The following is a 72,089-nucleotide window of genomic DNA, read 5'->3' as shown; positions in this document are numbered from 1 at the left end:
TGTCTTTGTCAGCGACCAGTTCGAGCCCTCAATCCGTTGCCACGAGCCGGGGAGGGTCGGCGACGCGCCACCTGCCCCGGACTCAGGCCCCGACCCGGGAGAGGTCGGCAACGCACCACCTGTCCTGGGCTCGGGCGCTGACCCTGATAGGGTCGACAACGCTTCGCCTGCCTTAGACTCGGAGGTTGACCCCTCCGATCCTGAGGTCATGGAGATCGATGTAGACCCAGCAGCGGGGCTCGACCCCCTGCCCAACTAGAGAGCCCCGTACCTTGTCTACCTCGTCCGTGAGACACTCGCGGCGAACAAGATGGAGGCACGTAGGATTGCGCGCCGCACCAAATCCTTCATCATCATCGACCAGGAGCTCTACAAGCGGAGCCACACCGGCATCCTCCAGCACTGCATCCCGATCGAGCAGGGAAAGGTACTGATTTAGGACATCCATGTCGGAGCCTGCGGCCATCACGCCGCGCCAAGAACCCTCATTGGAATTGCTTTCCGATAGGGTTTCTACTGGCTGACGGCGGTCGCCGATGCCACCCGCGTGGTCCGCACCTGCGAAGGGTGCCAATTTTTTGCATGCCAAACCCATCTGCCCGCACAGGCGCTCCAGACCATCCCCATCACATGGCCCTTCGCGGTCTGGGGGCTGGACCTCGTCGGGCCGCTTCACCCACCTACTTGTCGCCGTCGACAAGTTCTCCAAGTGGATCAAAGCACTTTTGGGCATGAAAAGGAGGGAGTGCGCGAACGGTGTTCAGGCAAGACTGATCGGACTACGAAAAAGCCCACGCCCTAGCGGCTACAGTACCCTCACCCATCATTGCTTACTGACACACCCAACCCTGCTCCAAACTTTCCAAAACCAAAAAACAAGAAAGAGGATCAGAAACTTTTTCGGAAATTCATAAAAAGGCCCTTGCGGCCATTAGAAGAACAAGTTCAAAATCAAAACTAATGTATTTACATTTGGGCGCTAGCCTGGTACAGCTAACCCGTCTTGGGGTCTTCGGGCGGGACAGCCTCATCCTCCAGAAGCTTCGCCAAAGCGTCCGCTAGGTTGAGCACCGATGCGTCGATCTCGTCCAGCTCGGCCTCGGAGTAGCCGGCGGCGTACCCCCGGCTCATCCCGGCGAAGTTGATGCCAGAATAGTGGGAACCGAAGACACCGAAGGCCCGCCTCACGCCGACGCGGAGCGCCTCCAGGGTGATGTTGCGGGTCCGCCGGTACGTCCCGAGGACACGAGTCACCAACGAGCTCGTCCCCTCCCCCTGGATCACGCCAAGGCCGTCGTAGACGACACGGACCGCGTCCCGCAAGCTGCCGTGCTCGGCGCGCTCGGCGTCGAGGGCCTCCTTGAGTCGGGCGATTTTGTCTGTAAGGACCGTCCGCAGAAATCCAAGTCAGAAGCCACCACAAAGCAACAAGAGAACAAAGGAGCGGAAAAAGAGCCTTACCCTCGGACCGGGCCTTCAGCTCACGCTCCCGATCGAGCCCCTGAGCCACAGCGGTCTGGAGCCCCTGCACTTGTGCATGGAGCTGGCTAACCTCCGCCCCAAGCTCGGCCACCACTTTCTCAGCCTCGTCCTTCCAGGCCACCTCGAAGTCCCGCTCCTACCAAGCTTTCTGCCGCTCACGCCGGATGCGCTCGACGGTGTTCTGAAGGGCTTCAAGCTCTCCCCTCAACCGTGCGAGTTCCTCGGCATCAAGGCGGGCCCTCTCGGTAGCAGCGGCCTGGAGCTCCTCGCGGTCGAGGCGAGCCTTATCGGCGACAGCCTAGAACTTGGCCTCCGCCCGCCGTGCGTCCTCCCGCGCCACCTACTCGAGCCTTTGCAGGTCATTAATGACCTGATGGGTGGCAGCAACCTGCGCGGTCAGCTTCCCGGTCTGCTACTTCTCCATAGAGAAGCGGTCCTAGAGCTCCCGCTCAGTCCAGAGGAAGTCGGACTTTCCCCGGCTATGCTCCTGGAGGGCCTACAGGATGATACACGCTCAGTAATGAAGCGGCGGAAGAAAAATAACTGCCGGGGAGAACATCATACCTACCCACCGGGAACGACGACGCCGTCCAGCTCCCCCATCGTCAAGGCCAGGGCAGCGCGGACGTTCAGAAGTTCGCCCTGCACTGCCTGCCACTTGCCCCACTCCTCGGCGTCATCCAATGTGAAGAGGGGCCTATGCGGGTCGTCGTGGGACATCCAGCGTAGGGTAGTCCCACTCCACGCCTTGGGAATAGGACCGACCGAGGCATGGGTAGAGGCCGCCCCGGACGCCCCCGGCGCCACCGTCCCCGACGCCGTTACCACGGCAGGCGCCGTCACCCTGGATGCCGCCGGCCTCGCCGACGGTCCCGGCACGTGCGCCGCCATCATTGCCAGGGTCTCCGGGGACGTCATCGGCGCCAACGCACGCTCCGATCCGTCTGTCGCCGCCGCTGCCGCCGTCGCGGCTGCTGGAGCGGGCGTGCCCATCACCGCCGCGTCCTTCATCACGGCCACAAAGGCAGGCGTCCCCGCCCTCGTTGTGGTCCCCGGAGTAGGCACCTCCGCCTCTGCCGCAGCCGCTGCCTTCGCCGCACTCCCTAGGCGGACCTCCCCACCTCCGCCTCCTCCGCCGCCGCAGCCTCCGTCGCAACCGGCGGGGCGGGTGTCCTCGCTTCCCCCGCTGCGCTGTCCCCATCATGGCCGAGGGGACGGACTCCCTCTCCTCCGTCGCCACTGCCATCCCAGTCACGGCCGCCACTTTCTCAGCCTCGTCCTTCCAGGCCACCTCGAAGTCCCGCTCCTACCAAGCTTTCTGCCGCTCACGCCGGATGCGCTCGACGGTGTTCTGAAGGGCTTCAAGCTCTCCCCTCAACCGTGCGAGTTCCTCGGCATCAAGGCGGGCCCTCTCGGCAGCAGCGGCCTGGAGCTCCTCGCGGTCGAGGCGAGCCTTATCGGCGACAGCCTAGAACTTGGCCTCCGCCCGCCGTGCGTCCTCCCGCGCCACCTACTCGAGCCTTTGCAGGTCATTAATGACCTGATGGGTGGCAGCAACCTGCGCGGTCAGCTTCCCGGTCTGCTACTTCTCCATAGAGAAGCGGTCCTAGAGCTCCCGCTCAGTCCGGAGGAAGTCGGACTTTCCCCGGCTATGCTCCTGGAGGGCCTACAGGATGATACACGCTCAGTAATGAAGCGGCGGAAGAAAAATAACTGCCGGGGAGAACATCATACCTGCGCACCGGGAACGACGACGCCGTCCAGCTCCCCCATCGTCAAGGCCAGGGCAGCGCGGACGTTCAGAAGTTCGCCCTGCACTGCCTGCCACTTGCCCCACTCCTCGGCGTCATCCAATGTGAAGAGGGGCCTATGCGGGTCGTCGTGGGACATCCAGCGCAGGGTAGTCCCACTCCACGCCTTGGGAATAGGACCGACCGAGGCATGGGTAGAGGCCGCCCCGGACGCCCCCGGCGCCACCGTCCCCGACGCCGTTACCACGGCAGGCGCCGTCACCCTGGATGCCGCCGGCCTCGCCGACGGTCCCGGCACGTGCGCCGCCATCATTGCCAGGGTCTCCGGGGACGTCATCGGCGCCAACGCACGCTCCGATCCGTCTGTCGCCGCCGCTGCCACCGTCGCGGCTGCTGGAGCGGGCGTGCCCATCACCGCCGCGTCCTTCATCACGGCCACAAAGGCAGGCGTCCCCGCCCTCGTTGTGGTCCCCGGAGTAGGCACCTCCGCCTCTGCCGCAGCCGCTGCCTTCGCCGCACTCCCTAGGCGGACATCCCCACCTCCGCCTCCGCCGCCGCCGCAGCCTCCGTCGCAACCGGCGGGGCGGGTGTCCTCGCTTCCCCCGCTGCGCTGTCCCCATCATGGCCGAGGGGACGGACTCCCTCTCCTCCGTCGCCACTGCCATCCCAGTCACGGCCGCTGGGGCAACCACCTCCATCTCAGCCACTGCCGTCGGAGCCACGCGCTCCTCCTCCACCTCGTCGTCGAGGTCTATCACCACCCCGGTCGGAGGGCCCCAGGGGCAATACCCTATCCCGTGGGGTTGGCCGAAGAAGCAGAGGGCGGAGTAGGGGTCAGACCCTATCCCATGCCCAGCGACGGCGCCACTCCACCAGTTGCCGCCGTAGGAGCCACCTCCGCAGTGGGACCAGCAGTCTCCCCGGCGACACCGCCGCTCACCGCCGGCAGGGTCGCGGTCTGCCCTGCGGAGGTGGACGACACCCATAGTGCCTTCTTCGGCGCCAGTAGTGGAACAAGGCCTTGAGGGGTGGCGCTACAAAACAACAAACAACATCAGCTAAAACGACTCAATGCCTAGAAAGGAATGAGGCTCGCGAAGAAATTCCACTCACACTCCCCCAGCGCAAGGACGGCGCATGCGTTTTGCCTCCGAGCCTGGAGCTAACCCCGGGGCATCTGGCAACGCCCGCTTGCCGCCGCTCCTTTGCTCCGGGCCGCAGGCAGAGTGACGGGGGTCGGCTCCGTCGACTCCCGACGGGCGCTTCACGCCGACCCCTGGGGTGCGGCCCCAGAGCTTTGCGAGGCTGAGTCTCGGGTAGGCGGACCGCTCGGTTTGTCCCCCGCGGCCATTTGGGAGTGCGTCTCCCGAATAACGAGCGCGCCCGACCGAGGGGACAGAACGAACTCTTCCGCGTCCTCCTCCTCGTCATCTTCCTCCTCATCGTTGTCATTGTCGTCGTCCAACACGACCTGGCCTCACCGTCGCCATTGGAACTCCTTGGCGGCCTTCTTCCTCTTCCTCGCCGTCTCCTTGTCCTTGCGCTGCTTCTGCTTCTCGGCAAGGGGACAGTTCTGCTGCCGCCGCTCGACGTCCTCCAGCACCGGCGGATGCGAGTCGATGACGCGGACCATGTTGCCCTACGGACACAAGCGCTCTGCGTCAGAACAACGAACCAAGAAACGCAGGAAAAAGAAACATGCGTGCAGAATCCTCACCAGGTCGATGAAGTTCTCATCCTGGCGCATCGGAGGGTGGCCGGGCACCTGGTAATCGGCGTCCTTGTCCTTCAGCGCCTCCCGGACCTGCTGCCGGATCCTAGAGGTGGTGAGTGCACCCGTCGCAAGGATGGTGCCCTCGGTCGGCGCGCCGGGGGTCATCTCGGCGAGCGAGCGGACCCAGAGCATCAGCAGTGCCACCCTCCAAGCGTGGTACACCCCGACAACTCCGGCTCCTGTCAGCCCCTTTCCCTTCAGGTACTCGATGGCCTGAAGCAAGCCGGTGATCCGCTTCTTCTCCTTCTCCACCGGGCCGTACGACCACACCTCCGGCGCCACTTCAATGATGCGGTCGGTGAACTCCAGCAAGGGGGAGTCGGAGTAGTTCTTCATGTAGAACCACTGCTGGTGCCACCCCTTATGGGACGCCGCGGTCTTCATCGCCATGTACTCCCTAGCGCGAGTATGGCGGAGATGGATTCTGTCACACCCAATCAGCACCGGGGTCGCCCACTGCTGGTTTCCTCTCTTCTCGGCCTTCTGGTACAGGTTGACCGCGAAGAAGTACTTCCACAACGAGAAGTTGGGCTCGATGCCCAGGAACCCCTCGCACAGCGGGACGAACGCCGTGATGTGCTGGATCTCATTGGGATTGAGGTGCTACAGCTCAATCCTGTAGTAGTGTAGGAGCCCGCGGAAGAAAAGACTCGGCGGAGTCGCGAACCCCCTCTCGTGGAAGTGGCGAACGACACGACGTAGCGAGCGGGCGGATTCAGCACCTTCTCCATCTCGGGGAATTGCCATTCATCCCTCTCGGTCCTCTCACAGAGGAGGCCCTTCCTCGTGAGGCCGTCGGCGCGCGAGGTGCCGAAGCTTGTGCACGCCCAGGATCCCATCGTCGAGGGGAGAAGATCTTGATGACGGATGGGGAGAAAGGATGCGGCACTAGGCAGAGGAAGACGGACAGCGCGCAAGGAAGCTAAGGATGCGTGGAGAGGCGAAAAGACTTGGGGGCCGATTGCGGGCGGAACCGGCAAGGCAGAATCCCCGTCTTATAGGAAGGCGTGTGGGAAGCAGAACAGGCGCCCCCGTCGCAATAAATGTGACGCCAAGTACACCCCGTCATGCCCGCCTCCTTTTTTGGAAACCGTGCGCATGACCTGCTGCAGGAAACATCCCCTCCTCCCTCGATTCGCGGGTCGGCGTCTTCCGCCACTTCGTCTCCTGGAGAGTGCGCACACAACATCCTCCACGTCAGGCCCAAGGCACAACCTCCCCCACGTTCGGCCCAAGCCATGACCTCCTCCACATCCGGCCCGAGGCCCACCAAAAGGTAAAAAGGGATACGCAGCTAAAAACGCCCCTACGGCCCATTACGGTCCAGGGGTTCAAAGGCTAGCCCGCTACGGGTTCGACAGCCACCCCAGGACATCCCCGAGCGAGGGGTGAGAGGAGACGGGTCCGCTAGCGGCCATCACCCGGGCGCACGACAGCCTAGGGCGTCTCAATCTTACATTCGAGTCCGGACCAGCATCAGAGTTCATGGTTTTTCCCCGAAGAAAGGCAATGAGCCCCCGAATCCAACCGAACGGATTAGGGAACTATATGAACTGGCTGACCGGAGCCTAGGGTACGCCACCAGCTTGGCCCGAGCCGGACCCCACCGAACGGGGACCGAGACCCCACTTGAACCAACCCGTCAGTAGCTCAATGAGCACCACGGTTCGTCCGACGAGGATAGCGTGGCACGGCTCGCCCCCTCCGTCTCAGCGAATGGACACTTGAGGGGTAACGTACAAAAGTCGACCTAGCCTCTTGACCGGTCCCCTGCAACATGCGGGGGCTTTGGGGCTAGCCTCGCAACCAATAACCACGCGGGTGGTCTCGACTTAAGTCTCTCAGACAAAAGAGAACGACAAGAAATCCTCCTGCGACGAGTCACCCACAGGATGCTTCTCCTAATCACCCCCTCGGCCAAGCCGCACAAACAACACTTCCCATCCCTAATCGACTGCAAGGATCCCTACGAATGGCGACAGCAGCCTCTGGAGGAGCGTCCCCGCTCCACCATAGGCTCGGGGGCTACTGTTGGGGGGAAATATTAATGACCTCCCAAAGCCCATGAAAACAAAAATCATAAAGGCCCAGGCCCACCTAAGGTAATAAAAACTGTCGTCGGCCCTACATGGGAGGAGGGGAGCCATGCTCCGCCTCGCTCGACCCGGTGTCCCGGGGACGGACATTTCCGACCCCTTGAAGACCAAACTCCGCCTCGTCCGACCCAGGGGCCTGGAGTTAGGAGCGCCCGACCCCCCTCCATGAAACTCCACCTCGCCCGACCCAGGACGTAGGGGGTCGGACTCGTCCGAGCCCACAAGACAAATATCCGCCTTGGGCGCAAATTGGAAGATCAGGACACGGATCTCGTGGGTCCCCCTGTCGACCTCGCCATAAATGCACCGCGGTCCTGGTACGCAGAAAGGCGTTGGCGCTCCTAGCGCGACCCGTCACAAGTACCCATGCGCAACCGTGCGGTGTGAGCTACAGTGGCTGCGGCTCCCTCCGATTCGCCACAGGGTACTCATGGCCTGCGCCGCCCGGCACAGGAGGATGTTCCGAACGTTCTCGCACCCCGCGCTTCCGGTGACAGGGACGCGACGTCCGCGTCCCATGGGTCATCAGCAAGATAGCAGAATCAGCCGTCCTCCCCGACGGGCATAGACACCACGACTAAACATCATCATCGTGTCTGGCAGCAACGGCCACCGGGGAGATCGTCAATAGGATCCGAAGGCAGCCGCCCACTTCCGACAGACGCGCTGACAGGAGCCGGAGGTCGGAGCAAGGGGCGGCGGTCCTGGAACTTGGTCCCTCTCCTTATGTTATATTTTACTTAGCTTTGTTTATCTTTTTTACTTCTCCGCGCACCCGGTCTCACCTGTAACCCCGGTGGCTTCCTTGCGCTATAAAAGGAGAACCGGGGGCCTGAGACAGGGGACTCTCCAAAGCGAACAGAACTCTCACACTCCCCTTAGAGCATCAGTGCACACCCAAGAGACTTGGGACCAGGTCCCTCTCTCGCCCTCCTGTAACCCCTACTACAGACCCTGCATGGGCAACACGAGCAGGGCCTCATACTGGATGTAGGGCTTTCCCTTGCCCGAACTAGTCTAAACCTTGTGTCTCCATGCCACCATCCAAAGCCTTACGCGCATAAAAACAATTTACTAGTCTAAGTCTTGATCCGCTAATCTTGACAACGACAGCCGTGACATACTCGGAGAAGTCGTCAGCGAGCGTCGTGATGTTGTCGGAGTAGTCATCGGCGAGCCGCCCGTAGTAGTCGGCGAGCGTCGCGACGTACTCGGAGAATTCATCGGCGAGCATCATGACGAAGTAGTCATCAGTGTGTTGCCGAGCGAAGTAGTCGAGGAGAGTAGTCAAAGTCGTTGTCGAGGCGCCCGTTGTCATTGGCGAGCTCGCAACGTAGTTGAAGTCATTGACGAGCTGCCCGTAGTCGATGGAGTTGTCGGCAAGCCGACCGTGGTCGTCGGCATGCCCGCAACATAGTCAAAGAAATCATCGGCGAGCTGCCCGTAGTCGTCGGCGGGCTCATGATGTAGTCGGAGTTTCGAGTTGTAGTCAAACTCAGAGTCGCTGTCAGACTTCGAGTCGGAGTTGAAGCTGGAGTCGCTGTTGGACTCCGTGTTGCGGTCGAACCCGGAGTCGTCGTTGGACTCAGAGTTGTAGCCAGACCCGGAGTCACCGTCGGACTCCGAGTTGTAGTCGGACCCGAAGTCGCCGTCAGACTCCGAGTTGTAGCCGGACCCGGAGTCGCCGTCGGACTCCGAGTTCAAGTCGTGGTCAGACCCGTAGCCGCCGTCGGAGTTCGAGTTCGAATCACGGTCGAACCTGAAGTCGCCATCGGAGTATGAGTTTGTAGTCGAACCTTGATCAAAGGTTTAATTTGTTGATTTTCGTGACGAGATTTTCTGCTTCTTGTGGAAGAGAGTTCCCGTCGAGGCACTTCTTCTCCTGGTTGTCGATGATGCAGCATTGGAAGGATCCAGTGCCGTCGGTGATGCAAAGTCAGGAGTTGAAGATGAAGGTTGTGCCCGCTTTGAAAGCAAACGCCGGCTTGAAGAGGAGGTCCTTCAAGCTCGCCCGATGATCTCGACAATCTGCCCCACGATGGGCGCCAATGTCAGTGATTTATACCGGCCGTCTACCAAGGGGTACCCGAGGTAGTAGAATGTGTAGCGGGGGATTGCCGGACCTGGAACTTGAAGGTAAACGCGAGGATACAAGACACAGATTTATATAGGTTCGGGTCGCCGGAGTAGCGTAATACCCTATGTCCTGTTTGGGGGTGTTTGTATATTGCGCCCTACGCTTGGGTGTTGAGGTGTGACCTGCCGAGCTAGGTACCTCTGCCCTCTTTTACATACTCCAGGGGGCAGAGTACTAGTTGGATTACAAGGAGGGGTCCTAGTAGGATTACCGGGATGAGTCCTAGTAGGATTACACGGGATGAGTCCTAATAAGATTACAGAGGAATCCTAGTAGGAGTCTGACTTCTTCCTTCCTTGTGGGTATTGAGAATGTATCCCCGACACTAATGCCCGTTCATAGTTTGATAGTAGTGGTTGAATCTTCTTGGCTTGTTCTTGCATCTTGATGAATTTATATAATTCTCTTCGATCTACTGGTAGTTGCTCCATCTCCCTTGCTTTTCTTAATTCCCTCTGTTCCCTCAACCACTCACTAGCTTGCACTTGGATTTTGGTCCAGCATTCCTCATGAGTCATTGCCTCCCATTGTTCCTCAGGAGTTACCTCAGGCTCCTTTGTTTTCTTCTTACGCTGTCTTGGCTTGGGAGGTGGTAGTCATGACTTCTTAAATGGTGCTCTTAGTCCCGGCGAAGGTGATCGTGGAGGGGTGTTATTGTCGTCGTCGTCGCTACAACCACCAGGATGTGGTGGAGATGGAGACCTTGATCGTGGAGCAGGTTGTGGTGGAGATGATGGTCTGGATGTTTGAGGAGATGGTCGCTGCTGTGGATTTGCGGAAAGTGGTTGAGCTCTGAGGAGGTGCCTCCACGCCGGGGATGATGATGTAGCGTTTGCGCCATAGAATGACCCCGTGAACCACTTCTCCTAGTCTTGTTGACCCGTCGCCTGCTGGGAAGTTGAGCTCTAGACCTTCAAATTGACTATCAGGGATTCTCTCTACGCCAACATTGGCATAGCCAGGTGGAAGCTCCATGCCATGGCATGTATGATTTGGCAAGATTGGAAATGCACTCCCGTACGCCACCAGGATATATAAAAGAAATGAAGTTCTTAAACTTCAAATTGCCAAAGCACTCCCGAGGCTGCGATGCATAAATATTATATATATACGTACCTTAATGTTGAGGTTGCCGATCAGTATATGCAGCTCACATGCGATGCATTGCATGATGGCATCCATAGGGAATAGTTGCTCTTCCACGGGTGGCGTATGTGGCTCAAGGAGCCCTATGGATGCACAGCTGCTCTCGAGGTGTTGAGAAGGGCTACCAACTGCGTCGGCCATTTGTCTACTGCCTCCCTCCTGCATTCTTACTTCTATAGATTGCAGTTTGGATTCTATCGTGCGCGGCCACCTCTCATCCTATTGCTCCTTTCTTCAGTTCTAGCTTGTGTACTTGTCCAAGTCGCCTCGGAATGCGAACTTCCACGGAACAAGCCCGAACCCTCGGGTACATCCTGGGTGTTAGGGATTCTCAAGGGCCATTGTGAGCTCATCATTCTCTCGGCACACCGTCAATGTCCCATCCTTAACATCTTTAATAATCTTGTCAAGCTTTGTGGCCGCTTCACGTAACAAGTCATCGAAGACCAGCGTCCCATCATATGGGTTTATCTCACCTCCATGAGCGTAATACCAATTTTTCAATCATTCGGGCCAATCAATTGTTCCTGGTATGATACCCCGCTAAATCAGATCTTTTTCCATCTGATTCCATTTGGGAATTGCTTTGGCGTAACCACCTCACCCTAGCTTATGATGGTACTCCTCCCCAGCATTGCTTGTGTTCTGGGTGACCTTGTTCTTACTGTCTTCGGTGCTCTTGTATTGTACAAATGCCTCCCAGTGGTCCTTACACTGTGTATCCACAGTAAAATCTGGAGTTCAACCCTTCTTAATGTTGGTGGTATCCAACATCTTCTTGAATGTGTGGAATTGTGTGGCCATCTTCTTTGGTGTCCACGCTTTCACATCATTTTCAATATATCCGTTGGGAAATGTGAAATGTTTCTTAACTTCTTCCCACAGCATATTCTATTCTGGTTCCTGCAAAGCGTATGGATTAGTCATTTTTCCCTTCCATTCCCTATGCTGATCGGCACGTTCTCCCTTACGATTACCCCGATTTGACTCACATACTGTGTTGCCACTTTTTGGGGAGCAACCGGCCTGCCCTCTTCTGTGACTTCCGTGATGATAGCCTTTTTTGTTCCAGTCTTCACCTTGGAAGGACCTCGGGGCTTCGGACGACGGTTCGTCAATCCAGAGGACAGTTCAAGATTCATTAATTAATTAGTACATAGTAATAATGAATAACATCATATATTATATATACAGAGGGTTAAAATATGATCTATACCTTATCGGTAACGTTTTGCTGGGGCTCGGGCTCTTCATTGCCTTCGGCAAACAGGTTGAGAAACATGTCTGCCTGGCTACCGTCTTCATCAGTGTATGCTATGGGAAGGTTAGAAGTACTATCACCAGCAATAATCCGCTCCATTAGATACCTTCTAGCCTCATCGTCTGCCATCGATCTCAACTACTTTGTACATGAAATCATATATAGAACAACCATGAAAAAAAATTCATTTCAACAAATTATTTTGAAATATACAAAATGTAATATACAAAATGTAACATACAAAATGTACTATGCAAAATATAATATAAAAAATGTAACATACAAAATGTAATATACAAATTGTACTAAATTTCAACTAATTCCTAAGCATTTCAACAAAAAATTTAAAGCATTAATTAATTTCTAAGCATTAATTAGCAGTATACAACTATATTCCACAAACAATTAGAAGTAATCTACCAAAGTTCTAAAATTAATTCGGGCTGGGGGGATGGCCGGAGTTAAAGATGGGCGCGTCGGCGTGCGGCGACGATGGGGGAGGCGGCCAGCCGGCTGGTGACGGGGACGGCGGTCGCGGCGACGGGGAAGGCTACACTAACAAGGAGGAGGTGGCGCCGGATGAGGGGCACGTGCGGAGGTCGCGGCGATGGGGATGGACGTGCCAGTGGCAGCAATGGGGACGGTGGAGGAGGCCGGCGATGATTGCGGGCGAAGATGATGGTGGCGGCGACGGAGAGGGAGGAGGCCGGTGAATAGGATGGGCCGGCGGCGGCGACGGGGAGCAGCGACAGCGGAGGCAGGTGACGGGCGGGACAAGGACGACGAGTGAAAATTTCACTAAGTGTTGGGCGGGTGGAGTGTAGAAGACGCTGTAACTTTTATACAGGACCCCCTTTTAATCCCGGTTTGTAACTGCAACCGGGATTAAAGGACATTTAACCCCAGTTCCTAATACAAACTGAGATAAAAGCGGGGGTCTTTTATCTCAGTTTATGATCACCCACGATAAAAGGATCCCCCTTTTATCTCGGTTTATGATCAACCGGGATAAATCAGTACTTCCACGCGGGAATCGAAAAATCCCTTTTATCCCGGTTCTACTTTATAACCGGGATAAATAGGGGCCTTCTCCTATTTTTCATCTAGTTTTTTGAAATTTATTCGATTTATGTTTTCACTAGATTTCAGGATGCAAAAACTAAGATATTTACATATTTTAGAATTGCAAAAATATATTAAATTAACAAGTTTGTTTACAATAAGTTTTAACTAGTCATAAATTCTATACTATTTCTTTTTGCTTCTATTTCAAAATTTATTCTCGCCGGTTGGAACTTGTAGGCATCGGATCTCGCCGGGTTTTGCTGGATTTCTTGAAGCAAAAATTAAAATAAAACTATCCATCACATTGCTAAAATTTTAGATAGAAATACACAAATGAAAATTTTAGAAGCAAACAACATGTTACACTATGACAAACTCAAATATTGTTGAAAGTTTACATAGAAATACACAAATTTAAACTTGAGAGCAACATCAACATGGTACACCACGACAAACCATCCACTAAGTACTATCTAGAAGGACTTCAAGCATCCTTGGGAAGCGAAGATGAAGGTTTCGCTGATAGAGCATCATCATATGGTTTATTTGTACCTCCTGCAATGGTAGTACTTATAAGTGTACCTAAAACACTCGGGATTGGCGGTGGAGCATAACGACCACCAAAAGGAGGTTCTAGACCCGCCGCAACAGCATCTTCATGACATCTTTGCAAATAACGAAGCATTGCTTTATTCCACACACTCATTTTTTTCGGCTTATCATGAGGGCCAACTATGATTTTCCCCTTGCCGCGAGAGGAACGACGATCTCCCCCACCATCACCACTACATCCAGCATCAGAAGCCATCTCTATGTACCACAAAATATTTAGCTCATATTTAATTTACAAATAACTAAACTATTAAAAAAATTCAATATTTCCCACATAACGTACTTATTCTAAAAATGGCTAATTGCATACCTCTATCTGAAAAGTACTAAAGTATCAAAGTATCAAATTACACCTACAATTTATATGGCTAATTTATAAGTATTAAAAATATATTTACTCTAATTTTTCCCTAATACATAAAATTGAAATAATCTCAATTCTACCTCACATTTACTGTCCATTCTCCCTCATATTCAAACTATCCATCACATTGTAGCTCAAAAACATGTATAAATACAAATCCTCTACATGCTTAACAACAAACAAACTAATTCTTCTCCCTCTCTAAAGTATAAAACAAAGCTTAACAATAATAAATGAACGGAGCATGAAGTAGCTAACCTTCACCACACTTTGTATGGGTGAAATTTCCACTGAAATGAGGAAAAAAAATTCAGCAGCACCTCCCCTAGGCTTGCTTCGGCGCCATGGAGAGGATTCACTTCTCTGTCTTTGTGGAGTGGAGTGGCTCAGGCTGGAGGAGTGGAGGAGGAAGAAAGGGTACTTGTAGATAAGATTTTATCCCGGTTGGTAAATCCAAGCAGGACAAAAGATTAGAGCTTTGGTCCCGGTTGGTGGTTACTCCCGGTTGGAGCCACCAACCAGTTGGAATTACTAAACGGGAGTAAAACGTTTATCCCGGTTGGTAACTCCAACCGGGACAAAAGGTTGAAGCTTTTGTCCCAGTTGGTGGCTCCAACCGGGGGTAAAGGGTGGCGCCGTCGGTGCCCGAAAACTAGCCGTTTTAACCGAGACTAAAGGGTGACCTGTAGTCCCGATTGCAAAAAAGGAACTGAGAGTAAAGGTGCGCCCCATTCCAGCCTACCGTGACGCACCCCCTTTTCTCCCGAGCCGATATTAAATCGAGACTAAAGGGGGTGGTATCTAAAGTCGATTCTCTAGTAGTGATAGACACAATGAGCACTTAGTGAATACGGATATCTTGTAAGGTGGATACTAGGCCCGAGATTGGTTTCTAGTATTACCAGCACTCGGTGTTTATATCCGCAATCAACTGAGGGGTAGCTCGAGATAGTAGATTATTTGGAGGGCTTTCGTCGATATAAGGAACTCGAAGGTGAACACGAGATGTGATTTAGACAGGTTCAGACTATGAAATAGCGTAGTACCTACAAATGGAAACCCGCTTTTGCATTTGTTGATATATGTGTACCTTCTGAGTAAACACTTCTTTAGTAGCTGAATATAATCCAATTGATTTCTGAGTTATGTACCGTTAGGTTCTTTTAGAGTCAACAATTATTCATGGGGTGCTTGTGAAATAGTGCCGGTAGCAAGAATATTTTCTAGAACCGGGCTGGTGCAGAAATTAGCTGGCAAGAATATAAGAATTATCCAATCCGGCGGTTATATATACTAGCCAGCATGGATAATTTTTATATTCGTGCCAGTTACTATAGCCATTGGCACAGATAACCCTTATATTCATGCTGGTTGTTTATTGCACCGGCACAGATAACAATCATTTATGCTGGCTTCAAAGCCAGTACCACTAGACGACCTCATCCGTGTTGGCTTCGTTGTGCCTGGCCTAAAACCGGCACGGATGATACTTTAGCATTGCACCGATGATATTTTAGCGCCAGCATGGAAGAGGTTCTCTCTATTAGAGCTAGAGATAATCTCGATCCCAAACTGCCTCTAGTTCCGTTATCCGATCTTTTCTTGTTATTATTGGCTTGTGTTCCGAGATCTAATAACTTGCCTAATCTAACTAGTATTTAGACCCAAACAATAGCACTGTGAAAAACTACGGACATGTCCGCCAAAAAAATATTATATATCCAAGTACTAATTAAAATCTTCGAAAAAGTGCTCACAGTGTGTGGGAAAATCAACTCAATTCATTTGTCCGCACCGCTGCTCAGACTCACATTCCACATCTTCCTGTATGTCTCCAGCGATGTCCTCGAGAGACATCCTTTTTGACTCGGGCAAAAAAAGAGAGAATATAATGCCAACAAGATTGCAAGCAGCAAGCATCAGCAGTTTCCGTTGGAGGCTATTCCCAGCATATATGAACAAAAGTACTCCAACGATTGCTCCAGCCTTCCCTCCTGCACCGGAGATGCCATGGCACGTCGACCGCAGTCGTGTCGGGAAGATCTCAGTCGGCACAATGAAGGTGGTTGAGTTAGGACCAAAATTTGCAAAGAAGAAGACGAGTCCGTACATGACAGTGAATCCGATGGGCAAACTTCCTGACTTCTTCCATATGTCGTTCGTGGCTGCTAAGCCTAGTAGAAAGATGGTCATCATGGCGAACCCCATCAACTGTATTCTAATTCGGCCTATCCTGTCGACGAATATGACGGTGAAGAAGTAACCTGGAAGCGTGCAACCGACTGCAATGATCGCTTGTGTCTTGGCCATTTTGTTTGTCTGCTCGAGTATGCCTTCGTTGCTTGCGTCACCGGACTGGTTGGTGAAGATATCAATCATGAAAAGGTTCAATGAGTAGAAAACCACATCAAGCATGAACCAGCACACTGTGGTACTTAGGAGGTGCCATCCATGCCGACATATGAACATGGATGAGAAAAGACCGAAATTATCTTGTTTGGCGAGGATGTTTGCATCTTCTTCCTCCGTGAGGTCACTGACATCGATGTCAAGTACCATGTTCATATCCGATACAGCTTGCTTTAGGTTCATGGCAACGAGAGCGGTGTAGCGTGCTGTCTCAGGCATTCTCATGCGCCAGTAGAACGTGAGCAGAGCTGGAATAGCGCCAAACATTAGAACGATACGCCAGACGTAGTCAGCCTGGCCCAGCATGTCAGTCTTGTAGGCTGGTGTCTTCATGAAGCTCGCTGAGACGACCAATACAACAATACCAGCAGCGAGATTTCCCAAACCCTGCAGAGAATGTGGGCAGGGAAAAATTATTGATTTCAAACTATAAATGTATACATGCCATTGTTGCTTATGCCATCACCTGCATGGCGAAGACAGCGGCCATGAAAGCACCACGGGTCTTCTTGTTGGCGTACTCCGACATGATGGCCGCTGATAGTGGGTAGTCGCCACCGATGCCGAAACCCAGCCAGAACCGGAAGAAGCACAACGTTGTTATGACCGTCCTAGGGGTGTGGTGGAAGGAGAGGCCGGAGGCGATTGAGCAGACAACCATGACCATGAGGGTCACGCCATATATGCGCTTCCGTCCCATGTTGTCACCAAGCCTGCCGAAGACGAGCTGCCCGAACATGGTGCCACAAAGCGCAATGCCTTTGACGGCAAGGGCCACGCTACAAGGGAGGGAGCCAGGCTTGTCATCACAGACCGTACTGGGGTAGTAAATGTGGCCTAGGAGGTCGGTGACGAGGGAGATGCAGAAGAGGTCGTAGGCGTCCGTGAAGAAGCCCATGCCGGCGATCACGACTGCTGTGAAGTGGTACCACTGCGTCTTGGCCTGGTCGAGGGCTCGGAGCACTTTGATCTGCCTGCGCGCCCTCCGCGGTTCGCAGTTCATTGATGTTACTGCTTTCTGCAGGCGGTAGAACGTTAAGCTGCCGACGCCGTTCAAGTTGCAGATCAACCAGCTGCATGATGAGTTCCTCGTAGCAGGCCACCTGGAACCTCCAGTTGGGAGCATGGTAGTCTCCTTAAATTCGCTCAACTGTGGTAACTAGAATAGATGAGAGGTAGAAATTAATGAATATGCATGGAGATTAGCACGACTATATAGTTTTATGGACAGAGAAAACAAAACGATGTACGGGATAGTACCTAGGCTGCAAATTGTTGAATACCAGATGCTTTTCTTGAACAACAGCCCGAATATCCTGTTGGTAACATAGGTTATCGGAAGAACTCAAGCGTTTTACAATCAAGTCTCAAGCATACCTTGGTAATGATGTGAACCAACGGATATAACGAAGAGAATTCACTGAAAGAAGTGAGTTAGATCCGTGGTGATTCGTGGCATTGCAGGGACCTAAATGCCTCCGTACATTTATCCATCTTGTACGTTTGCATTTCGGAAGGATAAGCTTAGGAATTGATACGTCATTTTCCACAATAAAAATTCTACAGATTTTGGAAACTGTAGTTTATCATTCTGAAGGTTGAAACTAAAAAAACCATTTCAATAAACTGTATTGAAAACTGAGCAAAGGATTTCTCCTTGACACCATCATGTATCAATTACGTGGCATCTATAAGGGTCGAGTCATTTGATTAAAATAGACTGGAAAAGGTTACATTAATTCTTCCTCGGTTGATCATTTTTTCTTGAGCACGTCGCAAACCCTTGTCCCACATCGTGTCATTATCCTCTTTATTATGAATCATATATACCCATGGACCCATCAATCATATTTGTCTTTTTTCCTCGGTACTTTTTTCTAGATCCAACACCTGCGACCATGCAGGCGACAGAGATGCTTGCCGAGTTTCCGTCTTCCTCACTTCTTGTCTTCCCCAGGCTCGGCATCCAGCCACAACTCCGTCGCAAGTCGCAACATGGTTGACCGTGACAGATTTGGAAGCTCCGTTGGCTGGTCTTTTGCGGGAATATTATCAAACTTCTCATTCTTTAGACAAACATCTAGTTTGTGGATTCTGACGGCACTAGTAGAGAATTGGCTTTCGATACGTCCCCTTTTGTCCCAGTTTAAAGTTGGCCCGAGATAAAAGAGGGTGCGCCACAGTAGACAAAAATGGAGGGGAGAGTTAGTCCCGGTTGGTAATTGCAACCGGGACTAAAGGCCCCCCTTTAGTCCCGGTTGCAATGGCTAGTTCTGGCGCGTCGGTGGCGGCACCCTTTTGTCCTGGTTGGAGGCTCCAACCGGAACAAAAGGGTGGACCTTTTATCTCGGTTAAAGCCTCCAACCTGGATAAAAAGTTTAGTCTCGGTTGGAAGTTCCAACCGGGACAAAAGGGCCACCCTTTTGTCCAGGTTGGAGGCTTTAACCGGGATAAAAGGGCTACCCTTTTGTCCCGGTTGGAGCCTCCAACCGGGAGTAAACTTTCAACCGGGATAAAAGGTGTTCCTTTTTGTCTTGGTTGGAGTTTTTAACCGGGATAAAAAATCATCCCCATTATATACCAAGACAGAGACCTTTCTTCCTCCTCCAGTCCGAGCCAGTCCAGCACATAGACAAAGAGCTGAGCTTCACCTACTCTCCGGTGGTGCCGAAGTAAGGGAGGTGCTGCCCGAAGTTTTTTCCCTCATTTTCGTGGGAATTTCACTCAGCCAACACAAGTGTTGTGAAGGTTTGGTACTTCATCCTCGTGTTATGCTTTGATTTATGCTTTGGAGATGGAAAGATTATTTGCTAGAATGTGATGAAGTAGAAAATGGAGAGGTATTTTGAACTAGATTGTGAGGGATGTGAGGGAGATTGATGTGACATATATAGTATGCATTCTTGCAGTGGTATAAGAATGATGCTACCTTGTCTAAACGGTTTATCTTATCAAATTTAATAAGGTTTTTCAAATCCATACTTGTTGAACTTGCATACCGTGTTCATCTCGGCGAGGATGTTCTCCGCCGAGTAGCAACGTATGTCAAGAAGGAGGTTCGATTCTACGAGAAAGAGTGGATACGGACATAGTGACCATGTGCTGTTTTCCGTAGAATCGAATCTCTTTCATGACGAAGTGCGGTGCTGCCCAGTTGCCCAGTTGAGGACATGCTCACGAGATGATGTGTATTTGGATCTTCATGTTGTTGTATTGTACCATGTTGTTTGGATCTTTAATCAATTTTCACGCGTAATCCATTGTCAAGTGTAATCCATTTTCATGTGTAATGCGATGTAGATGGACCAGCAATGGATGTATAATGCAGACAGGTGGAGCAAGGTGTTTATTGATGGCTTGCATTATTTTCTCGAAGTGACCAAAGAGAACAAGCCAGAGAATGGGTTCGTATGTTGTCCATGCTTCCAATGCAATAACAAGAAGGAGTATTTAAAGGATTCCTAGGGGACTATTCACAGCCACTTGTTTAAATACGGTTTCATGCCTAACTATTTGGTTTGGACCAAGCACAGTGAACGAGGGGTCGTAATGGAAGATGGCGAGGAGGAGGAGGAAGATAACACCATTCCGGACTGGGTTGCAGGCCAAGCTTTTGCAGGTACTACAATGGGCGAGGCTGATGAAGATGACTTTGCAGAAAATGGCCCTACTGATGACCTCGGTCAGGTGATTCGAAATGCACACAGAGATTGCAAAACTGAGAAGGAAGCAGCAAAGTTGCAGTGCATGATAGATGATCATCAAAAATTGTTGTACCCAGGTTGCCAGCAGGACCATAAAAAACTAGGTATGACACTAGAATTTGTGCAATGGAAGGCAAAAAATGGTATGTCCGATAAGGCATTTCAGGGGATGTTGAACATTGTCAAGAAGATTGTTCCCGAGAATAATGAATTACCGTCCACAACATATGAAGCTAAACAGATTATTTTCCCTCTCGGATTGGATGTTCAGAAGATACACGCATGCCCTAATGACTGTATCCTCAATCGTGGTGATGAATACGAGAAATTAGATGTTTGTCCCATCTGCGAAGCGCTGCGGTATAAGATCAGATGAGATGATCTTGGTGATGTTGAGGGGCAGTCTCCCAAGAAGAGAGTTCCCGCGAAGGTGATGTGGTATTTCCCTATAATACCATGCTTGAAGCGCTTGTTCAGGAACAAGGCGAATGCTAAGTTGATGCGATGGCACAAAGAAGAACGTATGGAAGATGAGATACTGAGACACCCCGCAGATGGGGCCCAGTGGAGATCAATTGATAGAGCATTCCCGGACTTTGAAAGTGAAGCAAAGAACATAAGGTTTGGTTTAAGTACTGATGGATTCAATCGATTCGGTGAGTTGAGTAGTGGCCATAGTACTTGGCCTGTGACCCTATGTATGTTCAACCTTCCTCCTTGGCTGTGCATGAAGCGGAAGTTCATTATGATGCCGGCGCTTATCCAGGCCCCAAAACAACCCAGCCACAACATTGACGTGTACCTAAGAACGTTGGTTGATGACCTTTTATAGCTCTGGAAGGAAGAAGGTGTATGTGTGTGGGATGAGGATAGATAAGAGATCTTTATCAATGACTGGCCTGAACTGAGTAACCTTTCGGGATAGACAAATAAGGGATATCGGGCATGCACCCACTGTTTAGACGACACAGACAGTATGTATTTAAAGCACTGTAAGAAGGTCGTCTATATGGGTCATTGTCGATTTCTCCCTGCTCACCACTAGCTGAGAAAGAGCGGAATGCATTTCAAAGGGGCGCCAGACCATCGTAAAAAACCTACACACCGCAATGGAAAGCGTGTCTTCGAGATGATGAAGGATGTAAATGTAGTCTTTGGAAAGGGTCTTGGTAGCCAACCTGTTCTGAATAACGATAACGGACATGCACCCATGTGGAAGAAAAGGTCAATATTTTGTGAGCTACCTTATTGGGAAATCCTAGATATTCGCAACGCAATAGACGTGATGCACCTGACGAAGAATCTTTGCGTGAACGTGCTAGGCTTCATGGATGTATATGGGACCTCGAAAGATATATTGGAAGCACGACAGGACTTGAAAGCCATGGGGCAACAAGATGACATACATCCGGAAAAGTGAGATAATGGACAACACTACTTACGTCCTGCCAATTACACTCTCAGCAACGAAAAGAAGGATAGCATGTTTGAATGCTTAAATAGTATGAAGGTCCCGTCTGGGTACTCCTCGAATATAAAGGGAATAATAAATATGAAACAAAAGAAGTTTACAAATCTCAAGGTCCATGACTGCCGCATGTTGATGACCCAGTTGCTTCCGGTTGCACTGAGGGGTGTTCTACCAGAAAATGTCCGGTTGCCGCTCGTAAAGCTATGCACGTTTCTCAATGCAATTTCGCAGAAGGCAATCGATCCATCCAAGCTATCAAAGCTACAAAACGATGTGGTGCAATGTCTTGTCAGTTTTGAGTTGTTATTTCCACCATCCTTCTTGAATATTATGACGGACTTACTAGTTCACCTAGTAAAAGAGATTGGTATTCTCGAACCTGTATACCTGCACGATATGTGGCCTTTCGAGAGGTTCATGGCAGTCCTAAAAAACTATGTTCTTAATCATGCCCATCCAAAAGGAAGCATCATCAAGGGATATGGAACAGAGGAGGTGATTGAGTTTTGTGTTGATTTTATTGATTCAATTGACTCGATTGGGGTTCCAACTTCACGCCACGAGGGGAGGCTCCGAGGAATGAGCACCCTTGGAAGGAAATCAAGCTTCAGCAATGATACTGATTTGTTCGACAAGGCACACTACACTATTCTACAACAGTCATCCTTTGTGTCTCCGTATATCGAGCAGCATAGGCAGATGGTAGTTTCCAAAAACCCGACCAAATCCGATGCTTGGTTTACCCGTCATCACATGGAAACTTTTCCCTCCTGGTTGCGCCAACAACTTATGGGTAACTCTGAGATTCACCCACAGCTTACCTGGTTAGCCAGGGGACCTGCAAGCACAATTGTGAAATTCCAAGGCTATGAGATAAATGGTTATACATTTTACATGAGAGCCCAGGACCAGAAAAGCACGAACCAGAATAGTGGTGTCCGCATAGATGCCATGGATAGAAATAATAGCAAGGAGTCGTATTATGGTTTCATACAAGAGATATGAGAACTCGAATACGGACCATTGTACATCCCTCTATTTCTTTGCAATTGGGTGAAGCTAACTGCCATAACCAAAGATCAGTACGGAATGACAATAGTAGATCTGAGCAAGACTGGATACAGTGATGACCCATTCATACTTGCCAATGATGTGCATCAGGTGTTCTATGTGAAGGACATGTGTAGCAAACCCAAGAGAAATCTAAAAGAGACATGGGAGCCAAAGTGCCACATAGTTCTTCCAGGTAAAAGAAAAATCGTGGGAGTCGAGGATAAAACAGACCAATCAGATGATTATGATCAGTTTGATGGCATGCCTCCATTCGCAGTTGAAGTTGATCCAAGCATCCTTCTATCCAAAGAAGAGGCTCCGTACTTACGCCGCGATCATGATCAAGGAACTTTTGTGAAGAAGAAATTTTACAACGTTGTATTGTAATGCGCTAAATTTACATGACCTTTGTGTAGTACTTGATACAATTTTTAATTTACCCTATGTATGATTTCATGTGTTCTTAAATTTGTTAGGTGAAGATTTATTAGATAAACATGAACAATGTTAACCACATACATACATGGATTTTTTTGCGTGTTGAAATTATTTAATTGAATAATTTCTTGATCACAGCGATGTAGTAAAATAAATATTTTAGAGGCTAAATGAATTGGTATAGAATTAATGACTAAATCACACTTATTGTCAATATACTCGCTAATTAAATTATTTTTGCATGTACAAAATATGTGAAGGTTTTTGTTTTTCATCCTGAAATGCAGTGAAAACATAAATAAAATCCATTTCCAAAAAACAGGCGGGAGACCAAAAATAGGAAAAGGCCCTTTTGTCCCGAGTGCCAACAGCAACCGGGACAAAAGGCCCCCCCCATTTTATCCCGGTTGCAAACTGCAACCGGGATCAAAGGGTAGTTTTCGACTCCTATCGGAACGTACCTTTTTATCCCAGTTATAGTTGGCAACCGGGATAAAAGGGGTGGTGGTGGCACCCGGGATAAAAGGGTAGGCTCCCAGTCCCGCCTAGTGGATGTAACCTTTTGTCCCGGGTCCCATCACCAATCGGGATAAAAGGGGGGCCTTTTATCCCGGTTGGTAATGAGACCCAGAACAAAAGGGCCTTTAGTCCTGGGTGCCATTACGAACCGGGATAAAAGGGGGGGGGGATAAAAGGCACTGTAGCCTCTTCTAGCCCCCACGTCAGTTACACTTAGCCAAAATTTTGCCAAGATCCCGCGCTCTGCTCCGTCGCCGCCCGTCCGCCTCCCTCGCCGGCCGCCGCCGCCGTCGTCCCCCATTGCCCCAGCCATCATCGTCCCACCGCCCGACCGCCTCGCCCGCGCCCAGACAGCCTCCTCCTCCATCGCCCCGGCCCGCCTCGATCCTCCTCTGTCGCACCCCCTCAACCTCGTCGCCGCCGGCCGCCTCCGTCGCGGGGCCTCGTCGCCGCCTCCATCCTCGTCGTCGCCTCTGTCGCGCGCATCGCCTCGTTGCCCCTCGTCACCGGCCGCCTCCGCCCGGCGTTTGCTTCGCTCCATCCTCGCCTCCGCTGTCCCGCCGCCCCGGCCACTGTCGACCGCGCGAGGTCTGCCGGCACTGGCACCGGGAGTACCGCTCTTGCTGACGCAAGCTCACCTGTTTGCGTCAGCAAGGGATTTTTTAGTTAGAAAATAAATAGAAATGAGTAGTAATTAGTTAGAAAATCAATAGATATTTGTATATGTGTTAAAAAATCAAATTAGTGGAAATTAGTAGTAATTAGTTAGTCCCTCCGCCTAGGTTAGAAATTAATCGTGTTTCGTTGTGGTTCATTCCTTCGCATAGGAGATGGTGGCTAATTCCAGAGACGTCCGTCCTTGCCTCCGCCTAGGTTAGAAATTAATCGTTGCCGCGGCCACCTAGTTCCGTCCCTGCCTCCGCCGTCCCGCCGCCCCGGCCGCCGCCATCCCAACCTAGGCACCGTCGACCACGCGAGGTCCGCCGGCACTGGCCCCGGGAACGAATTAGTTATAAAATCAATAGATATTTGTATATTAGTTAGAAAATCAAATTAGTAGGAATTAGTAGTAATTTCCTAGAAATTCCAATAAATATGTATAAATTAGTAGAAATTTGGTAGAAATTCGTAAAAAGTACTACTAATTTATTGAAATTTGTATAAACATTCCGGACTTTGTGGGATTCATGTTATTGTAAAATTAGTAGGAATTAGTAGTAATTTGCTAGAAATTCCAATAAATATGTATAAATTAGTAGAAATTTGGTAGAAATTCATACAAAGTACTACTAATTTGTTGAAATTTGTATAAACATTCCGGACTTTGTGGGATTCATGTTATTTTATGATTTCATGTATATACCCTTATGTACATATAACTAAGGTGATTTCTATAACTGTCAGGTATGATTCCATGTATGTTTCAATCAATAGTTGAAATGGCTGACGACGAGATCGCAAGGTATCTCATGGAGCAAATAATCGCTAGTGATGGTAGTGGCGACAACCTTCCACTATCGTACACCGATGAAGAGGGCACCCAGGCGGACATGTTGATCTTGTATTGTTTTATGCCACCGTTACTACTACGTACTAATTAACGAATCTTGAATTGTTAGCCCTCTGGATCAACGCAAGGGCAGAAGACCCGAGGTCGTACAAAGGTGATGGAAAGGAGGCTTGTCATCACGAAAGTGACAGAAGAGGGCAGGTCGGTTGCTCTCGAGAAAGTAGCAAAGAAGTACGTGAGTCAGATCGAGGCAATCATCTGGGACAACGTGCCTATCAGCATCAGAGAATGGAAGGGTAGAAGCACTAATCCGTACACCCCCCCGGAGACAGAAAACAATATGTTGTGGGAAGACGTCAAGAGACATTTCACATTCCCCGAAGGATATATTGAAAAGGATGTGAAAGCGTGGACGCTGAAGAAGATGGCTACACGATTCCAGACATTCAAGAAGATGATGGATGCCCACTACATTAAGAAGGGCCGAACTCTAGACTTCAACGCATGGCCAAAGTTGAGGGACCACTAGGAGACATTTGTTGAATATAAGAGGAGTGAAGATGGTGTGAAAAAGATCCTGACCAACACTACAAATGCTAGTCAGAAGGGCTATCATCATCATCTAGGGTGAGGTGGTTATGGCACAGCAATTCCCAAATGGAGGAAGATGGAACAAGATCTGATCAAACGGGGAATCATACCTGCAACTATTGAATGGCCCGAACGATAAAAAAATTGGTATTACGCTCATGGAGGCTCCCTGGGCCCAGAGGATGGGACGTTGATTTTCAATGACACAATAAGTGAGAAGGCCGAACGTCTTATGAAGAACATTGAAGATTCTAAGGCTGGGAGGTTGAAGGTGGACCAAGAGAATGATGAGCTCACATTGGCCCTCGGTAATCCCGAGCACCCAGGACATTGCCGAGGGTTCGGGGTCATTCCGTGGAAGTTTGCTTTCCGAGGTGACAGCGCATCGTACAGAAGCCGCAAGCGAAGAAAGGAACAGATCAAGGAGAGCTGGTGACAGATGCTAGAATCCAAAGTCTAGGCACAAGAACAAAGAATGTTGGAGGAAATCAATCATCGAGTGGCCCACGCAGTTGCGGAGTTGGCCCAATCTGGAGCATTGCCGAATCAAAACTACGCCAGCCCTTCTCAACGCCTCTTGAGCAGTTGTGCTTCTACAGGGGTCCCCGATGCGTAGACGCCCAGATTACCCATGGAGGAGCAACGGTTCCCCGTGGATGCCATCACGCAACGCACCACATGTGAGCTGCATGCACCGATCAGCAACCTCACTATTAAGGTATACTTATACATAATATTTATGCAATCTTGTCAATTGATCCACTTGATGAATGCTTAGGGCAAGTTGAGACGCCAACTGCACCGCCCCCTGAGCCGAGATGGCCTTACGAGCTAGGCAAACCTCTTGTAAGGCCTTCGTTGGTACGGAAGCTATCAACAAAGATGTACGCATTCCATCAATGGTACATGATGGCATCCGCCGACTCGAGGGAGATGTTCGGCCTGAAGGTAAAATCGGACTTCAAGGAGATATACGAAGTGTACCATCATGATACCCTGGACGTCTCTCGGATCAGTGCATGAGTTCTATAAGTGTCCGTTTATCTCTACATGTAAATTTTAGCGTGCATCACCGTACTAACTTCATCTTCCATTTTATGTAGGATGCTAATTCAGACGTGGCGACGAGAGGCGTACCTACATATAGGCTTCATGGATCCATCTATAGTTAACCAAAAACAGATACAATTAGAGCCGGAGAAAACCTTGGTGGAAGTATACAATTTCCTAGACAAACAAACATTCAAGGATTTCATACTACTTCCATACAACTTCAAGTGTGTGTATATCGTCTACTTTCGTTATCTTTTTGCTTATCTCTACATGTTAGTTAGCTCTAATATGCATGAACATTTTACGTACGCAGCTTCCACTGGATCCTTATTATAATTGAGCCTGAAAGAAGCCACGTCACTGTCTTCAATTCGTTGAGGAAAGATCCGGTGGAGTACCAAGACATGCAAGATATGCTAGGCTTGTAATAATTCTGGACCTTTATCTCTATGCAAAAGTTTGTTTCCTAAATTTTATCCCTGTTACACTATATCATTCATTATTCTAATCCGTAGCGCATGGAAACAATTCATAAGGACACACAAAGGTCCATTCAAAGAAAAACTTACATGGAACACAGACTTCCCGGTACGTATGAAGTCTGCACATTTATTACATTGTATAACACGAATATTTCATAACTTATTTTTTTCTGCACTGAAGTGCTTAAGACAAGAACCCAGGAATAATCTATGTGGCTACTACATCTGTGAGCACATGTACAGTTTTATGGGACCCAAGGGACTAAAGATGACACCGCACAACTTTAAAGTACGTAAAATAAAACTATTACTAGTTAATTATTTTCTAACTCCTTATATTTATTTGTTCGTGTAACATTCACAAATTTCCAAATTATAGATATTAAATATTCAACAAGGACTCTTGAAGGAAGAAAGAGTAGCGGCAATATGTGAAGGTCCCATTGGATTCCTAATGGGCGAGGTGGTACATCCAAAAGGAGAATTTTATTACGATGGACGACAATTAGATGCTCCGAGCAGCAACACCTCGACGGGAAGATTGTAGATATATAATTTGATTTATTTGTATAGATAATACGCACTAATTTTGATCGATTTGTACTAGTTGAATTGTGTATATGAATTGTGTATATATATAGTAATTGTATAATTACAAATTTCATTCGTTTAAATACTAGTTGATTTCATTCTAAAAAAATCTCAACTACTAAAGGTTAACAAAAGGGCCGCGGTACTACGTACGTGATGCATGCATGAAAATTTCAGGCGTCACACAGGGTGCCATGCAGGGCGCCATTTAGTCCCGGCTGGGAAATCCAACCGGGACTAAACGGTAACCCTTTACTCCCAGTTGGGCAACCGGGACTAAAGGGGCTGTCCCACGCCTGGCGTGGTAGGTCCTTTAGTCCCGGTTGATGACACCAACCGGGACTAAAGGGTGACCTTTACTCCCGGTTGAAAGACTCGGGACTAAAGACTCCCCTTTGTCCTGGTTGGTTTATCCCGGATGGATTTTTGGGAGATATGCACCCTACCAACTGGGACTAAAGGCCAATTCCCTACTAGTGCGGCCAATACTTAAAAAAAGGGTGGCCATAATACTCAGGAAAGATTGATCCAACTTTGCAAAAATTGTCCTTTCACGAAGGAAGTATGGACTCAATAACCTTCAGAACCTTGACCAGAACTGCTCGATGTCCAGACGGTGGCAGCATGCGCCCAGCCATATTTAATTTACAACGATCACATGAAAATATTTGGAACCCACTTACCTAATCAAGGAATAAGTGCAACAACACCAGCGCGCTGTCCTTTATTCCTGATGAGTTGTTTTTCCTTTCCCTGCTCTCATGTTTCTTCATTTCTTGCTCCTAGGTGATCCCTCATGCTTTGTGGTGGTTTGTTGCACCTCTCTCAAAGTGGAGAGGTTGTCTCCAGTTGTTCATCACTGGTGTGATCTCCAGTCATTTGTTCTCGTTTTTAGCTTAATTTTGCTTTATATTGTCTAATAAAACTTGCAGGAAATCACTTGCTCTCCTTTCAGGGAAAAAAAGGTCTGATTCCAGTATGCCATTTTAGAAAGCCAGGGTAACATGTTCATAGGAAAAGACAGAGCAGACACGTATTTCTCAAAAAATGGCGGTCGATCATGGACATGAATTCCACCAAAAATGTTGACCATGTCTTCGAGAGACGAGTATGGCATGAAGGCTGCCTATTCCAAAGGTTCCATCCTTTTATTGGGGCAAGGTTCAGCTTGGTGTGTATAGGGTGCCAGCTGCTGGCTCCAGGTCTCCAGCTCTGCCCGGCCAGCCGGTTCACCAACCTATATCCAACCACCTCGAGCCAGGCTGTCCTTTGTGGCCGCTGCTACCAAGCTCCCAGCAAGCTTTAGGTGTCCTGACTGTAAATTATTTTCTTACACATTTATGGTCACATGTGCAATGTAAATGGAAGAAAGATAAAATGTGCTAGCTTATTTACCATAAGAATTATATCTCGAATCATTTTTATTGTTAAAATAGGATACACTTTATTGTAATAATCACGGATTTCAATGTTGGAGTTGTTGACTGCCTTATTCTTTATTTGCATCTTCTGCTTGGAAACATATGGCAAGAACCTAAGCCTATAGATAATATGCAAGTCAGATGTACATGTGCACGGTATTGTGTGCCAACTCCACTGTCACACCCAATTCTAAATCAGGACTAGCTACTTATAAAGTACAACAACAACAATAACATAGCCCTTCAGTCCAAGTAAGTTGAGGTAGACTAGAGTTAAAACCTAACAAGAGCCACAAATCAGAGTTCGGCCCCATGAATAGCTATTTTCCAATCACTCCTTTCCAGGACTAAATCTTTAGGTATATTCCATCTCTTCAAATCTCCTTTTATTGCCTCTTTCCATATCAATTTTGGTCTTCCTCTGCCTCTCTTCAATTACTGTCACACCTTAGGGTTCCACTATGCACCTGTGCCTCCGGAGGCCTTCGTTGGACATGTCCAAACCATCTCAGCTAGTGTTGGATAAGCTTTTCTTCAATTGGTGCTACCCCTAACCTATGACGTGTATCCTCGTTCCGGACTCGATCTCTTCTTGTATGACCAAAAATCTAACGCAACATACACATTTCCACAACACTTATTTGCTGGACATGTCATCTTTTTGTAGGCCAACATTCTGCACCATACAACATTGCAGGTATAATCGCCATCCTATAAAACTTACCTTTTAGCTTCAATTGTACCCTCTTGTCATATAAAATTCCTGATGCTTAGTGCCACTTCATCCACGCCACTTTGATTTTATAACTAACATCCTCATCCATATTCCCATCTCATTGTAGCATTGATCCCAAATATCGAAATGTATCCTTCCTCGGTACTACTTGGCCTTCCAAACTGACATCTCCCTTCTCATGTGTAGTAATGCTAAAGTCACATCTCATATATTCAGTTTTAGTTCTGCTGAGTCTAAAACCTTTTGAGTCTAGGGTCTCCCGCCACAACTCCAGTTTCCTCTTTACTCCTGCTCGACTTTCATCAACTAGCACTACATCATCCGCGAAGAGCATACACAAAGGGATATCCCCTTGAAGGTCCCTTGTTACCTCATCCATCACCAAGAAAAATAGATTAGGGATCAAAGCAGACCCTTGATGCAGTCCTATTCTAATCGGAAAGTCATCTGTGTCACCATTACTTGTTCGGACTCTAGTTACAACATTATTGTACATGTCCTTAATAAGTCCAACATTTTTTCTTGGGACTTTATGTTTGTCCAAAGCCTACCACATAACATTCCTTGGTATTTTGTCATACGCCTTCTCCAAGTCAAGAAAACCATATGTAGGTCCTTCTTCTTCTCCCTATACCACTCCATAACTTGTCTTATTAAGAAAATAGTTTCCATGTTGGCCTTCCAGGCATGAAACCAAATTGGTTCATAGAGACCCATATTATCCTTCTAAAAACGATGCTTGATAACTCTCTCCCATAGCTTCATAGTATGGCTCATCAACTTAATTCCTCGATAATTAGTACACCTTTGAATATCTCCCTTATTCTTGTATATTGGTACCAGTATACTTCTCCTCCACTCTTCCGGCATCTTGTTCAACCGAAAAATATGGTTGAACAACTTGGTTAGACATACTATGGCTATATCCATGAGGCATCTCCATACCTTAATTGGGATACCATCCGGGCCCATCGCCTTACCACTTTTCACCTTTTCAACGCTTCTCTGACCTCAGATTCTTGGATCTTTCGCACAAAGTGCCTGTTGGTGTCATCAAAAAAGTCATCCAACTGCAAGGTTGTGTTCTCATTTTCGCCATTGAATAATTTGTCAAAATACTCTTGCCATCTATGTTTGATCACATCCTCCTTTACCAAGATGTTCTCCATTTCATTCTTAATGCACTTTTACTTGGTTGAAGTCCCTCATCTTTCTCTTGCGAACCTTAGCCATCCTATAGATGTCCTTCTCTCCTTCCTTCATACATAATCGTTGGTAAAGATCCTCATATGTCATACCCTTTGCCACACTTATAGCTCGCTTTGCGATCTTCTTTACCTCCTTGTACTTCTCTATGTTGTCCACACTCCTGTCATGGAACAAGCGCCTATAACATTCTTTCTTCTTCATAATAGTCCTTTGGACTTCCTCATTCCACCACCATGTATCTTTATCTACATCTCTATCCCCCTTGGTCACTCCAAGCACCTCTGAGGCCACCTTCCAAATGCAGTTTGCCATCTTCTCCCACATGTTGTTTGCATCCTCTCCTTCCTTCCAAGGGTCCTATTTGATTACCCTTTCCTTGAAGACCTTTGACATCTCCTCTTTCAGTTTCCACCACTTTGTTCTTGCAATCTTGGCTTGTTTATCCCTACATGCGCGCATCTAAAAACGAGAAAGTCTGGTACTACAAGCTTATGTTGAGAAACAACCCATTCCCCTGGTATCACCTTGCAATCCAAGCATGCTCATCTATCCTCTCTTCTTGTGAGGATAAAGTCAATCTGGCTATAGTGTTGGCCACTACTAAAAGTCACTAAATGGGACCGTCTCTTCCTAAACAAAGTGTTCGCTATCATCAAGTGAAAAGCTACTGCAAAGTCCAAGACTTCCTCTCCCTCATGATTCCTACTACCATACCCAAAACCTCCATGAACCGCCTCGAATCCTGCACTTATTGTACCTACATGCCCTTTAAGATCTCCTCCTATGAAAAGCTTCTCGCTAGAAGATTCAGTTCTAACCAGGCTATCTAGATCTTCCCAGAAAAGTCTCTTAGTAGTCTCATCGTGACCTACTTGGGGGGCATACGTACTAATTACGTTCAGGACCATATCACCAACGACAAGCCTAACTAGGATAATCCTATCCCCATGCCTTCTCATGTCCACCACTCCATCCTTGAGACTCTTGTCAATCAAAACCCCCACTCTATTTCTATATGCAGTTGTCCTTGTGTACAAAAGCTTAAAATTGGTATTGTCCACCTCCTTCACCTTCTGGCCATTCCATTTAGTCTCTTGAACGGATAAGATATTTACACGCCTCCTAGTCTGTACGTCAACGAACTCTCTTAACTTACTTGTAAGAGACCCTACATTACAACTACCTACACGAATCCTAGTTGGTTCAACTAGCTTCCTTGCCCTTCGCACTCGTCGAGAGAGATGTGAAGACCCTTGTTCATTTTTCACTACACCCGGGCACCAATGTAGCACGCCACTAAGGAATTGACGACCCGATCCTTGCTCATTTGACACCATGCCTAGATCGCGACACGGCGCGTCACCAAGGGGGAGAGGACCTGGCCCTTGCCCATTTAACACCATACCCGAGTTCTGATATGGCGCGTCGCGAAGAGGGTTATGCCCTAACAGATTTCTCTTGGGTTTCATCTCCATTAGAATGGCTAGGTTTAACATTAGCTCGCCAAGCTTATCATAACCCTCCTCCTTTACCAGGGCTTGGGACCTGCTATGTTGAGACAACATAGGCGGAGTTGACTAGCTACTTTAGTCAATATAAAAAATAGTGCCAAAATGTAAAAAAGTATTAACTTTATTACATGAATGAAAGTCTTTAAAGGAATAGAATAATAAATTCTTTATTCTAGCAACATAACTCTAACAACTTCAAGGACTCCAACGACACCAAAGACTCCAATAGTTGATTGGGCGAACATGTCTGCCTAGTATTCCACAAAGTCTTCAGGAAACTACTCAAATTGATCTTGGTCTGAGCAACATATAGAGTATGGGTCAGAAAAACAAGTGTAAGTACACTTATGGTCTGAGCAACATATAGAGTATCTGTCAGAAAAACAAGTGTAGGGAAATATATGACATGCAAGGTTTAATTAAGGAAGGTTGGCTAGTTTACAACACTAAGTAATTTTAGTTAGTCAAATTTTGTTAGCAATTAAACTAGAAGTTTATACCCCTTAAACATTAAGCACAAGACACAAATAAATACCATAACTAAATAGATAACGACAATTTATTTCAACTTCATGTACATTAATCATTTAAGGGTCCAGGCAGCTCTTGACTTTGAGCACGATGGTTATAACAATTTCTAGACACTCTGTTTCAGAGTTTGTATAGCTTTATCCACAAGTTATTTTTCCCATGTATTCTAGGTTAGTTACTCCCTTAAACATTTCCAAGGTTAGTCGCTTGGGATTTGAAATGAGGCATTTATAAAGATTACCTAGCTATTGAGGATAGCTCGCTAAGGTTTCATGATGAGACCAATGGATAGACATCCCTAGTGCAACAGGTATCTACCACAGAGTATACTTTTCAAGAGGACCAGACTATACACCATCATTGTCTCCACTTCTTGCCCTTTCAATAAAGCCATCACAAACAAGAGTTCCTAATTAATTAATTAAGACTAGAGCCATGTAGTTCTTGTGGTTGTACTGTTTTCCTAGGTGGTTCCTCTTCATGTTCCAATTAAACATAGTGATCTTGTTGTTAATGTAAGAACATAGCATAGCATAAATAAAACAAGTTTAATATTTTTCAATTAACCCAGTATATTTCAGGTATAGAAACTAAGTAAAAACTATCAAAGAATAAAGTAAACCCAGGTAGACAAAGCATATTCACGTAACTTTGTATCATCCTTGGTTAGGATCCATCAAGTTAGACTCAAGCATGCATGGTGTATGTTTATGAAAGGTTATTAGGACCAAGCCATTACATAGGTATATAAAAGCATGCTAAAGGTATTCAGAAGCTTGATCCTCCACTACAAGAAATCTTTCAGTCTATGATGAAAATTTTATGACACAGTCATTCTCGTCATAAATTTATGACGTTTCTGGCTGAAAATGTCATAAAATTTTAGATCTCAGCAAATTTAGTGACAAGGTTACGGAACGTCATAAAAGTTGCCACCCAAACCAAAAAGAAAACATCACTCGCTATTTCATGGTAGTTTTGTGATGACATAAGGTCTGCGAAAACATCATGTAAGTTTAAGCTGATATATAGGGTGGTAAAATAAAATGAAAAATATGCTCCACCAGTGGGTCAAACCTGCTACTGATCGAATGGGAAGAATTTACCGCAACCGGAGCCCACAAGTAAGGTAAGTTTCATGTGAGTGTGGTAGTTGGCGGTAGAAAAGCCTGCGCTACAGCCAAAAACTAGGGGCCGTGGACATTCTTGAGCTATCCTTACCAGAGATCACATTACCCTCTCCTTGAGCATGAACGTTTATCCCGTTCATCACAAAAATAATGCTCATCCTCTTCGAGATCCGTCATCCATTGTGCCAAGGCTCTACGAGTCGTGCACCCATCTTATGGTGTTCTTTTATAGAAGCTAGAATAAATGGTTGTTCATGCTTCTACTTTATCAAAATATTGCAAATCTTGTGGTTGCACTATGGCGCTATCCTTGCAGCTTGAACTTCGATGATAAATCAACAAATGGTGGTGAAACTGGGAACTACACCACCATTGGTAGGTGAAATGTGAAGGTTCTCCATGGTCGAGCTTGTGACCATAAACAAAGCACTCCCGGTAGATAGCCCGGATTAATTTTTTTTATAAATAATAAAAGCAAGAACATGTTGTTAGGAGAGTATGCACCTTCAGGTATTTTTAGTCGCTAACCATTTTAGGTTGAGATTCAAAAGAACGAGGGTCATGCTATGCCCGAAAACATGGGAGCTGCATCAACAGTACACTTGGTACCCTTTTGTAATGGAACACACTCTGAAGGAAACTCCAACACCACACACTTGATTTTTGATGTCGTGAGACACAAAAGTCCAAGTGTGGGGGGAGACTGGTGAGCACCTTGCAACAGGAACCATCCATACTAGAGATGATGTTAGTTTTGTCTTGCCAAAAAAGAGAATAGAGAAACAATAAGAAAAAAAGAGTGAAAAAATAATAGAAAAAAAAGAAGAGAGATGAAAAAAGAAGAAGAAAGGATGAAAAAATAAAAGACAAGAAGAGAGATGAAAAAAAGAAAAAAAACAAAAATAAAGGAGAAGAAGAGAGCAAGAGAAAGCCAACGATCTCCACATGGATCAAAGGCTGCATTACGAGCATACCTTCAAGCAGTGTGCATTGCACCTTAATAAATATCATTTTGCTGCTTGGCTCCACATATCGTTGCTCTCGCGCGTGCGTGCAAGCCTTGGCTTTGTCTCCATTAGCTCTGCATAACTCCGCTCTAGCAGCTCCCGCACGCATACGAGCAAGAGGAATGCTCCTTTGCCTTTCTAGGCCTTTTGCTGCTCCACTCCGCTTGGCACTTGCTCACATGCACGAGAGGAGACGTACTTTGCGCCTCCAATCCTGCAGCACCATGCCAACGGATCATGCCATCAAGGGCCATGGTTCCTGCACACTAGTCTCATGTGAGACCTAGCCGTTTTGCCTACCCAAGCTAGCATGGTCCAGTGCCTTCCTTCAATGGAGGAGTCATCGACAACCATGAGATACTATAATGCTACTCCAGCAATTCCAAGGCATCAATCCTCACACGCTGCTAGTAAGCTCACTTAGGTATGTGCAAGGTAACCCAAAAGTTCACCAATTATTCTCTTAATTTTATCTCCATGTTAGTATAGCTTGATCATACAAATTCATGCATCCCTTATCTATTTCTATATGCTTTGGTTTGGGTGTTCTCTTGCGGTACATCCACAGACTTTTTAAATTAAGCATGGTGCTTAGGTTAAAATAGCCTTCTTTAATCAAATTAGACATGGTGTCGAGTATGATTAATGAACCATCAGAGTTAATACTTTCATAGGCATTGGATGTATATCTTTTGTGGACTAACCCCTGCAGGGAAGATCTCAAATAGATGGGTAAGTCCTCAAGTTGAATTGACACTGGAGATAAATCAAGTCTCGGAACACACTTCAACAAAAATTGCACGACATGCAAGGGAGGCACAAATCACCTTTCAAAGTGCATTGTGAGTATACTATCAAATGCCTCTTTATTTTTGTTCATGCAATTTTATCTCAGCCTTGTTTCAGTTATGCTAAAAAGATAAAAATTTGGTGAACAATCAAATTTCAAATAAAATATTTTATTATAAAAACCCTTTTGAAAAAAGTCACTCTCGAAAAAAAATGATCTGGGAATTCACACTATGTGAGCTTTGAATCCTATTATCCTTAAGCATGGATGTGAACAACTAACCTTGGGAGCAACAATGAAATCCTTTCAAAACTCTTTAGCATCCCTCGAGTTTTTGTTGTCCACTAAAATTTTGCAGGGAATAATATAACAATCAAGGAGCAATGCACAATAACTCCAACACTTCTACAAACGTTCCTTAGGTCCAACATGGAGAAAGATGCACAAGGACCAAGCAGAACAAATGCAAATCTTTGTTGCACCTATAAAAGCTTAACTCTTGGGAAGATCAGTCAGGTAAGTATCCCAAACCTCATGCGTCCTTTCTCCATGTTTCCACCCTGATAAGTTACCCATCATGCCCAATTTGCCATGATAAAAAGAAAATAAATAAAAATAAATAAAATAATGAAAAATATAAGAAAGAGAAATTTAGGCACTTCAAATACTTCATGCACCTTTATCCAATAAGATTTAGACTTCCCATTGTTTAAAATTGGCAGTCCTTGCTTGTTTCCACCTTTGTTCTTTTTGTTTAATAAAAATAGGTACAAGAATAAGTGTGGGGGAGATATCTTAGGATTTTCAATGCACACACATTCGAGATCTCCAACAAAGGTGTTGCACAGCATCGTCCGCACCAGGACAACGAGGGATAAGATAAGGGCAGCAGGAGGAGTTGGCTGACCCATTGGTTCGGCTAAACCACTACTAGTCCACCTTGGCCCCCATCATCTCCAAAACAATGGTTTGCATAGCACAACCCTCAAACTTCCTAAGTTCTTGAGTTAAAACAAACTTTATCTTGCTTTATAAAATTAAACTCAATGAACCCTGCTATCTCCTCGTGTTGAACATGCCTTTTCTATGGTTGCCTTGAATATTCTTTATTCCTCGCCTATATTCCTATCACTTGTGAACAATTTATCATAGGGAAAGCATGTCATCTAAGTAGTAGATGAATGAGATATGGTATGATGAAAGAAAACTTGCTTCTTCCAACAATGTACTTGGGAATTTTATCTTACAAACAAAAAAATTGCTTGACTCCACAATGATATGATAAATTCTTACCAAAGCCATATGTTGATCTCATTGAAAAGAACCTTATACATATGCTACTTGTTTTTGCATTGAGTTTTGTCAAACTGTTGTGAGCCGTGTGAGAAATTTTTCATACTTTCATGATCAAGATCACGTACAATCCACCTTTATTCGCTGACTTGTACACTAGAAGTTGCGCAAAACCATGCCATCCATCCATCCATTCCATAAAATAATGCTTCACTATGTATGTTGATCTATCTCTCCAGTTATCGTTACAAAAGAGACATGGGCTATCAAAAAAATAGGGACACATGAAGGTCCCAGTAAAGAAAAAAATTGTGGACACATGAAGGTCCATGTATAGAAGAAAAAAAGAAAAAGAAAAAGAAATAAAGAGTTGGACACATGTTCTCAAAGTATTTCAAAAGGGAGAGAGATCATATAAAAAAAGAGTTTCCGTACACCTTGAATCCACTATCCACATATTCACACACATGCACACCTTGATCAGATTGTATGATTTGCTTCTCCTTGGATCCGGTTTTTGGCTTTGCAATATATGTAATACAAGTATGCTTCCTTTTCATCCTCTACCTTGAGCTCCACAAAAAGCCTTATTAGAAGTAGGGAGAAAAGAGGCAATCCAATGTAATGGTAAGGAACCATACACATTGAGTGATCTAAGAGAATCATTTGAGGAGCAAGGCTATGTTTTGATTTGAAAAATTTTCAAAAACCCAAGTTATCTGAGCAGGAGAAGTAAAGGCAAATTAATTCTAATCTATTCTAGTGCTCAACCACCCAAGATGGCATGGTAGACACTTCAAAGTTCACATGTACAGGTGAGGCTTGGAATAACTTATATGCAGGCATCATACCGGACGAGGAGATGTTCCACCTCAGTCCTTCAACCTTTACTCGAGGACGAGCATAGGGCTAAGTGTGGGGGTGTTGTTGACGGTCCTTATTACCAAAATGTGACCGTCAACTCCTATAAAGAATAGTGAAATAACAAACACCAAACTAGAGATAGAGGTTTAATTCTAACTATTTCCACAAGCTTTGGTGAATCACTGTTTACAGGAGATCACATCTGCACATGGGGATAAACGTGCTCAAACACACTCAAGGTGCAAAGAAACACACCCTTGATAAATTAGAGGTAAGCACGCGGATCCATGGGCCCACAAACAGAGAAAAACTAACCAAACTTTGCACCAAACCCTAAATACCCACTTGAGGGCCCACTAGATAGTATCCCGGATGAAAGGCGGTGAGAGGGGTGACCCCGAGGGTTCGGCCGAATCACTCTCGGCTCGTCCGACGTCCATCCTCCACGTGTTGCTCCCTCTGAATCTCCCTATGGCAGTTGCATGGGGTTGGTGTGGAGAAGATGTACCTGGACGCGGGAAGGAGGGAATATGGAGAATATTCCTAGGATCAAGAGGAGGTTCTCCACTCCCCCAAGGCACCTCTCCACTATAAAAGGACCCCTCTCCTCCATTCAGCACAGAACACATCAAGGCACACAAGAGAAGAGATGGACTCCACACTAGAGCTACTTTAGTAGGATAGAATAGGGAGTGAGTGAGGATGTAGTTCGGATGAGGAGTCTCGGGTTTGTCGGTGACCTTCCTCGGCTTGTGCCTTATTGGATACGATCCACTTGAGTAAGTATCCAAGTTCATCTATGGTGGTGAGATCCTTGGTAAGGCTATGTTCTTGTTATTATTCGTTTATGGGTTCATTATTCACTACAAGATTTTGTCACTAGCGCCACGGCACAAAATCATTGCAATACGGGTTGTTTCGTTGCAATAGCGAGCTATTACGACGATTTTGTGCCGTTGCCTTAAAAATGATGTCGTTTCTTAAACTTGCGTTGTAATATGGTATTACAAAGACACAGGAAGGTGTGGCCATAAGGGTGAGTTGTTGCAATGACGTGTGTCGTAGCAATCAGTGGAAACTACAACGCCCATTGTCGTTGCAATTTTTGTAATTGCAACGGTAGGCGTCATTGCTATAGTGGCTATTGCAACGACATTGCGCTGTTGCAAATAAGCGTTAATACAACGCAAGAATGTTGTTGTAATACGAGACTTGTGTTGTTGCAATATGCTAACAGGATATCTCAACGAAATACTAGTCGTTGCTACATGCGTTAACCATATCCCAACGAAATATGTCATCGTGTTACAAATACAGGGTAGCGCAATGAATCATGTGTCGTTGTTATATGCTCAATAGATATCGCAACGATGAGAAAGCGTCGTTATATGCTGACAAGGTATCACAACGAGGTACGTGCCGTCGTTATATGCTTGAACCATATCGCAACGAAATATGTCGTGGTTATATGTGTACAGGGTAGTGCAACACAATATGGGTCGTGGTTATACGCTCAATGGATATCGCAACGACGAGAAAACGTCATTATATGCTTACAAGGTATGACAATGAGGTACGTGCCATCATTATATGCATCAACCATATCACAACGAAATATGTCGTGGTTATATGCGTACAGGGCAGTGCAACACAATACGGGTCGTGGTTATACGCTTATTAATGGAAAATATATCATCATCATATGCTTGTGGGGTAGTGCATATGCTTATTTTTTAATACAATGGAAGATCCAAAACAAAAATTGATGCCACATATATATCATTAATTAAATCAATCCATCATTCACGCACACCATTCATGATAAAACAAAATATTCAACATATGAAAATACTCTTGTCTATTCATCCACATGACTCCCAATAATAAACTATGTAGAACACCTATATTATTCGTACGCATCTATAATCTTGATCACTCCCAGCATTCATGATGATCAACTTTGCTTCAAGATCTGCTTGTAACCTGTAGGCAACCTTATGTCTTATTGCCCTCCATAGCTTCACTGGCCTACTAAAGCGAAGAGAAACAAACAAGTGAAATAAAACTTGTGAAGCTACTTTGTCTTGGAATCAATATGCAGCAATATTGAAAGCACAATTCCAGTTCGTACCTGTTGTTCTTTCTTTTTGCCTGCTCGTGTTTTAGCACCAAATATAAGTTGTTGTGTACTAATGAATCTGGATCCTGCAACAGCTCATGCACCTTTACCATGATTCTCATTGAACAGACTCTTTGCAATGTTGGTAGTTTTAGCATTTTTGGTTGGTGCCAAAGTGCTTTTTTCGGTTGTGACAATGGTGCTTGGAGCATTCTGGATCATAATAAGGTTCTTGGAACATTGTTAGCTGAAATTTAATGCAAAAACCATCATGATTGGAATGCTTGTTCGATGTTTTTACCTGGTTTGATGTTTATTGACTATGCACTACTTGTGTTGCAGCAATGTTTTCCTCAGTGCTCCCAGCTTCATCATCAGTTGTATTATTGTTGGTTTGATGGGTATGCTGCACAATTTAAAAGTGAGCAGGCAAATGGTTAGAGACATATGTATATAAATTCTCAATCACAACCAATTATTGTCGATACCTGGTTCCTTGTTTCTTGGCTGTGCAGTACTTGCCTTGCATCAATGTTATCCTCGGTGGTCCTAGCATCAACTTCGGTTGTATTATTGTTGTTTGCCAAGGTACGCTGCGGATTTTAAAAGAGGGGAGGCTAGATATTAGCGACATTATGCGAATTTAGAACAAACTATATTCTGGTTACCTCTCGCAGTAAAGCCTGACGATAAGATGCGATCATTGTTGCAACTTCCCCCATCAATTCTTATCTAAGTGTGGCTTTAAGTAGTTCTCTCTCTGCTTCCTTTTCAGATTCATGCTTCTACATTTTTTCCTGTAAACTGACGTTCCTGTTCTTCGAGCTTCTCTATTCTCTCCTGAATCATTGGCAACCTTCCATATCTTTTTGTTCGGACTCTCAGTGGTCTCAAGGTCCCAATGATCCTAGTGGGAAAGAAAACTTGTTATGTATGCTACATTCATAATATATGTTTCCAAGAAAATAGAGGGAACAAGACTAATATATAACATTATAATGCAGCATGAGGTGGCCATTGACATACCATTACAGATTCTGTGATATCATCCTTGACATGCTGACACACATCTTTCCAATTTCTAAATCCAATTAATGGAGCCTTCTGCTTTGTAAACAGAACAACCTCATCCATAAAGGTATGTCTATTATCTCCACAAGGACAACGCACATTTTTGAAAAATTTAATTTTTAGTTTCTGTGAGCCAGTCTTTGATCTCTTGGCCACTGCAGCTAGCCCTTTCAAGCATTCTCGGCCCATTTTCTTGTCACCTACTTACAATCAAAAAATAGAAACTTACATCAAGTCGTGCACAGTAAGAGCATAAAAAACTGCAAAAGGTGTGAAGCTTTTAGAACCCATTGTCTGTTTTGGTTTCCTAGCATGTGTTGGCCATTGTGATGGCGTTGTGGCGCTACTACCATTGCTCTCATCATGTACTTCTATAGGCTTTACTTGACCTCTATTATAAGCCACTGAACAAATGAAAAACAAGTGCACTTGGAGGATTGTACAATTTTCATCAAAAATAAGAATTAGTTCAGAGGAAAAAGGATTTACAAATATCTCTCATAAGGCCTTTCTACCTTAACCACTAGAGTATGTTTTTACTGTCTCTTCCCTGTAGTCATCGTTTAGATTTGCAAGTTACCAACACAATCATGTGAGTACATTGTACAGTTATGAACACATGTGCATAGTGTAGTACAAACAACATACATACCATGATCTGTGTCTTGGTCTTGAAGCCAATCTTTGTATTCATCAAGTGATTCATCAGTAATAGTATCATCATCAGCATCAGTAACATCATCAGACTCATTCACCCTTGATCATTTCAGGGGTGTAATGTTGACAGCTCCAACCAATTCTTGTTTTGATAGTATCAACCTTAGTTTCTTTTCTTCAGATGAATCCATGTACTGAAGCATGTGCTCTACATCTTTGGTGTAACCAATTGACTGAATAGATGCATCAGCATTTCCTATTCTCTTCTTGTAGTAGTAGTAGTCCTGCGCACCATATCCAAGTTGAGCTTTGAAATGCCACAAGCTGACAAAGTCTAATTGTGCCCTGTCAATATTATCCTAAACCAGGCGCACATCTTGTCCTTCTGCCCCCAGGCATTTTACCATTACCTACCACATCTCACCTATCAACTCGACTGATCTGTATGTGCACATAGATATCAAACCCCCCGCATCAATGAATGAAGATGTAGTACTACTAGTGCTATGCGAAAAAATAATCAGTAGTAATCAGATCTATGATGTTTAAAAGCGTGCGCTAATGAGGCAGCATCAAATCGATTGTACGCAATTATTGTGCAGAAATTTTCTACCCTAACCCTAGAAGGCGTTAAAGGTGGATGCGAACCTGTAACGTTCATATTCAATATCAGCTTTCTCGACTCTGACCATACTTGGTCGTGTGCTGGGTTCTCCATTGCCGACCATGGAAGGAGTTGCCATGGAAGGAGAAGGAGTCGCCATGGATGGAGTCACTTGGGTAGAGAGGAACCATTAGCCCCCTGACATAGCCGGTGCAGTTTTGGGGGCAAGTGGGGAGGAGGTTGAGATATTTGAGGGTTTAGGAAAAAATAATGGAGGGAACATTGCACTAGTACTAAAAATTTGAGGCACAACCTGGTGAGATGTAGTGGGTCCCACCTGTCGTAGGCACGCGAGAATGTGTGGCAGCGAAAACTTTTCCGGTGGTGAATACGTTTTCTCGGGGTGTCTTCTGTGGGTCCCACCAGTCGGTTTTATCTAAATTTGTGTAGTTATTATTCATGAATGTGGGTTGGAGGATGCATGACTATCTCACCATGTACCTATGATCCCTCAATTGAAATCCAAGGAGAAATGAACGTACCCAAGTGTGGGTTCTTTTTATAGGTGCATCATAACATCTATATGCAGTGAGGTGTAAGGTGTGATTAGACACAAAAGCACATTGCAAAAATACAACTCCATTTGATAGACAAAATCTTGTAGTGACTACAAGTTGAGCCAAATTAACCACAAGCATAGTTCCAGCACTACAAGTTGAGCAAAGCAATCATGGACATCATCAGGCAAAAGCAAAAGAAACACTACAATTAGTTATCGATCCCCATTCTCCTTTCGAACGCAACAATTTCATGGTGTATCCTGCAGTCCTCGTTGCAAAACAGCGCAGCTTGTTCCCAGCCCTTATCCTTGCCGCAGTCGCCTCCAGCGCACGAGAAGTCACCGTGAAATGGTGCCGGTGGAAGCGGATCACCATGCCCACGCCACGTAACTTTGTTGACTAGGTAGGCAGCCTCCTCGTGGCACACCCGGCAGCCATCGTTGCGCAGCTTCTTTGGGCCTGCGCTCTCGCTCACCACCAAACCATCCTCGCATTCGACGCGGCAGATGTACTACATCTTCGCGATGTCGTCGTCCGTGATGCCGCCGTTGTTCCTGTACGTCATCAGGGCATACAGATAGGTCCCCACATCGTGCCCACCCACTGCGACGCGGGAGAGCTCGTGGAGGGATGGCTAGGGGGCAGCCCAGAAATCTACAATCCCTTTGAGGGTGCAGGCCTCTGGGTTCCCCACACCAACCAGTAGAGTGAGGAGGGCGTAGTACCTGTCTGTCTTGTTCCACTGCATATCCTCCCAGTATGTTCTGAGCAAAGCCATGCACTGTCCGATGGATGGGTCACCGCACGCACGGTGCATGACCTTGTAGACTGTCCGTAGCTTGCAGAGGTCATCCATGGGCTGGAAGGAGGTCGCAGCAACGTGGTCGGCGATGTCAGTGAGCACCTCCATAGGGAGGTCTGTGAGCAATCAGCATTGCCTTCCCAACGCCATGAACGTGGAGAGGTGGAGGGTCATGAAATCTAAGGGGGAACGTTGGAAGGGAGCGATGGCGGGCTACAGGTTGAGTTCTTGAAAACCTCTTTTTGCGATATGGCGAGGAGACTGCGGACAGGGGGCCAAGTACAGGAGGAGTTATGGATATTCCCCGGGTATACGAGGAGTTATGGATATTCCCCACTGCCGGTGCCTTGGGAACTACCGAAGAACAAGTGGAGGAGATGAGGAGACGGGGAGATCAGGTGGCGCTGACTTTTCTCGGGTATGGCAGGCGACCGTTGGAACAGGCCCCGCAATAACTTCCCACATCCCATCCCATCTCGTGCCGTCCCGCTGCATAACACAATAACTTCCCACATCCCGTCCCGTAGGCCTAGTACTCAAAGACTTTGTTGACTATGACTGACATTACATGGTGACGCAACAAAATATGCATGACACGCCCCGAGATGGTAGATGGTGGACATGACACATTAGTCTTAATTATGAAGATAGCTTTCGCATGCTTTCGTACATAGCATGAAACCATCTACGTCTCGGTATCAATCCCCTTGCCCCTCAATATTCTTTTCGAGTTTCCCTAGGTAAAGGGCGGCTCTTCGTGGGGAAGTGGCGCGACCAAGCTATGGACCGGGTAAACGACATAGATCAAACACGATGCTAGGACATAGATAAGTGTATCTTGGTGTCATGAACACAAACCTTGGTAAAGATGTCACGCTGCAAAAAGAACAAGTATCTCAATGGTTTGTGCGATAAATAATGTCCTTGAGGAGATCGATTACCAATTTGCACAAAAACATTATCTTTTAGCTCCCACATGAAATCACCTCAAGGCAAAGAAGGTGTGACATTGAACATGATACACCTATATGATATGCCATATATATGATACACCTATATGATACACATTCGACCATAAAAGATTCCAACTTGCCTATTCATAAGCCCCTGGTACATTGGACACATTAGAAAAAGTTCCATTCATTGTAGAGTAAGTATATAGTGAAGCAAATGACAAAATGTTAATACAAGGGGTCAGGTAACACAGTGTAAATAAAACCACGTTAAAGGGAAAAGTTGTCCGAGAAATTGGACAAAAGAATCAATGGATTTGGACAACAAATGCGAAATCTAAACATGTTTAATGTTTTCACAATGAATCAAAATAAAAAAAGAAGAACACCATGAACCGAACTAGAGTAGCATATGAACCCGGCACCGACAAGTGGGTCCCGCATGTCAGTCACACACCGGTCCAAAACTATGTATAACAAGGTTGAAAAGCTAGAAGTGAAACACAACAACTAGTAACTCAATGGTGTCTGCGACATTAATATAAATCAACGATCCAACTTCGATCCCTACCCTCCACCCTTTTTCCATTTTTTCATTTTTGCCAAATTGGGTTGGTGCCGGCATGCAGCCATTTACCGCCTAATAACCCGCCCATTATGCGAACAAATCGAATCTTAACCTCCCCACTTCCTCATTATCCTCCCTATCTCCTCCAATCCTTTCCTTTCCCTCCTCCAACTTGGTTGCCGAAAGCGCGCCCGAGGAATACGCTTCCTCATCAGCGCGCTGTGGCGGAACCACCCAAATTAACTCAGCTAAAGCACATTTCAGTCGCCTAACACGTGATCATGTACTTTAATCAAGTTAATTCGGTGGTCCGTCAAGAAAGCATAGCTCACATGAAGGTGAGTGGTTCCAGAGATTACAATAGACCATCCAGATTAGACAAGTGCATCAAGATTATTACAACATCGAGTTCAAAATTCAAACATAGTTGCAGGGTTCAAAAAGCAAAAATAAATAAGCGGAAGCTAACGTCATTGCTGGACATCATGACGAAGCCGATCATGACATCAATGATCCCGATCCTCGCCGTCTGAGGAGGGATCCCACTCGACCGTCCAACTAGGAGGAAGTTGGGGAGGCCAAGTGCCACTTGCAGCGAGCTCAGGGGCATCCACATCACCTAAAAAGATGTGCCACAACAAGGCTGAGCGACTACGCTCAACAAGACTTAACCGACCGGTGGTACTACTCCACCAACACCTAGACACGCAAGCTTTTTGGCTCTAGGGTTTTGTTTTTGCCAAAAGCGACTAGCGTAGGTCCTTACTTTCAACATTTTATCCACAAGTTCTATTGTTGTTTTACCAATCTAAGTTAGCAACTATACTAAACCAAGTATAGTTTCCAAGCAATTAATATAGGTAACAAAATTTGATCATCATCATCTTGCATTCTTACTCAGTGTAGCATAGTGATCAAGTAATACCAAACTGCGAGAGGCAGACGAATCGATTCGAATTTCTTAACCATGCATTGCGAACCTAATCTCACAACATCCGTGCACCGCGAAGGGTCGCTTCATTTGTCAGCCGTCCCCATCAATTCTCAGACCCATGTCGGGCCTACTTCCCTTGGTACAAGGCTCCATAGACCTGGCCTCTACCATTCTATGACCGCACTTGTCACCACATGATGCACCAGGGGAAAACTCGGTTTCCAGAGACAGTGGAACGATCCGCTCACGTCCCGGTTCAATCAGATACTAGGCTTCCCCTACCCATTCTAGGTATGAGATTAGTACTTTCAAACACTTAATCACGAACACTATCACATCTCAACCTTAGTCCAATTTCATGTAGATAGATGCGGCAAACCACCAAGTACCGAACATAAGCCCGGCCTCATCCATCGTTCTTATAGTTGCAACATAAGTAAAGCAATCAACTCCTGTAACTCGCGAGTGACAGGAAATCACTCGACTTTTACCGAGTCCTATTAAGCATTGCAACTACTCGACCTATCATACTAGTGTTCAGATCAAAGGGCACTAATTCATGCATCTACGGTTTCAATCAATTCCTAAAAACATAAATGCACAATCAAGCAACCAAATATATTGTAAGTAGTAAAGGTAGGAATTTATGCTCTGGGGCTTGCCTGGAATAAAACACTAGGTTAGTGTTTGTTAGACGACACTCGCTTGGCAAGCATCTTCCATCTCGGCAGTTGCGTAGTCCTTCCATCTTCGGGATAGCTCCACCATACACCGTCTCCAGGTTCGGTTCCATCATCACGTCCTTCACGTGGTTTAACTAGCGTATCTAGATGAGATGCAAGATGCAACTGCATGAATACGGAGAATGGTAACATGAGATGCATTACATAAAAGCATTCAGGAAAAGCACAAGGTTACACCACAAGAGATAAGCACTTAGAAAGCAAGTTATTTAACTAACTATCACTCAAGTCTCCATAGAGATAGCAAACATAACAAGCATGGCACACTAGTTAACTCAAGTCAAGCTATTGCAAGCATTTAACAATAAAGAGCTAATTAAGCATAGCATCATACAAGAACTAGGGTGATGGTGCTTATCAACATGGCGTACATAAGTGCATCACATAACCAGCAAGTTGAAGGTGATCAAAGTATATTACATTTATTTTTAAACCACTCATACACAAGCAAGTCACACACCAGCATCACTAACACTACAAGGATTTGACCCTTTTAGCACCACTTGTTTTCACAACACCACACATTTGGTTGCTATATTTGGTTCTATAGCAACCAACGGCATAATTGGTAGCGATATATGGGCCTTATGGCTACCAGAATTGTGTGTTGCGTTAGTAATAAGCTCTATTGCAAGAGGGAGGCGCTAATGCTACGGTGGAAAAGGTGGTTGCGAGTATGGGTTCCTATTGCCATGACTAGTGTTGAGTTGTGATAATATTGATTTTGTGTTGCGATATCTAGGCATTGTTGCCACCATTGTAAAGTTGGTTGCAAGTAGCTACGCATATGGCCACGATGTAATTTTGTCATCTCAATCTTGACCTGCGTTGCAATAGCTGTTGCTATATTGCATCCAAAAATGGATTAGTTGCAAGTAGTTGTGAATATAGCCACGATGAAACTGTGTTGCTTTAATTTTACCCTGCATTGCAAATGATCTTATTATATTGCATCGAAAAAAGTTATTTGTTGCATCCCTTGAGAATCTATTGCCACCAACATCATATGTGGCTACATTTGAGTACACACAAGGTGATATTGCGATATTTCTATGTGTGGCAATAGATAAGTTTCTAGGTGGGCCTTTCTGTTGGTTAAATTGAAATTAGCATTAAAATTACCCAAGCTGGACTTAACACATATGTAATTTGGCCCATGCGGCAGGTCTTTCTTTCGCGAGGGATCAGACCTAAACCTGATCGATCCAGCCCCTAGCCCTCACGCCGTGTCGCCGCCTCTTCTTCTTCACGCGACGTTCGCCATTTTTTTGAGAAAAAGAGTGCTTGGTATGTTTGTTGATCCCACTGCCACTTGTCAAGTGGATCCCACACGTCATATTTCTCTCTCTCTATTTTCCCTTTATGTTTTTTACTTACCAGCCTCTATTTTGATATTTTAGTGGGCCCTGCTGCCACTTTGTCAAGTGGATCCCACACATTATATTTTTTCTCTCTTCGTTTTTCTTTCTTTTCTTTCCTTACCGGCCTCCATCAGCACCTTTTTTTTCTTTCCTTACCGGCCTCCATCAGCACTGAGTAGGAATTAGGCTTGCATCATCCGAATTGGGTCACATTCCTTTAGTTTAGTAGCCGGCATCATCCATATTGGGCCATAGCCCGTTTGCGGGGCCTTCACAACACTGGTGCTCATGTAGCAGCAAAATAGAACAAAAAATTTGCGAGCTTTCATCCTCGAACCTGCAACCTATGCTTACCATTGGACTAGTGCTTCAGTACTATATGTATACTCTAGTCACTTGATTATACATAAAGAGTTCTGGGACTATACTGATGAAGTTGTATGCATGCAGCCAAATTATTCCTGGTATAAGAGACAATATTTCATTGAGCTATTTATGAATTTTAGAGAAAATAATGTTCATGCAAGTGAAAATTTGAGAATAAGAACAGCCACATGATGCTGTATTTGCAACTGAGAGACAAAACATACAGACAATATAAGTTCACAATTTTGGACTTGTATTCACAATCCTGACAATTTTTGTTGACAGTGAAACACCAAGTATTTGCATTCCATCCATCATATCGAGATAGCCCTGTACATCAATCCACTTCATTACAATTGAAAGAATGCCCCACAACAGAAGAGCTAAATTGATGCATCCCAGTGTACATCAATCTACTTCATTATAATCAAAAGAATGCCCCACAACACAAGAGCTAAATTGATGCATCCCAAAACAACACAGGAACAATTTTCTTCTTGGATCTCTGTTACACAAGAGCTAAATTGATGCATCCCAAAACAACACAGGAACAATTTTGTTCTTGGATCTCTGTTCATCTGTATCAGCTCCTCCATCTGTTCCGTTCCCAACTTTATATGATCAGTTTTATCCCACAGGTCAGGGACGACATACAAAAGTGAGGCCGAACCCAGCAACCCTCCCTTATCCTGGCACCTGCAGTACAAGCAACAATGTTAGTCAATTTACTGAATTTTAAAATGGACATAGGAATTCTTCCTGCTAGACAGAACTACATTTAGCCATTTAGGTACGCGACATTATGAGGAAGTGGTACTCTGTGTTTTCTCATTGTTCGAGTGTAATCTATCTGGTGTTGCAACCGAAGGTGAAACAATCCAATCAAAATAAAGGTCAAAAGATAGCATGCTTCATTAGCAAAATGACTGGCTATCCCTACATCTTTCCTTAATGATTTGTCAGCTTAGAGACGTCACAGTCAAGGTATAAACCAGAATCGTGGTTAGCCTAGCTGGTATGCTCCAAAGGAAAAAAAAAATATTCGGCACCAGTCTGACTGAACCAGCCACCTAAAACATAAGGCCCTTCTTTGGCATAGTGGGTCCTAAATTTATGGAAGAAGGTCAAAGGAAGTCACCTTACCTCTGTTGCCTAATCACCATTCTACTACTATCCACAAGCTTGTAAAAAAGGAAGCAGAAGGTTATGACTAATCCTAGTCAACTTTCAGTGATGGCACACAGAGAATAAGTCTACCAGTTAATTTTGATCAACAATAAAAAATCAGTTCAAAGACAGAGTTGAATTAAAAGGAGGAAGGAAAGTAAACCCCATTGATGCAAAGGAAATCATATATAGATAGTGCCTATTCCATTTCAGATTATGAATCATGAAGCAAGGTCTACCCTCAAGTTGAGATCGATTTTTAAAATTAAAATATGTAAATGTACCTGATGTCAATCGAATGAGCCTTCCACTTGCCCTTGTAGTCGTTGAGGTAGACGTTGAGCTCTCTGCCTGCGGCTCTGAAAGCTTGAGCTAGTAAAAAGGGAAAGCTGATTATATGTTCAGAGTTCATAAAAATCTATTGATCTCAACAATACTTTACTATGATTAGTATTTCTAAGAATTAACTGAAGTCAATACAACCTATGAAGTTAGGCAAATAGTGATTCTTGAAGTATGCAGGAAAAAATTAGTGACGCTTCCTGGTGATAAAGGGGGGAGGCACCACCTCCCCCTCCTTGGAGCTCGAGCTGCTCCAGCACTCGGTCGAGCCCTCCTCCTCCTCGGGTCCTTGCTGCATCAAGCTGCAAGGCACCCGGGACTACAAAATAAATCTGTTGGAATAGGAAAATAAAATAGGTATGTTAGAATAGGCATCAAAATACTGATCAAGCATATTTTATTTTCAAGGCAAAGTGGCAAACATCACTTCCAGTAATAAAAACAGTACAAATTAAGGATCATAAACCTTTGCTCTTATCGAAAGTCTTAACTTATTTAATATAGCTGTAGCTGGCAATATGGTGAAAACATGTAGTTTCTCTCTACATCCTTCTCATATTTAGTAAGCCCATTATTATATTCATTTCCAACAACAGGTCTAAAATGAAATTTACGATTCTAGAAACATGTGAACCTGATCTAACCTGTAACTGAATACTGCAATGGGAAATGATGAAAGAACTTGTAGATACTGACTACTACATGCAAAATTTAATGGTCTGGCAGAAAAATTATTTCAAGACTCATGTACCACAAAAATGAAATCACACAACAGAAATAATAGTGATCTGAGGTATTGAAGAATCTGGTTACTGTCATGTTTCAGATCCCAAATAATTTTGACATTACCTTTTCTTCTTGAAGTTATCTCCACTTTTCCATCCACTCCATGCCTTCATGCATGCCTGACAGAATAAAGAGAAAAAACCATTACACATAACAAACCAAGAGATGTACATATGAGTAATAGAAGATGATAGAGGAAAACCAAAACAAAGAAAATCACCTGGAAGCTGACAGGGAGCATTTGAGTCCATGAGTACAAAACATTCACAGAGACAAGAATTTTCAACACCGTGCCTTCCATAGGAATGATACATCAGGAACTTGAAACAAACGTGCTCTATCATGACGCCGACTCGTTAAGACACTCTATATTGATTGTATGTACATTATAAAACTATAAAATTATCAAACATATGTTGATTTGGCCTACATATGTGTGCATCAACTCCATATGACTCATACCTCATAAACATGTACACACCACTAATAACAACATATATATATTTTTTGCAATTTTTTCTATCCTATTAGATGCACATGCAATTCAATTTGGAATTAATTTTGATAACCATGTAGAAATTTAATTAACATATAGAAAATAGTAGATTAGTTCCTAGAAGGCAACTTATCCGTAATCTATTACATATAAAAAATGATTTTGGTGCATATAAGATATTTATATGTGTGTTACTTCACAATGGTGGAATAATAGAAGGAAAAAAGGAAAAAGAAAAATATTAAGAAATAAAAAGGGTTCATAATTTAGTTAAACGGGCCGAGGGATGTTCTCTGACGATGGCGATGGCATCAAGCCAGCTCCCTGATGGCAGCAAAGCACGAGATGGGGTCACCTCCCTCGACGGCCTCCTAGCGGCACAACGTATAGAATTTGTTTATAGAGAAAATGAGGTGATCTCTTGTTAGACGATGCTTATCTGAATAAATCAGATCAAAAATCTGTAATGATCATTCCATATCACACAAGAATCTTAACTGCAGAATGATGTAACGTGGAAATGCACTAACATCTCCATTAAAGCTCCGTTTGGTAGGGTTTGTCAAAGTGTTTCTCCACTAGCTTTTGGTGAAGCCCTACAAGGGATAATTTCAAAACGGCTCCATCACCGAAGCCGGGAAGAAGTCGCAAAACGTCTTACGTTAGAGAGAAGAAGAAAAAAAAGTGACTTCACTAGCTTCTCCTCTCTCCAAGCATTAAGTGATCATAAAATATGCATATTGCTATTGAGAAGCCATTTTACCAAACATTTTACAAAACAGATTTAACTCACAGAAACCACTCAAAAAAAAGCTAGAGCCGAAGTCGTTTTGGAAGGAGCCGAGGCTGTACTAAACAAGGCTAAAAAAACAAATCTCCACTTCTTTTTGACCTTCCGAACGCTCCCCTCAGCCCCGCTCTCTTCTCCATCGTCCATTTTCTTTGAGCCGCCCTACGCGCCTCCCGATCCGCCGCCACCACCTTCCCACCGCGGATCCACCGGCCGCTTCCGCCGCGGCCTCCGCTCAGCCCAGGCCTCTCCCTCGGCGGCCGCTTCGGCACCGAGGCCAAGCGCCAGTGCCTATCGCGCTCCTCATACATCGCCTCCATCTACTCCGTCTCCTCCCTCGACGGGGAAGCCGACGCCGACCTGTCCCCGGCTGCGTTGCTCCCGTTGCTGCGCACCAGCTCGCTGCTAACCGGCAGGGACGATGCACCCGAACAAGCCCGAGATGGGGGCAGCGCGCAGCGGCTGCAGTCCTGCAGCACGCACAGCGCTAGATCCATCCACGAAGAACTTCTAGGGCAGCACGGCGTGCGCCCGGTACCCGTGCCCACCATCGCGGCTGAAGCCCGACACATTGGGTCGAGCAGGGAGGAGGAGGCGGCAGCAGCTTGTGCCGCCGTAGTCTGGGAGCTCGGCGTCGCTCGGCCACTCGAGTCGAGCGTGGTGTGGTGGTCAGCTCCAGGTCAAGTACCTCCTACTACTCTTTCACGCATCAAATCTATCTTCTCCTTCCTTTCTCTGATTTCCCTCTGATTGAATTGATTCCCGATCTAGGGTTTCGTCCATGGGAGCTGCTGCTGCGCTGCACGGCACTGCTGTCAATCCCTTGCATCAATTGTTGTATTTGGACTCAGATAAGTTCACTAATCAACCCCAAGTCCTTGTTCTTCCCAGTTTTCAGTATCTACCATTGCTCTGTTGTGCTTCAGTTTTTGATGCTTCACTGAAATTTAGGGTTCCCTACTTGAATTGATGTGTGGTATAGCTAATCTGGTGCATTTATTTTGTGGATCAATTCCCTTGATTACTTGCTGGTAGAGTTACTACATACGGAAAAAAGAACTTCCTCTGGTCATGAAAGTTTTCTCAATCAGTTTTCCTGAAATGAAGCCCCAGCAACCAATTTGTTAATTGATTTGCTGTCGGAACCCATCCAATACTGACTCTCGATGTTATGAAACAGTTGGATTCCTGAATAATTATGCTGAACTAAATTTCTTTGATTTATTTCCAATGGTTACTTTGTCAGTTGTGACACGAGAAGCCAGTTCATGAATCTGCGCTTGCCGTGCTTTAAATACCTGTGTTGGTGAATCTGTGCTTGCCGTGCTTTAAATACCTGTGTTGGTGTAGTGAATAATTAGCACCTGTTTTAGGACATTTCGTTACGACTAGCACCTGTTGGAGGGCAATTATCTTGCTATCCTCTTTCATTTCCATTGAGAGGTGATTCAGCTCTATGAACCCCTTTTCAATCCTTGATTCTTCCCAAGAGCTAAATTGATAGGTCAAATATCTTAATTTTTATAATGCAGTCTGGTGGAGAGACCAAGTCCATAAATTATCTCTGAGAGCTGCTTTTCTTCCCTGTTCATCTCCAGCTCTTCCACTGAGAATTGTCTCATAGAAAGTACATATAAAGGGAAGGGGCAAAATATGACAGAGCTTACGACTTATGTAGTAGAATAATCTAAATCATGGTCCTTGCTTCTAAGCCATCTCTAGGTATTAATCCAATGCTAAATTTAAAACTTTGATTGAAGTCCTCAGTCTAATTATTTAATTTCACTCTACTAAATCATTTATTAAAATATTTTGTTTAGGGAATACGTTTTATTTTCTTCTGTTATGGCAACTCTTGGCATTCATATCATTGGTGTCTGATGTAAGTCTCTCCCTCCATTCTCTGGCATTCATTTAACATTTCCTAGCTTTCTGTTGCCCAACAAAATTTATTTCCAGTTTCCTTCTAATTAGAAATTTCTCTTAGGTTTTCATTTTTTCTGAGATGCAATTTAATGTTAGTTGTCTGAACTCTTGTAATCAATAACAACCAATAAAGCCATCAATGTATGCAATTGAGATGGCTTATTTGTATCCTTCACTCACAGCTAAATTATCTTTTGCAAGTAAGCACTCATGTTTTGTTCAGTAGTAAATTTATTCTTCTTTCTTCTCATGCTTAATTCCATGACACCCACAAAATAGCCTCCAAAGAAGGCAGGGATGATTTCCCTTTCTAAATTAAAATGGCTTCTTCCATTTCATTCACTGTGACATCATGGCTGACTGGCTGTGTTGCAAAACCACACATTTTTTTTTCCAAGGATGATTGGAAGCTCTTTGTTGTGGAGAGTATGCAGTTATCCTTCTCAAAGCTGATGGCTTATTGTTCAAACATGTATGCTTCATAGGTTCATTCCTAAATTCCTGATCGGATAGTCTATATCTTGTTCTTGCGAAATCTGGTCCTGTAATGTTATGCACAAATTAGGTTACTTGAAATTTTCACTGTTTCAGCCAAAATACTTTGAATGGTATGCGAAAGGATGATGCTTTAACTTTCTTTTTTTTCTCATTTCAGAATACTGGGAGAAAACAACTGCAAAAGACCATCAAGGATTCACCAGCAAAGCTCAGCAAGCTTATTGACTCGAAAATGATGATGCCAGCATAGTAGTGAAAGCAGGAGATGCTGTACTGTTGAAGTCCTAAACTATTTCTTGGAGTCTTACCATCTCCAATTCCAATTATTTCTAATTTTCTACACTCCTTGGCAGAATGATGCTCATCTGCCTTGTCCTCTTCCCTTCCCTCACTGCAAATTCATGGTATTTGCATCAGAATATTTTTAGTAGTCAATCAAACCTTTTCCTGAGAGTTCATGTTCTTATCATTACTATTTGTTGTAGGTCATGCCATCCTTTTCGAGCATTAGGGTTGAAGGCTTGAAGCTGGACGATTGCAAATGGAGCAGAAGTGTCAGGTTGTAAACTAACTTAGCAAGTGTCCGCTTGAAGCTGGACGGTATATGATATTATTGCAGGGTGCTCCTTAATTTACTTTATATCTTTACTATATAACTATGATATATATCACTATGATCATCTAGTTTGCATGTGTTTAGTTATTCCATGCACTTAATCACCAAGGTTCCTATATTAAATTAATAAATTCTATGTGTTTTTATGAATTGCAGGAAAGCGTGGATAGCCAAAATATTTAGAGAAAGCTTTATGTCTATATGCTGGTGATGGACAGCTAGAAGAATGAAGAATTACAAAAAAGTTTATTGGTGACTGATTTAGAGAAAGCATTTTCCATCTATTACCACCAACATGATTTGCCATAAACAATGATTTGTTGCATTACCTTTTATTGCCACCAGCAAGTGAACGTTGCAATTGTGATTCTTGCAAGTATGATTCTAACCACCAAATTTATTACGTTGCAATATTTATTTGATGCAATGGAGCATATTGCATGGCAATATGACCATATTCCCATGTTACTAGGGAGTGACAATAAAACTATTTTGTGACAAATTCGTTCGTGGCAGTATAGTCCTATTGCAGCCACGTGTTTCGTTGCAACTGTAACTCACGCAACCATTCTACTTGTCGCAATATTCATGCTTGCAACCATAACGCAATCCGCGATTGCGTTAGTTTTTTTATATGCATTGCAAAATCACCATATTGCAACACCATATCCAAAAGGATGCAAGAACCTATTGCACCATTCCAAATGCAACCACATGTCAACGACCATACATAAATGCAATTGATCCATATTGCAACCAAAATAGCCATATTGCAACCCAATATAAGCGTCATGACAGGGCTGGATCCTAGTAGTGTAAGGTTATAGTAAGCTATGCAGCAAGGTTATTTTGTAGCAACATGTATACATGATCATTTATTAGTTAGGTGCTTGACCAACATTATATAACACATTTATAAGATCCTCAGGTAGATCAAGTTAACTCTAATAGTGATATGAGCTAACTAACAAACACACAAGGCAACGTCAAGTTAAAACTAATAACTTAAGCACATGCACAGAATCTGGATAGTAGCACAGTAGTCACTTGTTTTAGTTATAACCAGAGATATAAGCATCCGATAAGGGTGGGTCTAGACTTTCTGTAAAGTTAAGGAAATTATCTAAAACTTTGTTATTCACACCAAAAGCTGATTAAAAAACTATCATGAATTTCAGAGATGCATATATGGAATTCTAGACATCCACCAACCATGATTCTTAACTTGGTAGAAACCTTATTAAGGTATCTATAACTTTATTATGGTAATCTCAAGATGATTCGACAGTTAACAAGACTATACAACACAAAGAAGCAAATCTGTGCAAACTTGGATAGATTCTGACATTAAACTTTAGACAGCCATAAGTTGAGGTCTTGCTTTCACAACAAGGTGGTTCTAGACTTTTTAGAAATCTTAGCAAACCAGGCACAACTCTGCTATAAATACTACAAGCTAATACCAAAGTTAACCAGGTCAAACATCATAAAGAAGATATCTCTGTCCAGATTAGGACAAGTTCTGTCATTCCACTTCACAAGCTCATAACTGGAGATTTAGACTACCAAAAGGGGTGATCTTTAACAATTCTAAAAGATCCTGAAAATCACTACACTTCTTCCATCATCTTTAAGACATAATTCAAAGCTTAGCTAAATGAAACAACACAATCATTCAGACCTGTACAGAGAGCACGCAAAACCTGACAATGAACTTGTAAAATCTATAGCTTCTAAACCATCAGGCTTATGGTCATAAAAATTTAACACAAGATATATTATGAAGTTACCTACAACTTTTGTATTAACATATTTACAGAAAATATCTTTTGCATCATGAAAACATTTGCACCATAAAAGTACACATGCAGCAAAATTTTAGACGGTAGCATATTGTTGGTTTTCACGTGTTTCTCCCAACAGAGATTTCATACATATCATTCAAGGGCTCAAACAAACATCCATATAGCTCAACTATATTTCACAAGGTTGGTGTAATTAAAGTAGCATCTCATGGCTTAGGAATATGCCTATTTGTTATTAACTTTCATTAACTTCCATAGAATAACATGTATATATATTATTTTTAGTGCCATATGAGAACAACTAATTTGGTGCTGAAATTTTTGTGAGTGATAGATGCTATCAAAACATGCCTATTGTACAAATTTCACATGCTCAGGTTTTATAATTTAATTCCTATGAAAAGGACAAATTGCTCTTGCAAGAAAGCACCTAAAAGCAAGATAATTCTAAAGATCAATATTCTCTATGAAAACATAGCCATATTACATGTTATTATGGTAGAACAACATAATACAAAGGTAGTGGAACCACGTTTTATATTTTTAAACACTTTTACTATTCATAAATCATATAACAAGTATTAAACAAGTTAAATTAATAATTAAGTCATACATGCACCAATAACTTTGAAATGTTACCACAGCACAAGAGCATCAATTATAGCCTACCATAAAAATTTCACAGAAATTGGAGCACCACAACTTTAGATATGAAAATGACACGCAAAACAAGCTAGAAATTGCCTATTTATCAAGATTAAATCAAAACATGATAAAAACAGTGCACAACTAGCATGTTTAATATTTTTCCTACCTAGAGGGTATCATCACAAGACAAACACAACTGGAATCACAATTTTTGGGCTTCTAGAACTCAAGACATGCATCTAACCAACTTCGATTCTCGTCGATTCGGTGGATGATTGAGGGAGAGGAGGGGCTGAGGGTGTAGCTGGGGAAGTGGCACAGCTCTGGGTGAAAGGAATTGAAGGGAGATGGCAGGATTGGATGGATTTCACTGGCAAACAGGAACCTCTCGAGCTGGCTGTCTGGGGCAATAATGGAGGAAGGCTTGGTGTGGGGAGGCTCTGCCTTGGAGGATAAGGCCAGCTCAAGGCCTGGGGGTGGTGTGAGGATAAGAATGACACGGCAAGGCGTCAGGGGCACGCTGGATGGGCATTGGCGGAGCTGCACGGCAGAGCAGTGGGCAGAGCACGCCCTTGGGCGAGGCAGGGTGGTGCAGAGGATGCAGGGAGATCGTGCGTTTTACTGGCTGTGGGCGCGCGTCGACTCATCCGGTCACGGTAGTGGGTTGGGTGACAGCACGGCACTGGTGAGGGGCGTCCATGCGGTGGGCAGTGGGCAGCACGCTGGCGGCATGCTCGCGCGCGCGCTGGCTCAGGGTGTCGCGCCGGGCAGTAAAGGCCGGGTCTTGGGGGCTGAATTACTCGAAATTTTTGAACTGCGCGACCACTTCTCCCTGTACAAAACTTGTAGCCCCAACAACAAAGTTCAAACTTTACTAAAGGTTTTTGCCCAGATTTCAAACGAATTCAGAGATAAATTGCACCAAAGTTCGTCAAAAACTGAAGTTTTCAGACTTAGAGACATTTCAGTCGAGCTGCTCGTGTTGACCCAATTGGTTGTGTTTGACCTCATTTTTAAAAATATTTTGTGCAGATTTTGGCCTAACCCTAATAAGAAAAGTTGTTAACAGCCTATAGATCTAAAAGTTTTGTATAGAGTTCAGCTTGAGTTTACATTGGAAAATTTGAGATAAAGAGCTCCAAAGTCGGGACTTTTCTTGTTTTTCAAATTTCAGCACAGGTTTGTATTTCGAGTTTTTGAACCTCTTCTGCTCAATTTCAAACAAAAGGCTAATAACAAAAGTTGTTAGAAATAATGAGTTTAGTAACTCTTAGTTGGACAAAATTTCAAGTTCTTCTATAAAATTTTAAATTATGGACTAATCAATCTTTTAAGTTCCTTAGGGGCAAAAGTTGACCTTTGACTTGTTTAATTAGCTGCTAATTGCCTCTCTTAGGCTTAAACAAAGTTATTTTAACCAGGGTTGTTACAGACTACCCTCCTTAAAAGGAATCTCATCCCGAGATTCGAGTGAAGGAAAAGGAAGATGGACATGGGAGGATGGCAACGAATTTAGAAACAAAACCCTTGACAGCTTATCATTAATCGGATCCAACCATGGAGTTTTTCTCAGCAGTCTTGAACCAATGATAGGATTCTGGAGGTCACAATATAGAGTGTTCATTGGTGGCTCAAGTGAGAAAGGTCTAGCTATGAGAGAAAGATCGAGTATAAAAAGGATCGGGGTTGGAAATACTTGAGGAGATCACATGCACCAAGTGTTGAGAGTGATAAAGATGGCATAGTCAATTCTTGGACAGCAAGCAGATTACTTGAGCTGGGCTCAAAGCTGGACATCCAAAAAGCAAGAAAACCAAAGGTTGGAAAACTATTTTATCATGATTTTCTTTTAGGTACATTAAGATGTATGCAATGCATGGATGCAACATAATGATTCCTCACATCATTCTAAGCAATACATTGGGTTCACACAACAATTTTAGCAAATGACCAACTTAAAGAAACTGAACACTAACAGTCATATCATGCTCTTTTAATTACTATAAATCTTAAGTTACTCATCCACAAATCATGAAATTTTATCAGAAGGTTCGTCAGGTATTTGTTCACAAGTTTGTTATTTAAAACTTTAGCTCAAACGGCCTCTAGGAAGGCCATAGGATTAGATCTTTCCATTGTGGTGTAGTCTGAAACTGTTTGTAACCACACCTCACTGATCGGACCATTACTCTCAGACTTCTTAGAAAAAACTTTTAAAATTTTACCTGAAGGTGCTTTAGGTAATTAGTGACAAGTTTGGTCAAAGGTGGAGCCAAAGCAGCTTCTAACCATGTGTTCTACTCAAACCTTTACCAGGTGGTACATCCTGGAATTTTCAGAAACAACGCAGTGCAAAACCGACCATAACTCTCAAACCATTTATCCAAAAACTTTGATATTTTTACTAGAAGGTTCTATAGATAGTTTCCAACAAGTTTGGTATTAAATATTTTAGCTGAAACAAGGCCTAGGAAGGTGATAAACTATAATTCTCACAGAGGGTTTTATTCTAGAATTTTCAGAGACAGCGCAGGAATGAACAGATTATATCTCTTCAACCATTGATCCAAATCTGTTGAAATTTCACCACAATGTTCTATGCACACTTATTAACAACTTTGGTTTAAGGGTCCCTATCAGAAAAAGTCGTTATGGTGGTTTAAAGAAATTAAAATCCCAGCAGGTGTGCAAACTGATTTCTCAGCAAACAGGGGATTACTAATCTGAACATATCTCGAAACCTACTTGGCCAATTCTTACCAAATTTTACCAGCATTTGTTTAAGAGATTTTACATGACTGTCCTATAGAGAGTTTCTGGAGCAAACAAAAGTACACAACTCAAAAGAACTCAACAAGACCAAAATTGCTGAACGAGGTAGCTAGATGATCCTTAGCACATACGAGCTTTTAGATGAACACATGTGCAAGATCAGTTTTCATCTTTTCAGTTGCCACCTCTTTGCATCTACAGAAGGAAACTCTACCACATTTGATCTGACTTAAGGATCTTCCGATTAGAGATGGAGAGATAACCAAGGAAGAGCTCACGTGAAGATAACACATCGGTGCAGTTTTGCAATGGATCATGACTACAAACCTCGATACCAGCGCGTGCCGAGCAGCATAGCCTTGTGTGTGCACCCACGGGAGGCCCTCGATTTCGTCGTGGCACCGTTAGTCCTTAATCAAGATACCATTATCGAGCATACCACCAACAAGAAATCCCACATGTCACAGATAGATCTTGCATAGACAAGCAGTTGATGCAGGAAGAATAGCAAGCAAAGATAGCTACAAGGTATGGAGTCAACAAGGAGATGGTCCAAGATAGAGATACCGCACAAGAGTAGATATCGATAAGGGCATGGTCCAACAAAAGAAAGATAGCATGAGAGAAAACATTGATTAACCGCTGAAGACAATTGAACATGAGATTCTTGCTTTAATTTAAGGCATATCCTTTGTCCACCAAAGAGATTAACATATCAAGATCAATCTAAAATTTAGTTGGTAAATCAATGACAGGCTTTACAAGAAAAAGAGTAGGAGGCCACGATAGAAAGCGGAATTAACCTGACACCAGATCATATTTAGGATAGCAACAGAGAGATTGAAACAAGGATTTTTGGGCATGATTTTTGCAAACAAGCATAACAACAACTCATACGCTCACCAAGGACAAAGGTTGACAACCACGGTACCACCTAAAAACAACACATCCACACCTATGTCACGGTCTTAAGCAAGCATCTGAGAAACTCAATCTAACCAGCTTAAGTAACTAATACTAAGCACCAAGCTCACACAACCTAAGCATTTATCTACAGCAACACAACCACATATGAACATGTGAAACATGGTGGCAAGGTGTTGTTATCTTCTATTTCTTTTACTGAGTAGGTGTATATCCCTTCTTCAATAATCAAGGCAAGTTTTTAACTTACATTTAGAAAACTAGTTTCAGGCATGTGCAACATGAAAACACGGTTACATAGACACACCATCACATAAGCAAGCCATAGGAACAAATTAAAAACTAATCTACTTATATTGGTAGCAAGCAAGAAAATTGAATAACTGCATTCAAACAGAATTGTGCATACCTACAAAAATTACAGTAGCTAAGATACATCCAGTAGGCTACTGCAGAAGTTTAAGATTTTTTTTTGAGCAAGTAGAACAGCCTACATAATCCTAGCAAGCAGAACATGCTTAAAACAACTTAAATAGGTTCAGGCTACTTAATACTGTCAAACAACAGATTTAATATTTTTCTTGGATTCAAGATGTCATCAACAAGATTACACAACTAGAGAGCACAAGCATGCAGAACCATATACAGAGAGGAGACGTATTGTACTGGTTGTAACAAGTTAATTATAATAATAATAATTATTATTTTTTGAACAAGGCTGAGAGGAGCATGTTTACGCACAAAGCAATAATCATGATGCATGCACGTACTATTCGACCTCACAACCAAAAAGAATTGCCAAAAAGCTTTGGAATTACATGATTAGTGCCAGTGGCAAGGCAACATTTACGACTCTCACTATAATAACTAGTCGAAATTTTCTATCCATCGTTAACTTACGCAATCGCGGTTAGTGTACATGTAGAAGATTTCAACCTGAACCTTTCGTGCCAGCACATCATGAAAGTGTCCACAAACATTACCATTCACTATAGAAACGGCACCCATGTGTTTAACGCTGCATGGACAGCACAACAACCGTGGAAATAGACCCTTTTGATTAGAACCATATAACCCTTCGCATACTCATGATGCAGAATCATGCACACGTATAATAGACGTGGGCAAACAACCGTGATGATAGGCTCGTTGGAATCGAACTATACCACCCTTTGCATGATTTAACATACGGAACCTTGCGCACGTGTAATAAACGTGGGCGACAACAACCGTGATGATAGGTTCGTTGGAATAGAATTCCTATCACCCCTCGCATACTCGCGATGCGGAACTCTACGCACATATGATAAACGTGGGTGAAAAGTGTTGAGTCAGTATAAATAACCAATAGTTAATAGCCACCTAAAATTAACCAAAATCCCCTAGGGTTTCTCGTACTAAGTTCATCCTTAACGACCGTACGAGATTTTCAACTAATTTCTTGCAAGTTTTATTTAGAAAAGGTGTTTAAGGCCTGTTGTTTTCTCTGTCCTGCTTTCAAGATCTGATGCCAGCTGTGGCGGAACCACCCAAATTAACTCAGCTAAAGCACATTTAAGTCTCCTAACATGTGATCATGTACTTTAATCAAGTTAACTCGGTGGTCCGTCGGATTTCATCTGATAAACCACTTAAGTCAGAATCGAGAAAGCATAGCTCACACAAAGGTAAGTGGTTCCAGAGATTACAATAGACCATCCAGATTAAACAAGTGCATCAAGATTATTACAACATCGAGTTCAAAATTCAAACATAGTTGCAGGGTTCAAACAGCAGAAATAAATAAGCGGAAGCTAACGTCGTTGCCAGACATCATGACGAAGCCGATCATGACATCAATGATCCCGATCCTCGTTGTCCAAGGAGGGATCCCACTCGACCGTCCAACTAGGAAGAAGTTGGGGAGGCCAAGTGCCACTTGCAGCGCGCTCAGGGGCATCAACATCACCTGAAAAGATGAGCCACAACAAGGCTGAGCGACTATGCTCAACAAGACTTAACCGACCGGTGGTACTACTCCACCAACACCTAGACATGCAAGCTTTTTGGCTCTAGGGTTTTGTTTTTGCCAAAAGCAACTAGTGTAGGTCCTTACTTTCAACATTTTAGCCACAAGTTCTATTGTTGTTTTACCAATCTAAGTTAGCAAGTATACTAAACCAAGCATAGTGTGACGACCGACCCCTAATCTTCCGGGTTAACCTTAATCCTAGCCCTGGATCTTAGTCATCTGCCTTGTTTTGCCGCGCCTGAGTGCTCAGCCTTCCGCCCGATCCCGACCCCTGAGACCCGACCCCTTCCCGCTTCGCTCCGCTTCCGACCCCGGCTCACCCAGCTCACCGTCGGATCCTTCTAAGTTTTCCTCAAACGTCCGTTCTATCCGCTCGGTGGACCCGCCAGATCTTTTCCCCCAGATCCTCCGCGACAGGCGCACTCGAGTTGCATGCCCGCTTCAGAGTCTCCCTGCCGCGTGGCTCGTCTTCTCTGACGCCCGCCGCTCAGTTTTGTCTCTGGCTCGCGACCGAATGGATTCTCGCGCCCCCTTCCCCAATGGCGGCGGAAGCCCCTCTGCAACCTTTCTGCAGCGCCTCGCCTCCCGCGCCCATCATCACACCGCCAGATCCCGGCCCCAGAGCCCGATGTCGCCCGTCTTTTCCGTCACTTCAAACACAGTCGCGCCGCCCGGTCTTCGCTACACGACGATTCCTCCATCACCAACCCCGACCGCGGCAGCGACAGCTCCTTTTCCCCGCCCTGTCAGAAGCCGCCCAACAATCTGTTGCTCCGCGCTCGCCCGCGCGCCCGCGGCTGCCTGTCTTCTCACCTGTGCGCCCTCGATTCTAGCGCCGTTAAACCGGTCGCTTCTATCAAATCTTCCGCACGGCGACGCCCGCCACCGCCAAATCTCAACCACCGGCACACCCGTCCCTGCGCCGCCCTGACGGCAGAACCCAATGACCGCTGGCGTCACCCCTGGAGTCCCGCACCACTGCCCTCTTCGCTCAATCGCCACCCCGGCAGAGCACTCCATTGCTTCTCCCCGGCCTTCATGTCGCTCCCTCCTCTCTCTCTCTCCCGCGCCGCTTCCTTTCCCCGTTCCAGCAGCTATAAAAGGAATGCACCAGCCGCCGGAGTTCCCTCCGCCATTGTTGCCTTCAGCCATTCTCTTGCTCCCTGCTCAAGCTCCTAGCACCACCCGCCAAGTTCTTGAGGAACTCTCCTCTCAGCTTCTCTCTCAGTTTTCTCCAAGTCACCCAGCCGCTTGCTCCTTCGTGCTGCGTAAAAGCTTACTTGTGATCTGCAAGAAGCATCGCCGCCGCCGGAGCATTGCCGGTCTTAGCCGTTTGTTCAAAGCTTTAGTCCCTCCGCCCCAGTCTGCCTCTTCCCGACCCCAAGCCTCCCTTTCAGGAAGAAGGTAAGCTGCCGACCCCAGTCCGCTTCGCCCGACCCCTCTTATCCGCCCGACCCCGGTTCCGTCTCGCCCGACCCTATCTGTCCTGCCGACCCTTATCCGCCTCGCCCGAGGGCTCGGCTGTGATCTTTTTCTTCAACCCGAGGGTGTATGTGTAAAACTTAGGAACCCTTCAGCGCTTGCGTCTGAGGATCCCTAGTATACCACATCCTCTAGTTCAAGGATCAGATCGTAAGTTTCTTTCCGACCCTTGCCTCTTGATCTTCACCAGCTCTCTTGAACCTCCCTACCCTCCTGCTCTTTGTCGCGAGTTTCTGGGCTCAGGCGAGCCAGTGTTGCTGTTGAAATAACCATCTATGCTAACTCTTGCATTGCATTCGTGTAGAGCTGCGCCTCGCCGACGGCTTCTACGAGCTGCACCCGGCGCCAGAAGACGACGGTGTAGCCGAGCTCCTGCCCTCCGAAGCCGAAGCCGCCCCAGAAGTCGAGCAGTTCTCTTCCTTTTTGCTCAAAGGCAAGCCCCGGTTGCATAAAAACCCTGCGTTGTTTTCCAAACTTGCGCATGCCTTCTGTAACATGTTTGTGCATTTACGTATAGGAGTTGTTTGAAACCCTAGATGCATGACTTAGTATCCCTATGATCTGAGCACTAGCTGTTGGACCGAGTAGCTGCTTGCTTAACTAGGAGACGGTAAAAGCCGAGTGATTCCCTATCACTCGCGAGTTGTAGGAGTTGCATGTCTACCCTTTCTGTTATAACTATAAGGACGATGGACGGGGCAGGGTTTTGGTAACTCTTTGGCGGACGGATGGTTGCCCCGTCTGTCTATGAAAACTTGCTAAGGCCCGACAGTGGTGGTGTTCGTGATCAAGTGTTTGAAAGTACTAGCCTCATACTTAGTATGGGATGAGGAAGCCTAGTACCGGATTGAACCTAGACGTGAGCGGTCGCCCCATTGTTCTTGGAACGGAGTTTCCCCTGCTGGTTGTCGCACGTGGTGGTAAGCGTGGTCACAGGACGGCAGAGGCCGGGTCTGTGGAACCTTACACCAAAGGAAATGGGCCCGACACAGGTTAGGGGATCGATGGGGAAGGCCGACACAGGAAGTGACCTCCGGGTGCGCGGATGTCGTGAGGCTAGGTTCACCATGCATGGTTAAAGAACTCAAATCGATTCGTCTGCCTCTCACAGTTTGAGATTGCTTGATCGCTATGTCACCCTGAGTAAATGAGGAATCTGATGATGACATGTTTGTTGATATATCTACACATCTTGTTTGGTTCTATGATTGCTTAGAATAGGTTGCAAAACCTAGACTGGTAAATGAACCTAGAACCGGAGCTAAAACTTGAAAATAGGGTTTTACTTAGTGCTTTTGGCAAACAAACCCCCCTCAGCCAAAAAGCCCTGCATGTCTAGAAGTGTGGAGTAGTTTACTCCTATCGGTTAAGTCTTGTTGAGCTTAGTAGCTCAGCCTTGTTGTGGCTCCTATTTTTCAGGTGAAGCTGCTGCTCCCGACCCCTCTCTAGCTGGCGCTTGGCCGCCCCAGCTCCCGCCGGGCTGGACGGTCGAGTGGGATCCCTCCTCGGATGGCGAGGAGAGGAATCAGTGATGTCCCGACTGGCCTCACCAGGACATCCGACCCCGACGATTGCTTCCGCTAGTGTTTACCTCTGTTGTTTTCTGGACCTTGTAAAACTCTGATGTTCTTTTCGCGACTAAATCAAAGGGTTAATTGTTAACTCAGTGGACTTGTTGTATTCTCTGGAACCACTCACCTTCGTGTGGGTTTGCTAAAGTGGTCCTGTTCAAGTGGTTAAATCGGATGAAATCCGACGGCATTTCGTGTTAACTTGGCTAAGGCATCGGTGTCGCATGTTAGGCGACGTAATCATGTTAAACCAAGCTAATCCGAAGTGGATCCGCCACACATAGTTTCCAAGCAATTAATATAGGTAACAAAATTTGATCATCATCATCTTTCATTCTTACTCAGTGTAGCATAGCGATCAAGTAGTCCCAAACTGTGAGAGGCAGACGAATCGATTCGAATTTCTTAACCATGCATGGCGAACCTAATCTCATGACATCCGCGCACCACGAAGGGTCGCTTCATTTGTCAGCTGTCGCCATCAATTCCCAGACCCATGTTGGGCCCACTTCCCTTAGTACAAGGCTCCATAGACCCGGCATCTACCGTTCTATGACCGCACTTTGTCACCACATGATGCACCAGGGGAAAACTCAGTTTCCAGAGACAGTGGAACGATCCGCTCATATCCCGGTTCAATCAGGTACTAGGCTTCCCCATCCCATACTAGGTATGAGATTAGTACTTTCAAACACTTGATCACGAACACTATCACATCTCGACCTTAGTCCAATTTCATGTAGACAGACGCAGCAAACCACCAAGTACCGAACATAAGCCCAGTCCCGTCCATCGTCCTTATAGTTGCAACATAAGTAAAGCAATCAACTCCTATAACTCGCGAGTGACAGGAAATCACTCGACTTTTATCGAGTCCTATGAAGCATTGCAACTACTCGGCCTAATATACTAGTGTTCAAATCAAAGGGCACTAATTCATGCATCTACGGTTTCAATCAATTCCTAAAAACATAAATGCACAATCAAGCAACCAAATATATTGCAAGTAGTAAAGGTAGGAATTTATGCTCCGTGGCTTGCCTCGAATCCAACACTAGGTTATTGTTTGTTAGACGAAACTCGCTTGGCGACCATCTCCCATCTTGGCAGTTGCTAAGTCCTTCCATCTTCAGGATAGCTCCACCATACACCATCTCCACGTCCTTCATGTGGTTTATCTAGCGTATCTAGATGAGATGCAAGATGCAAATGCATGAATACGGAGAATGGTAACATGAGATGCATTACATAAAAGCATTTAGGAAAAGCACAAGGTTACACCACAAGACATAAGCACTTAGAGAGCAAGTTATTTAACTAATTATCACTCAAGTCTCCATAGAGATAGCAAACATAACAAGCATGGCACACTAGTTAACTCAAGACAAGCTATTGCAAGCATTTAACAATCAGGAGCTAATTAAGCATAGCATCATACAAGAACTAGGGTGATGGTGCTTATCAACATGGCGTACATAAGTGCATCACATAACCAGCAAGTTGAAGGTGATCAAAGTATATTACATTTATTTTTAAACCACTCATACACAAGCAGGTCACACACCAGCATCACTAAAGTTATAGTAAGCTACAGCAAGGTTATTTTGTAGCAACATGTATACATGATCATTTATTAGTTAGGTGCTTGACCAACATTATATAACACATTTATAAGATCCTCAGGTAGATCAAGTTAACTCTAATAGTGATATGAGCTAACTAACAAACACACAAGACAACGTCAAGTTAAAACTAATAACTTAAGCATATCCACGGAATCTGGACAGTAGCACAGTAGTCACTTGTTTTAGTTATAACTAGAGATATAAGCATCTGATAAGGGTGACCCTAAACTTTCTATAAAGTTAAGGAAATTATCTAAAGCTTTGTTATTCACACCAAAAGCTGATTCAACAAAACTATCATGAACTTCAGAGATGCATATATGGAGTTCTAGACATCCACCAAGCATGTTTCTTAACTTGGTAGAAACCTTATTAAGGTATCTATAAGTTTATTGTTATCATCTCAAGATGATTCAACAGTTAACAAGACTATACAACACAAAGAAGCAAATCTGTCCAAACTTGGATAGATTCTAACATTAAACTTTAGACAGCCATAAGTTGAGGTCTTGCTTTCACAACAAGCTCATAACTGGAGATTTAGACTACCAAAAGGGGTGATCTTTAATAGTTCTAAAAGATCCCGAAAATCACTACACTTCTTCCACTATCTCCGAGACATAATTCAAAGCTTAGCTAAATCAAACAACACAATCATTCAGACCTGTACAGAGAGTGCACAAAACCTGATAATGAACTTGTAAAATCTATAGCTTCTAAACCATCAGGCTTATGGTCATAAAAATTTAACACAAGATATATTATGAAGTTACCTACAACTTTTGTATTTACCATATTTATATAAAACATCATTTGCATCACGAAAACATTTGCACCACAAAAGTACACATGCAGCCAAATTTTAGAAGGTAGCATATTGTTGGTTTTCACGTGTTTCTCCCAACAGAGATTTCATACATATCATGCAAGGGCTCAAATAAACATCCATATAGCTCCACTACATTTCACAAGGTTGGTGTAATTAAAGTAGCATCTTATGGCTTAGGAATATGCCTATTTGTTATTAACTTTCATTAACTTCCATAGAATGACATGTATATATATTATTTTTAGTGCCATATGAGAACAACTAGTTTGGGGCTGAAATTTTTATGAGTGATAGATGCTATCAAAACATGGCAATTGTACAAATTTCACATGCTCTGGTTTTATAATTTAATTGCTATGAAAAAGACAAATTGCTCTTGCAAGAAAGCACGCCAAAGCAAGATAATTCTAAAAATCATTATTCTCTGTAAAACCATAGAAATATTACATGTTATTATGGTAGAACAACATCATACAAAGGTAGTGGAACCATATTTTATATTTTTAAACATCATACAAAATCATATAACAAGTATTAAACAAGTTAAATTAATAACTAAGTCATACATACACCAATAACTATGAAATGTTACCACAGCACAAGCGCATCAATTATAGCCTACCATAAAAATTTCACAGAATTTGGAGCACCACAACTTTAGATATGAAAATGACGAGCAAAACAAGCTAGAAATTGCCTATTTATCAAGATTAAATCAAAACATGATAAAAACAGTGCAAACCTAGAATGTTGAATATTTTTCATACCTAGAGGGTATCATCACAAGACTAACACAACTAGAATCACAATCTTTGGGCTTCTAGGACTCAAGACATGCATCTAACCAACTTGAAAGGATTCCTAAAAGCACTTTGCAAGAATAAATAAAAACATCAAAAACTTTCTACTAACATATATCATATTATGACTCTACTGCATACTTCTACTCACAAGGATTCCAAAACATCTTCATTTGCTATTTTAAGATTTTTCTACAATTTACTTCGAATTTCCAAAGTTTCATCCTTTTTGGAGCTTGGAAAATAAAGAAAACCGAGGCAAACTTGTGATCTAGCCCCTGGATCTACGGGTTAATCACGCAAAGTGTAACAACTCTACCTAAATTAAGTACTTTTAACAATAAACCAGTGATAAATCCCTGATTAAAGAATTGAAATGACCTTTATAACCCTAAGAAGCTCTTTTTGGAGTTTGGAATAAAGCTTGAAATTTTATATGCAAACTTAAGTTTCTACCCAAACAAGAGTTGTAAAACTTTTTACTTCAAACAACTTTTGTTAAAGGCACTTTGACTAATTCAGAGTGGAAGGGAGTCAAAAATAGCAATCCAAAACCAGTTTACTAAAGGACCCTAAAAAATCTCTTAAGTCCTGGAATTCGAGTTTTTCCTCCATCTTTGCAAGCTTTCATCTCCCGATTTCCTATCTAAACTCCAGTCAGGGCCTAAATGAAAGTTGGAGTACCTCGAGTGTGTTCCAACTTTGTTACACTGACCCAGATCCAAATCGGGCCCGCACTTGTTCAAAATCCCGGTCAAAGTGAGGTAAACCAGTCAACTCACCCCTGATGCCTTAAGAATCCTAAGTCTGAAATTCCAGATTTTTGGCTAACCTTGGCAGGAAATATCTTTGAATCCTTTCACAATCTAAACCAACACCTTAAACAAAGTTTGAAGAACGATCAGAGTTGAGCAAGTTTGTTTAAGGGAGTTTCGCAAGTTGTGTTGAAAGATTCGGAGGAGGATCGCTCCAAAGCTGGCCGAGCTTACTGCCCGAAAGGGGGCCTCGACGCCCGCGCGCCAGAGCACATTCGCTCGCGTGCCGCGTGGCCGCCGGCCACCGGCAGCTCGTCGGCGCCCTATCACCAGCGTGATAGCGACAGGACGAGAGCCACGGTGCCCAACCCGCGCCCGCGACAGGATGGAGCGAACGCCGGGCTAGCCAACTGCCGGCCGCGCGCCAGTGGCCTTCCGCCTGCCACGGCTCCGCTCTGCCAACCCCGTTCCGCCCGTCCGCTGGGAAAGCTGCCACGACCACGGCGTCCCGTGCCTCCGCCTGCTCGCCGAACCCCCACGGCAGCCCTCCGCCTCGCCCGCCCGACAGACCGGAAGCCCCAGACGCGCGCCGCCCAAGGCCAATCGCCGCCGAAGACCACCCGGAGCTCCGCCTCCTCTGCCCAATGGCACCGCCGGCCAATGGCCGCCTTGCCCACGCACTCGCCGCTCCCGGCCTTATCCTTTCCCCACCGGAGCCCCGTCTCGACCCTCCGCGCCACCCTGGCCCTATAAAAGGAACCCCCTCACCGGCAATGCCACCCCTTGCCACCGCCCGCACCTGCGCCACCGCTTTCTCCTCTGCGCCGCCGCTGAGCTTCCGTGGAGCTCACCCCTTTGCGCCACCCCACACTTCGGCAACTTCACTGCCACACTCTTGAGAAAGTTCCCCTCTCCACTCCAGTTGCTTCTTCCAACCCACCAGCAGCCCGCTCCTCCGCGCGGTACTCGAGCTCGCTTGTGTCCACAAGAAGCACCGCCGCCACCGGAGCACCCTCGAAGTCTCGCCGCTGCCCAAGGCTTCGTGCGTACGGCCTTCCGCCCCAGCCTACTCCTGTTCGGCCCTAAGGCTTCACCGGTAGACCTGGAGGTAAGCTACCGACCTTTTGTTTCGTCTCGACCGACCCCTTTTCGTTCGGTTCGTCCGCCCCCTTCTCGTTCGGTTCGTCCGACCCCTTCTCGTTCGGTTCGTCCGACCCTACCAAGTTTCGCTGACCCTTTCTCCGCCTCGCCCGAGGGCTCGGCTGTTACTTTTTCTTTGACCCGAGGGTATCGGTGAAATATTTTCGGGGATTTCTCTGTGTTGAGTATGAGGACCTCGGTATGGTTTTTCCTTAAATCTGAGGGTCAGACCCTAAGTTTCTCCCAATCCGACCCTCTCATCCTGTTCTCCATCAACAGAAGTTGAACTCCCCCATCTTTCCTGTAGCGTTGCTACAAGTGTCTGAGTTAAAACATGAGTGTGTTGAAATAACCAACTAAAATGTTT

The 72,089-nt window shown here is 45.1% G+C and overlaps 1 protein-coding gene, 1 long non-coding RNA gene and 1 pseudogene across 4 annotated transcripts; 1 reads left to right on the top strand and 2 right to left on the bottom strand.

The window, feature by feature from the left end:
• Positions 1-15,373: 15,373 nt before the first annotated feature.
• Positions 15,374-17,239, bottom strand: LOC117865035 (putative inorganic phosphate transporter 1-13). The gene is made up of 2 exons (XM_034749111.2): positions 16,564-17,239; positions 15,374-16,484 (listed from the first exon to the last, which is right to left on the bottom strand). Exons 1-2 carry the CDS (start codon positions 17,221-17,223, stop codon positions 15,465-15,467), a joined length of 1,680 nt encoding a protein of 559 aa, XP_034605002.1. The 5' UTR covers positions 17,224-17,239; the 3' UTR covers positions 15,374-15,464.
• Positions 17,240-29,212: 11,973 nt separating this feature from the next.
• LOC140223414 (uncharacterized) lies at positions 29,213-31,187 on the bottom strand (annotated as a pseudogene).
• Positions 31,188-52,464: 21,277 nt separating this feature from the next.
• LOC117864195 (uncharacterized) lies at positions 52,465-55,763 on the top strand. 3 transcript variants are annotated; one of them, XR_004642359.2, is made up of 7 exons: positions 52,465-52,999; positions 53,092-54,042; positions 54,141-54,202; positions 54,902-55,014; positions 55,098-55,148; positions 55,230-55,303; positions 55,517-55,763. It is a non-coding gene; the product is annotated as an uncharacterized lncRNA (long non-coding RNA). The 3 variants fall into 3 exon arrangements; XR_004642357.2 differs by having other exon boundaries at positions 54,902-55,148; XR_004642358.2 differs by having other exon boundaries at positions 52,465-53,004; positions 54,902-55,148.
• Positions 55,764-72,089: the final 16,326 nt, after the last annotated feature.

Source organism: Setaria viridis, chromosome 7 (assembly GCF_005286985.2).
Source record: "Setaria viridis chromosome 7, Setaria_viridis_v4.0, whole genome shotgun sequence".
Lineage (NCBI taxonomy): Eukaryota > Viridiplantae > Streptophyta > Magnoliopsida > Poales > Poaceae > Setaria > Setaria viridis.
This window is presented reverse-complemented; position numbering and strand designations above follow the sequence as displayed.

What these genes read in the sequence shown, in the direction of transcription:
- LOC117865035 (XM_034749111.2), bottom strand. Translation starts at nt 17,223, where the DNA reads ATGCTCCCAACTGGAGGTTCCAGGTGGCCTGCTACGAGGAACTCATCA. An exon ending in CCGCTGTCTTCGCCATGCAG is followed by an intron (nt 16,485 to 16,563) that starts GTGATGGCATAA and finishes CATTCTCTGCAG; the next exon opens with GGTTTGGGAAATCTCGCTGC.